This window comes from Acanthochromis polyacanthus, chromosome 22 (assembly GCF_021347895.1).
Source record: "Acanthochromis polyacanthus isolate Apoly-LR-REF ecotype Palm Island chromosome 22, KAUST_Apoly_ChrSc, whole genome shotgun sequence".
Lineage (NCBI taxonomy): Eukaryota > Metazoa > Chordata > Actinopteri > Pomacentridae > Acanthochromis > Acanthochromis polyacanthus.
Genome location: NC_067134.1, coordinates 15,238,343 through 15,310,431, shown reverse-complemented (window position 1 = coordinate 15,310,431; position 72,089 = coordinate 15,238,343).

Genomic DNA, 72,089 nt, shown 5'->3' with positions numbered 1-72,089 from the left:
TAGAGGTCAGTGAAGAGGCTTCGCTGAATCTTGGCCAGGCTCAAGTTTCTGTAAATGATTCACTTTTGTTGGCTGCTGCTACTCATACTTAAAACTCTTCTTTTTTTAACTATAAAAACACACATCACTTCTTGTACAGATTACTGTAGCTGCCGTTTTTTTTTTTTTTTTTTTTTTTAACAGTATCCGTGGGAGGCATCATCTGTGCAAAAGAGCAAGTCTCAACTTCTTTTTGGTTACAATAACTGAAATGCATTCTAATTTAAATCTTTGCTATGAATTTGAAACGCAGTTGTGCAACTGTCCCTACGCATCTTGCGCTTCACTCATTTCCCGTTTCTCTTTTCCCTCCTTTGATCAACCTCTAGACTTTAAAGCGTAAACTGCACCAGTTTAAAGAATATAATGTTCAAAACCATGATGCAACAGAAAAATGAGCAATGTCGCAGATTCATTTTCATGTGTTCATGCATGTATGCAATGAGAAAAATGTCTATAATATCGCAGGATTTACACTTACTGTATGTATTTAAATAATTTTGGTTATTTTTTTCTTGTTTCCTGCAGTATCAGTGGACAGAAAACACCCACAAACAGACATTTTGATCTCAGATTTAGTGTGTTTTGTTTAGCAGAAAGTCATGAAATTCATTTGGTATTTAATTACATAATTTACCTGCATTATTTAACTATTTACATTACAAAGTGTGTCAGCTTTGAATATGACTGCACCAATGAGTCGATTGATGGAACACGTGTTACTGTGACTGCTAATATGTTTATATCTTCATGATACATTTTGTACATGTTTGGATTTTGATGTAACTTTGGCAAACTATGTTTGCTCAAACTTAAACTCAAGACTTACGTTTTTACTCTTTATGGTTTATTGTTATTTATTCGTACGTCCCACTCATCAAATTTCAAATAATTCACTGCATTCTTTGAATCAAAAACATAATCATGTTTCTTAAGTAATTCCAATTAATATTTCTTGACCCAAATCACTGTATCACCTCCTAATAACTGCATTAAATCCAAGTTGAACAGTAGGGTATATGCTTGTTACGCCCAGGCTAGAGCTCTCTGACAGCCATCCTTCACAGGTCTCAAGCAGCCACACAAAACACTTTTTCCTCCGAGAAATGGGCAATTTATTTTACAAAAAAATGTGGTGTGATAGCAAAGGTTGTGGTTGACAAAAGCAAATCAGTGGTAGCGTGCACATTAAATTCGGAGCGAGGCAAAAGACAACATGACAAACAAAAGCCACTCTCCCCTTGGGAGTCCTACCAAAATAAGTTCTGATTAGTGGCGCAACCATTTCCAAGGATTTTTAGTTGTTTACTTCATGTGCCCTTTTCAATCTTTATGAAGTCAGATTTTTCAATTCTTGCCCACATAGAGCCACTCTGCTTATCAAATCAGAAGTGATGTCATTATTGAAAGGTGATACTATTTTTAATCAGGTGACATCTGAGTGATAATGGTGGTTACTGCGATAAAAATGCATCTTAACGACTGACCATAGTTGAGGGGAGTTTGGATTACTGCTGCTCTTAGTTATTACAGCTACATGGAAAAAGATAATGATGGTACCACCTTTGATTGTGTTTTGGTGGTTCTATGTGGGTTTATAAATGTTTTTTTGCAATGGATTCTGAAAAGACTCGCAACCACTGTGGCAGCAGCTAACAGGGATCCGAATAAATTCAGAAGCGCATACTAGACATTATTGTAATCAAATGTGATTCTCCAACATTGGCAAAATTTTAAATTCAGTCAGGTGCTGTCTAAGAATAAGTCGTTAGACAAGACATTATCAATCTGACCAGACATTTTTTGCCAGAATTTTCAACTTGGCAGTTTGATATGTCACAGATGGATTTCAGATACACAGCCTCATTTTGTGCTATTATAAACCTGCATAACAAATGCTAAAGGCTATTTCCTTTATTTCCGACAATATCCAGACCTTCTGATATTTATTTTGGAATTGCTTCACAAAGCTGCAGTACTGCCATTCCCACCAAATGTCTGCAGCCGGGCCAAGATTCAAATTAGCAACCTTCCACTCACTTTACGATTCCACCAAGCATTGAACCACCTCAAAGAGAATATTTGTAGTGGAGACCTGACATAACTTCACCTTCACTTCCATATAGTCACATCAGCTGTAACAGGAAATGACCTACAGCATGAACCCTTTCTCACTGTGAGCACTATTGATGACACTTCAACGACCTGCACTCTAAATTCCCCAACATTATCTCCATGCTTGATGGTCTTTATTGATCAGCATGTTATTCAGAGTGTCTGCCTGCCTCTGCATGTAGACCTTTCGCCTTTTTATGTTTGAGAACAAAAGAATTGGCCGTGAAAAGACATCGGAAGAGTGAGTTAAGGGCCGTTTCCACTCTGCTGCAAAGCTAAAAGAAGGATTTGACTGCTAAATACTGCTAAAGACGTATTTATGGGGGCAGAAGAGAAGGGATTGTAATCGTCGGGGCATCCGTCTTCTTGAAGCTTTATTGCTTACCTTCACAACCTTTCTCTGGCATCACTCAGCCCAGGTCAATACAGAACCCCTGTGAATGCATGAAGAAGGGTCTATAAGTGACTGGCTTGAATTTGCAAGGAAGGTTAGACAATGCTTGATAGTGACTCGGAACTGCAGCACCAAAAATGAAGATTAGGACAGAAAAATTCTGTAGTTTGACCTATCCAGGCCTATGTAAACCATCCAACTTTTTGTTTAAATTGATTACAGTTCATAGACAGGTGCATGTGCAACCTGTGGCAATGGATCAACGGTAGTCTATGCTTTGCTTTACAGGATCACAAGAGAAAAGGGTTGAAAACCTGTGATACCAACCAACTAAATACATAGAGGACCAAGTCTGACAGTTCCAAACAAGCCAATTTCCAGTATCTTGTCCTTAGACTGAGCCTCTGCTCTGTAGCACTAGAGTCTCCAACCACGTGGAAGACCCAGCAAGAAGAGTCATTCACATTTTTACTTAAGTACCAATAAAGCAGTGTGAAAATACTCAGTTACATGTAAAAGTCCTGCATGTCTCCATCGAAAATCCTACTTCAGAAAAAATACACAAGCAAACTGCAGTTAAAGCATTGAAGTTTAAGTGCTTGTTTAATCCCTCTGACTGATGCATTGTTATGTATGGCATCATTAGATTATTAATAGTGAATTATGTCAGCAGCATGTTACTGTTGTAGCCGCTGCAGGTGGAGCCTGTTTGAACTACTTTATGTACAATTCTATATGCAGGAACAGCAGATCAATTTGAGGGGTTGTCAGGTGATTGTTTTCTTCGATCCTTGATTTTTGGTAAGATATTGGATCATTTATTGAAATGGTAACATCTGAAATGTGACCCCCGATTACACACTACTTTTTGTAAGAAGCCAAAAAAAGGCTGGCAACACATTTTAACCTTTAAACACTTTTACTGAATTAAAAGATTACTATGTGATCTATTGTGTAAAATTTGCACCTGAAAAGTAACTAAAACTGTCAGATAAATGTAAAAACTACAATTTTTATGACATCTATAGCAAGGCCTTGACTCTAAAAGTGCTGTAGGGAGTTTCAGTACTGTTCCAGTTGTTTGTAATTACAATTACTGCACTCAGCAAAACTTCACAGGATGAAACGCAACCAGACGTTGCTCAAGCTATTGGTCTACACATCCAACATGGCCGGCTCATCGTAAGTTGTTGTCTCTCCACTTACTGTCCATGTGTTGCATGAATATGAATCTCCGCCACTTGAGTGCCCTCGTGTTCAGCTCTTGCTCGTCTCCTGATGTGACCCTGTAAGCCCTCTTGACCAACCGCAGTGGCCTCTTGTAACAAAGCCGCCTGTGCAGAAGAAGTAGCTCACATCAAAGGTGCCGAGCCATCCCATTTGAAAACACGCGCTGTTGCTGGACTGCTGTTTCCCTTTGAACTTCCCCCGCTCCGATCTGCGTGACAAAGCTTCAATTCGGCGACATCAGAACACTGTGCAACATAGGAGTCTCTCCGTTCCATCTCTCTCATTGCGGGCCTTCTTGATTCACAGATGCTTTGTTTTGGGGGAATTATTCCTGCCTAGTCAGCTTCTGTTATTGTTAATCAATCTTAACCACCCACACGATGTTGAAGGTAACTCACAGATGAGAGCAAACAGAGGCAGGTTTGACTGAATCTATTAGAGTCGTTGGTGTATGTTTGAAAGGGCAGTTAACATGAGTTGTTTTTGAACTATTTTAAAGACATTTCGGGTTTATTCGATTGTATTTAGGGGTGACAGGAAGAAACAGGTGCGTGATAATGGTGTTGGGTTCGAAATCAGTGCCACAAGGCAACTTTGCGTCTGTTTGAAGGAGAAAATGCGCCTGAAAAAGAGTATAGGAAACACAATAAGTTTTAAAATGGTGCTTTGAAACTTGGGGGCTCTCCATCGGGATGAGTGTTACATAAATGTCAATCCATAATAATACACCTGAAAACACAATGGGCATATAAACTACCGTCCAAAGGTTTGGGGTCACCCAAACAATTCCATGTTTTCCATGAAAACTCACACTTTTACTCATGTGCTAACATAATTGCACAAGGTTTTTCTAATCATCATTTAGCCTTTCAACATAAATAGCTAACACAATGTAACATTAGAACACAGGAGTGATGGTTGCTGGAAATATTTCTCTGTACCCCTATGTAGATATTCCATTAAAAATCAGCCTTTTCCATCTAGAATAGTCATTTACCACATTAACATTGTCTAGACTGTGTTTCTGATTCATTTTTCAGTTATCTTCATTGAAAAAAATTGCTTTTCTTTCAAAAATAAGGACATTTCTAAGTGACCCCAAATTTTTAAATGGTAGTGTATGTGATGGTGTAAACAGGAAGTTGAGGGTTGCTTGCTTAGTAGTTGAGTGACATGACAGAGACATGACAAATGAGGAAAGGACGTGAAAAAAATCCTTATTTACCTTTGAAAAGTTGTATTTGCATGTTGTTGTATGATCTTCCCGCCACAGAGGAAATAATTTCCTACAAGTTCCTTACAGTTTCATTGAGTCTAATGAAGAATCTGTGACCTCACATTCAAGAAACTCATCATTTTGTACATATTACTTGAGATGCACACGAGGATAAAGTGAAAAACAGTAATGCTGACTCTAAGTTGAGATTCCAAATCATTTTAAACAGAAACTTGGGGAGTCTGGGGCTATGTGTAGCTTTGGGTGTCATGAGCTACGTAGCCACTAGATGTCACTCTAAGATGTGATAAAAATCTAAAACCTCAGCCTGCTAAACAAGTGTTGCCTCTAGAGTTGAGCATTAAAAAAACCCTTGTTTCTCTAATGAATTAGCAGCGAATTGCAGGTGTAATATAATAATCAAAACTCAATGAAAGCTGCCTTTTAAGGGAGGCTTTAGATTGCAAACACGATGAATAAGTTGAGTACAAAAATTTTGCTTTTTCATCTGAGTTTTAAAAATCAAAGATATTTATTTAGGATAAAAACCTTAAGATTTTTCAAGTTGGTAAGGAGTTAGTGTTGAAAATGCCCTTCATTATTTACCATTTATAAGATATTGCAAAAAATAAATAAATCAGACAATCTGTTGGTTTCACAGACACATAAATTGTAGTTGTGGCTCGAAAAACCCCAAACTGTCACTTTCCAAACGGCAGGTACCTCATTTCTCACTTTGTGTTATACATGGCTATAAAAGCAGATGCCTTTATTATCCGTTTAGACTCCGAACCACCTAGTGCTCACAGTAAGCCACCTCTCCTCAACAGATTGCCATTCAACCTAATTTATGCAGGGTAACCTTTTGTAAAATGTCCATATGCTTGATATGCCTCCCTTCACACAGGCGTGTGCTAAGCAGCTCACTGTAAACACAGATGGACCCAACTGCTGCAGAAATGGAGGTGAACATCTGTATGGAAGAGCTCTAATGTACCCTATTGCTATTATATTGCTGTCCCATATGGAAACAATACTCAGTGTGTGTGTGTGTGTGTGTGTGTGTGTGTGTGTGGAATACAAGGCGGGCAGAGCGTGCAACAGGGAAATAGTATTTGCTTGTTTGATTGCAGTATCTATAGTGGCATGCATCAATCTGAAAACATGTTTTTCAGTATTTTTATACCTAAATGGAGGATATAACTCACTTGCATTCAATGTGGAGGGATTATATTGTGTCCCAGCACAGCTAGTGATGATTGAGATCAGACATCTTCCCCTCAGAAAGCTGACTCAAGGAGTACAAAGGCCACTGATGAGGTAAACGAGTTTCCCTCTCCCCTATAATCTCCTTGTTTTGCTGGCATTCTGAGAAAGACATTTGAGGGGCTCCTTCCCTCTCTCTCCATTCACTTTCGCACGTTTTTTTTTTTTTTTTACCTCTCTGAATGAAGATTCACGTGTTATAATTCGGCCAGAAAATTATTAGCCCAGTAGATTGCCGACTATCAGGACACATTGGGCTGGCGTGAATGGCAGGAGCGGTATTATCTCAGGCCTTTTCAAGGAGCTGCAGGTTTCAAACTGCCAGCTAATGATTGAATTAATTCAACAAAAGCAAATGATGTTTCTTTCAGGTTCAATGGCAGCCTCGCGAGGGAAATTTCAAAGAGCAATTCTTCAGGTGCCATGTCATCTCGGAGAGAGAATGGCGGGTAAATAATACAGAAAGGAAGGAAGCGTTTACAATTTAAATAGGCATTAGTAAGTCATAACCCCTCGGAGCACGTCTCATTCTAGCTCCCGCAATCCATGTTTAGGATTCACCAAATTTAATATAATAAATGCACTGTTTATAAATTTAGATAAACCCATGTGACATTTAAGTGTAATTCTCATTTAAATGGGACACTTTGCCTCCAAGTAAGCAAATGTGTTAGAATAACATGAAATCTGCATTCTATTACACACACGGAGCGCCATTGAGAGCGTGTTTTACATAATTTCACTGACTGTCTGAGAAAATGAATAAACAAAGAATTATGTAAAATGTTGTGATCTGAATTACTGAAATAATGCACACGATTATGATGCGTGTAAGGGGGTGGTGTGCTGGCACTGCACAGAGTGTTGGTGGAAGTAAAAAAGCAGGGCAACAACAACAACAACTCCTGCTAGAAACTCGTATTTATAGAGACGAAAGACTCACATGTGGTTGCTGTTTTCAACTGAAGTCATCCACTATTTAATGGAAGGTAAACTTTTTTTTTCTCCGTCTGCATTTATTCTCATTGGAAGGGGTGTCAACATTTTATGAGATTAACGCATATTTTAGTCTTGCAGTCACATATTTTATTATTTAGTGCATGTGAGTGACCATCACCAGCCCTCCCTGAAAGCTAAGCTGACATTCTTTATTAGAATTCTCTGTTAAGAGCCAGGGGGGGCAGTGCTACACCTCAGTGGTGACGTGAAGGGAAACAAAGAATGGACAGGACGAAACAGGACGGACAGGGACAGGGAAGGTAAACTATAAATTGAAATCATTCCCTGATTTTATAAACATCTCATACATTCACATGGATTTCAAGACTTGGTTTACTTTAAATATAGTGTATTTTTATGTTGTGGAGTATCTCAAAAGCTAAAGCAGAGATTTATTTTTATATACATATACAGTATATATATTGCACATGTATATCAGCTGTGTAAAAACTACCTGTGTTAAGTCCTCTGTGGCAGCTGGAGTCGAACTGAACTTGTTGTACTACATCAAGGCGGTATCCAAAACAAGATGATTGAACTTTGCCATCGGCCCCGCTGTTGTTTTAATGGTGATGCATGGATTTTCTTTAACATGCTGCCAAGGGACTCACATTAGCATGCCATTTAGAACCTGCATTCTTGCCTGAAATAACACTTATTGCATAATATCCCGATGAACGAGCTTTTCGGTAATACGCCACAATTAAGCCGGAAAAGCGTTTTGCATCTGCCAAACCCTCCACTCGCCGCGATTATTTGGCAGTGGGTACACAAAGGGGTTATGGGCAGTCGTTTGATGGACACACAGGCCTTTTGATTTTTAATTGTAATTGTAATCCTCTCTACTTGAGGACTTGGAAATGCATCGTTTGAACCCCTCCCTCGCTCCCCTTCCCCTCCATCTCTCGTCCTCTCCTCCCCCCCCTTTCTGTGGTTGGGAGATGTGGAGTATTCAGCGGCTGCCCACTTCTCGTGTAGCATTAAAAGGTGTAATCCCACTGAAATGTAAATCACAGTTCTTGAAAACAAATTACGTGCAAAGATAACAGGGCCAGCGCTCTATCAATAAGGCATCAGAAGGGGGCAGTTTCTGTGTGTGTGTGTTATTTATATATATATATATATTTATATAGATATATTCTTTCAGGAGCCAAATTGCAGTAGGCCTGTTATCAGGGGTAATGGTGAGCTGTCAGCCAAGCCAGGTTGATTACAAGGTTATAGTAAACAATCCTGCCTAACTGCTGTGGACAGACTGAAGGAGAGGGGGGGGCAGATGAGGAGCGCACATCACATTCATCAAGCAGATTTAAACGAACGCTCAGGGGTTCGATGGTTGCCATCACCGGCTCCCCCGTCTCTCTAACTCATGATAATTGCCCCTATTTCTGCTTCTCCTCAGGTGATTTCTCTCCGCAGACCTTCACTTAGTTATCCCATCGCTCCATCAAGCTGCTTGTAATATTAGGAGAGATGAAATTTGCAAAAAGCGACTGTCAATTTGTCAGCTGCTCGCCTTTTCAACAACAACAAAAAAAAATGCTAGAGAATGCTTCATCTGGAAATGATGGTAAAACCTGATGAGACAGAAAGGTGTAAACGGACATTTACTGATAGTCTTGCCAAGCAAAGCAACATCTGACATCAATTGGAAGACTGATCGATGTGACATCTTTATTTTCTAACAGCCACAGATGCATATGATGATAGCATTCAGACATCGCTTCCATATGTGTCTTCTCTTCAAATCTGTTGTGCCGCTTTCCGTGTAATCCGAGGTCGTAATACAGCGAGGGTGTGTGTTCGAGGGGAGAAGCAGTCGAGGCCTCTGCTCCGGCGTCTCCGCCTTCAACGGTGCTATTATTGAGCTCAATCAGCTCCTTGTTAGTGCCAAAGTCATTCAATTAAAGGGAGCTGGAGAAACAAATTTGCTACAAATCGAGCTCCTGTGAAGCCGAGGGAGGGTCGCGGGGAGAAAGGTGAGGGGAGTGGGGCAGCGGGAGGGTTTCAGAGGGAGCGGGGATTCATTTCGCCCGAGGTTGCCCCCTGTCCAGAGTCGGAGTCCTGATAGTAAAGATACATAGGCTGCCAAGGGGAAGAGGCCAGGCTTTCTTGGGCCTTCTCCATTAGAGGGGCGGGTGGAACAATCGGCTCTGTTGTTTGGGCCGGGAAAGTGATGAGGTTGCAAATGGAATCCCGCGGAGGGAAACAAAAGATGAGGAGATCGTTTAGTGCAACCGGACTCTCGGGTAGGTGCCCCTCTTGGACACGTTAATTGATCTCATTTGTTACCTATACCTGCCCGATCAAGCTGCTATCATTGTCGAGGAGCAGGGAGGAGGGGTGCGGCTGAGCCTAGCATTGGCTTGCGCTGTCATGTCCTGGTGGGATACGGAAAGAAAGTTAGGGGCATGATTGTCAAGAAATACCGAGGGACGCAAAACGGAAAGAATGCAGATTAAGAGAAATCAGCTAATAAAAGAAGAGCAGAGACGGGAGAAAGGTGAGTACAGTAAAGGTGAGACACAGAGAGGGAAGGGAAAGAGAGCAAAGGCGAGCAGGAGGGCAGCCTCTCCTGCCAGTCCGACGCTCTAGTCTTACAGGCTTCATTTCACCGCTGCTCTGATGGGGCCCGAAACTAGACACTCCCAAATATCCCAATTACACCTGCACTTCTTGTCCTTTTGTAATAGGAATTCTTCTTTTTTTTTCTCCACCCTCCCCTTCCTGAATCTCAGCAAACACAAAGTGGACAATTGTCCGGCGTGGATCTGAGACGACCTGCTCAAACATCCATGTCTGTTTTACTGGAGGCAGGCGGATCAGATGTGCTTTTAATGGTCCTAATTGGATACTGTATTAGTCTGCAGTTATGTAAACTGTACGTCTTCTGTCTAGAGTCACACATCTCTGCATAGGGAGTATTTCATTCACATTTTGGAAATTCCTCACACCTCCAATGTTTGTTCCCTGGTTCATGTCCCCACCTTACCGTTATCTTCCTGCATGGAATTCGTATGCTCTTGCTGTGCATGCGTGAGTGTTTGTTTGTCTGTTTATGTAGCCCTGTGATAGACTGGTGACCTGTCCATGGTGTCCCCTGCCTTCACCTGAAGCCAGCTTGGGTAGGATCCACCCCCCGCAACCCTAATGAGGATTAAGTGGTGTACAGACAATGCATGGGATGGATACAATAAAGATCCAAAAGAGTGTCAATGTACAGTTATGTAAACTGCATCTCTTCCTTCTGCAGTCTCTGCATAGGGAATATTTAATTCTCTTTTTGGAAATTCCTCGCTCCTCCAATGTTTGTAAAAGAACAGCACTGGAAAGAAGAAATATCTAAAAAAAAAAATTACATCAGGGAGCGCAGATGAAAGATTCAAAATAGTGTGAAAATGGCAGATTTCTATGTGAAATTCTGAACAAGAATCCGCTGTGATGGCTGATTTGTGCCATCATTGGTATTCTTTTCACATTCCTACTCCTCTGCATTGCTATTGCATTCAGTTTAACCTTTTTATTACCCGCTGAAATTGATGCACTGGCTCGGCACAGGCCAAGGAGGCAGGGAGAGTCTGAGGACTTCACTGCCTTGCGTTTTCGTCGCTACCTTCTGGTTGAGCAGTGATGTGCGTATCCTCTTGCCCTCGGCGAGACAAAGTGCAAGTTTGTTTGTTCAAGGTCTTCCCAAAAGTGAGCGTGCAATCTCTAGCTGTGCTCTTTTGTCTCGGCGTGTCTTTTGCAACTTCGCCCCCCTCCTGCCGGCATGTCTTCTGAGCTGGCATGGCAGGGTGAGAGCTCTCCAAGCTGCCTGCAGCTTCTCATGCATCCTGCTTGGCTGTCACAAGACGAGATGGGCGCCATTCAACCCAATTAGTGAAATCCACTCTGATGTTGGGAAGAGGGGGAAAAAAGAGAAAGAAATCTCATTTTTATTTCGCCCCCTGTCCGTCATCTGCCAATTTCACTGGAAGTAAGAGAGTGGCACCAATTAATGACCGTGGGCCGGAGGCGGCACCAGCACTGGCACAAGAACAGCATGTTTCAAGCGTCGGGTGGCATCATGCAAGGCCTGCTTCTCTCCCGACGCTAAAGCAAATGAAATGAGACTAATAGGGAGCTCGTTTCCAGCCACTGATTAAAAGGCCTGGGAGCTCCTGAGGCATCGCCCAGGTCCAGGTCTAGGCCTGGCATCACGGGGCCTTCACATTGCTCCTGTAATGTCATTTTGGACATCGGCACGTCTGTCTCCCTGAGGTCATCCTTCTTCAGACTCTCTCATTTTGTTTGTTCTGCAGCAAAGGCGGGTTAGGAAATCTACACTTTCCTTTGGGGTGTTAATTAAGGGGAGCATCCAAAATTAATCAGCAAATTCACTAGGGCGAAGGGCGATGTGTCTGAAGGCCTGGAAACAAAGTCCGTGAAGCACCCACGGAGAAAGGAGCCCTCGGCTATGGCCAGGCAGATAAACAAGTGCACAGACGGTGATCTGACACAAAAATTCATGTAAGTATAAAATTTTACACTCATTTTCCCTGTCAGCTTGTCACAATGAATTATAAAGGTTGATTCGCTTATCTGGCTAAGGGAGATCACCCACGCCCGGTCATCTGAACACCATCATATGGTCAATGTCTGCCGGTGGAGGCCTGCGCTAACCACCAAGCTAAAGCTGCACCGGTGGCGAAGTCGGTCGCTCAAACCACTTGTATTGGTCATTCTCAACCAACAGACTTTCCAATTCAACCTGCTCCTTTGCTTTGGGTTTCTACCTTCAGCGATGAATTTCTATTTTGAAATGTTCAGTCACTTCTTTTCTCCTTTCATTCACCTTATCCCCACTTTCATTACACCAGCATACTTAGATAACTCTCCATTTTTGTCTTTCAATTTATCTTTGGAGTTTTTTTTTGCCACATTCTCTAATTAGCACAGTGCCTGCAGGCTATTTGTGACCTTTCCATATGTAAATAGACGGATGCTTCCCTCCCTCTCCCCTCTCTTTCTCTTTCTCTCTCTTCTTTTCCCTTTCTCTCCCTCTCTTTGACTTGCACTGACAGGATGAGCGCAGTCAGAGTGAGCCATTGCTCATGTGTGGATGGATGACACCACTCAAGGCATGTTTGGCAGCGGCTCCGGCGATATCAGGGAGCGAGGTGTTTGGGAGCGCGGTGATTGACAGCTGCCAGGTATGACACTGCCAGCCCGACACAGTGCGCAGCAACTGTCTCCTGTCACTTCCCCTCTCCTCATCGCCCCTCGCTTAGCAACACGGCGTCACTCACGCCGTCCTTTAAACCCTCTCGCCCAGGGTGCTTCAAGCGACTGTGCAGCTGGAGTGCACTAACTGCAGAGTACACTTTGGAGAGGCCTCGCCGCTCAACAGCTATAGTTTCTTAATCTAGGACAGGAGTTTGTTTTACGCATCGGAGGAGTTCTTTTTCACCAGGTGACACCGACTAGAGCGGAAGAGAAGCCTAATTTGAACTCTGTTAAAACTTTGGTTGTGTAAGCACAAAAAAAATAAACATTTCTATCAGCTTTGACACATACAATTATTTTTTAAAGACTTATATTGATTGATATCCCCTTAGGGTGGCAGAACTTAAATACTGAACAGAATTCTGTTCTGAGGTGCTACATAAAGTGCAGTTCAGGGAGGATGCAAGAGTAGCACTTTTTATTATTTGGAACATTTGTCCTCACCAAGAAAATAGGAGAAACTCTTATTCATTGTACTTAAATTTTACATTTTCCTTGATATTTTAAGTGCTCGATACCCAAAATTTCTCAAGAAAAAACTCCCAGACTCCTGTTAAATGTGTCCTTGAGGTCATTCTTTTCCATCCATGCCATGAATGAAAGCTGCAGACAAATTTACCACTAAAAAGCTGCTGTTCAGCATCTAAAATGCGACAACTACCAGCCCAGTGCATATATGCACTGTTGGTGCCTGAACTACTCAGGAGTTAATGTTTGCAATCCAGCATTGCAGAAACACCGACAAACCAAACTAGATTTTACCACCTTGAACCTGACAATACATGCCACATTTGATAATATTAACTATTTTGTTCTCTCAGATAATACTGTGCATCCATTATTTTCTTGGCTGGAACTTTCCTTCACCAACCCTCTTTATCTGCTGAACATTCACTCAAAAGCCAAATAAGTTGTTGCAAAGGTGCAGCAAATAGCTACCCTTTTGTAGGTGCTAGCCTTGCTGCTTAAGCATAAAAGTGACACTGTTTTGACTTCCTTTTTTCATTTGTAATATCTGTCCAACAGCTGATCTATTTATTTTCCATCCAGTGCAGCTTAGTGAATGAATTAAGTTACATGTAAAACCATATCAAAGGACGCTGTGTGTAGCCAGCGCTGGCAGAGGCCCTGTTGAGTTTGTGGGTGAATTTTAACAATTCCGTCTCGCCGCTGAAGTCGAGTTACATGCAAGTTAATGCAATTCAGCCATAAACTGGTGTCAAGACCCCGGTTTGAATAATGGGCTCTCTGGCTACTCACCAGGCTCCGCTCACAGAGACAACTTTGGGGAAACAATATGAAAAGAATACATATGAAGTTGGTGAGACACACTGGCTGCTGAAGAACTTTTCTCAACGCCAAAAATGGAATACGCTGCCGGTATGAATCCCGATATGGATTCTTATTCCTCAGAGACAATCCAAAGTGTTTTTACTCACATTAGCATATACTACAGAAGAGGCGGCTAGATTGCCAAACCAGATCACTTTAAAAGACAAATGCATACAGCGAATATGAAAGTGAACCCAGTTATTATGGCATATTAATTGATGATAATCTTTTGTGCCAGTTCACCACTTAGAAAAGAGCGATCTCTGACCCGTGCTGATGATAAATATAGATACGGAGCAGGAGCGGCAGCTGATAAACACAAATGAGTGCACGCACACACAGCAAATAACTTAGGAGGGTTGTCATCCTCTGTGCACACACGCCGTGCCGCAGACAAGACACAGCAAGTAAATAAAGCTGAAATATATGCGACATAATTGTTTTACCCAGGCATTACATTTAATGCATGAATAATGTCTACAAATGGCAGGTCTCTTCCTTTCATTTTGCAGAGAGAAGTGTATTTACGGACTGCTGGTGGTCCCTGGAGGCCCCCTTTTCCCCTCTCAGCAGTATTTAATACCTCTAAAGTGCATAATTGCTGATCAGAGAGTCTGCGATGCTCTGTTTGGTGTGTAAAGGACTTCTTTCAACAAGGAGTGGAGAAGAGAAGGGGGAAGGAATGCTACACCTCTGGTATCATGTGCCATATTTGTTCGCAGTGACTGGTAGTAGCAGGGACAAACACAACGGCAGAGTGGCTGTCTCAATAGCGGGCCGGTATCTCTTTACCGTGGTCTTTTTGTGCGGTGGAACAGGCTTGGTTGTCGTGTAGCGCTGGCTAACCACCGGGTGCACAGAAAGCCACTTAATAAGTAAAGACTCAGTGTGATTCTGATCTGGCACAGTGACCTCTAGAGAGGCACACCCACAGGCTCTCTGTGTCCCTTGGTGTCCATGTCCCCCCAACCACAATGGGTGGTGGGGACGTGACATCAACATTATTTCACTCCCCCCCCGTCTCACTAACCGAGCACCTGCTCAGCCGCCAACCACCGCCGTCCACCGCAACCTCCCCCTCCCTTCAGCCCCCAGAGTGGTGTCCCCGGCCAGGGCCAGGGCCACGGCACATTCCAGCCCGACACTGATGCGAGGTGACCGGACTGGCCGGTTCACACGGCCCCTCCAGTGGCGCTGGAGTCGCACGCAGACAGCTGGAGGAGGAGGAGGAGGATGCAGGGCACAAACAGCCATAAGAGAGAATAAGTGGAGTTAAAGTTGACAGGTTCAACAGAGCAGCTGAATGTCAGTAACAGCAGCCAAAGCAGCGTTGCAAAGTGAACAGACAAAACTTGTTTAAGTGGAAATCCATGACGTTGATGTGTTTTTTCTCTGGCGCATCCTTTGGTATCGAGTTCGTGTGGTGCTCTTTGGAGTTTAATGAGTTCATACAGTCTTTTGTCTGTAATGTTTGACAATCTTAACCGATAAATCCACCTAAAATCCCAGTTTTTCTTCTGTTTATTCCAAACTACTTCTACTGTTAACCCAATGACAGACCTATAAATTTTTATGAGCAAATGAGCTTCATGATTTTGCCAAGAAGTTGTATGTTATTCTAAATATGTATGCAACTGACATTTCAAAACAAAAGCTAAATAAAGTAATTGCTATCAAGCTAATGATTTAAAGCTAATCTGCTGTTGATTTTGAGCTAAAATGTGAAACCTTGACCTTTTAAGTTTTTCAAACAGAAAGAAAATGGAAACAAAACCATGAAAGAGTAATAAATTGAACACTGACTAAATGACTGAACCAGTCTACATCATAGAGTAGTAAACTTTTGGAGCTAAATGTTGTTGCTCCTTGTTCCTACTTAATGCTAAAATGTCACAACTTTCTTTTGCCTTATTCCGGTAAATCCAAAAGTAAAATATAGAAAAAAAAGATAACACACTTTAAATGAAAATTACTAATTTGTACTTTAAAATATCCAACTTTTAAGATTCACAGTTGAATAATGTCAGTTTTAAGGTTTAAAATTTACATACTGTAATCCTGCTATCAAGCTAATGTTTTCAAGCTAATCTACATTTCTTTGAATTTTTAAAAGACAATTAAAACAAAAATAATGCCAATGTTATGAAATGGACATATGTTAAATCAGCGAGTCCATTTAAATTATTTAGCTAAAATAAGACACAAAATGTAATGCTTTGCTTATCCCATCCTAAACATGAAATATTCTAGCTCAGTGTTTTTGTTTTTGTATCTGTTTCTGACAAAGCTAAAATGTTAAAACACTTTACATCCTTATTCTGTCAACTCAAGATCAAAAATATCGAAAAAATGGAACTCTTTTCGTGTAAATAATTAGTGTGTGCCAATATCAAACTTCTTATATTTACAGTTGAACAAAGTCAGCTTTAAAGCTAAAAGCTAAGCTAATCTGCTGCCTGTATCAAGCTAAAATGTCAAACTTTCCACTCTTTATTTTGCTGTAAAAGTTATGATGAAGGGGTATTAAAGCAAATACAGGTTGAAGCACTGTTTTAAGTGCACTGCTAGCAAAATAAATATTCATGATTGGTAGTTTCTGCACCCAAAACTACCCTATAATGCCAAACTTTAAACTCTCTTCGTGTCCTTGCGCATCAGGAAAAAAAATCCAAGAGCCAAGATAAGTGTGAAGACTTTTTATTGCAAGCAATTCACTTGGATCTTGAAAAATTGTACTTGTATTGTTCGTCTCTCTGCTTTACTGTTGAATAAAGAGTTGTTGACTGAAGAGGATAATCTTGAGAAGAGTATATAACATTGAGAAGGTAGCATGTTAAAGTAGCGCTTTGCACTGATGCAAAGTGGTGCACTTAGATATTTTCAATCAGGGGGTCGATTAATTATTTATAGAAAACCCATCACATTGAGCCATTATTGCAGTCACTAAGTTTTATTTTGAAAAAAAAACATAAAACATAGTCAAAAAAATAGTTTTTTTTTCTGTCTGCCAAAATGAGCGATTTATTTTTTTATTATTGAGCAACTAAACTAATAAATAATAATTGCAACACAAAAGAAATGCAAGCTCAGTGTCTTAATTAAATATATCTGCTCTGTGGCATATTTTGTCAACCCAACAAATATTTCACTTCTTCTCAAATGTGCAGATTGGGAGCTTGTGCTATCAGGAAAGTGTTAATTAATGAAAGACAAACCTTCCTCAGCTTGGTGCACATATGCAGGCATAACCCGAGCTCTTGCACTCAGGCAGCCACTTATACACTCGCACACGCTCTCAGACGCAACCTTATTAGCCGCCGTCCTCATGTGAGATCACCGTTTGCCGGTGAGCCGTTTCTTTTCTCTCTCTCTCTTTTTTTGGCCTCTGAAGGAGAAACAGAGAGTGAAAGGGAGAGAGGCCTGAAATAATTTGTTTAATTTGGAGCAGCTCCCAACTCAGCAGGTGAGAGGAAGAGGAAGGTGGGTGGGTGGGTGGGGGGGAAGAGTGTGCGTTCTTTTTTGTGTCTCGTGTGTTTGGGTGGCGACGGGGGAGGATCGTGTTGGGTCGGGGGGGGGGGGGGGGGGGGGGGTTCGGTGGCAGGTCAGGGTCTCACTTCACTTGCCCCAGCTGCAGACCCTCAATTTGTTGGTTTGGGGTCGCGATGACATGTGGAAAGCAACCCCCCCCCAACCAACACCCATCTCCCACCACCACCCCGCCTTCCGCCTCCTCCACCCGTCACCCCCGCTGCCACCTCCTACCTCACCCCTTCCTCTGCCCCCCGCCTCCCCGACCCTCCAGCGTCCCCCCCCCCAAACCCCAACTCCTAATTATCTCTGAATAGCAATTTTATTGAACCCTAATTTGTGGTAATGAATTGTGATAGGTGGCGAGGCAGAGAGAAGCGAAAAAGAAAAACTTCAGCCTCCCCCCCCCCCCCCCCACCTCTCCCCATCCCGCCTCACCCTCCACCCTACGACACGCACACCTCTCTTTGTTAATTGTTGGGGCACCCGCTCTCACCCAGAGCTGTTGCTGATAATCAGTGTTATTGTCCAAGCTTGACCCTCCGTGACCGGAGAAGATGTTCATATGGTGTTCGATTCAGCCTTAGCTGCATACGAACAAATGCAAGTGCGGCATCGGATGACTCAATTTGCGTGCAAAAGAGGCTGAAAACACAACATGACTTTGGGAAAATGTGGTGGCCCACTGGGAGTGAATACCTTTTCAGGATTTGCTCTACTGACCACCTGCACGCAACAAAAACAAACAGCAAACACCGATGTGTTGCTTTTATCATCCGAGGGCACTCCGGAGTCCGGATCTCTCTTTTGGAAGAGCTCGGTCACTTGAAAAGCAGCGAGTGAGGCGGTTGAAGGGCCCTTGAGCCGCCGCTGCCGCCGCCGCCGAGGACGAGGCGATGATTCAGCCGGCAGGGACGGCCGCAACAAGACTCTCCCCTGTGGAGCGTCGTCAACGGAAACAAGAGTTCTCATCAGACAGGCCGGGGTCGCAGGGTCAAACCAGCCAGCACCGACACAGATGAGCCTCTCTGTCGTTGCTTTTGCGCTCCCTCTCTGGGGGAAAAACTTGGCGGGCGACTCTATCCAGACTGGGAGAATGCACAGGAAATATAACGGGCTTGTAAGCAGTAAAAAGATTTGATTAAAGTTGCTTTTCAAGATTTTTTTGTTTTTGCGCCGGTTGTTTGACAGTGACGCATGACAGCAGGACTAATTGGCTCGCCTCTCTCATTAGGCAAATTTGCAACATTTGCACTTTGTTGGTGTGCAAAAGGTGTGATGTTGTAGATTTTGAAGGAGCCTGAAGTCGCATTCGTGAGGATTTGTAAAGGTTAAACGCTTGCATTGCATCATATGTTAAAAATCAAATATCAAAGAGGCACAGTGGTCCAAAAGTTGCATGTTAATTTGAGGCATTGCAAATCTGTTGGGAGATTTAATCTGAGAAACTAAAGTGCCATATCAACATAGCTGTTGTTTTTTTGTTTTTTTTTTAACCAGGGTTTAGAGAGCTCAAATGGTGCATACATTTCAATAATTCTAATGATTGCAGCTGAAAAAGTGACCCTGGTAGAATCTTTTTACTCCAGGTCATATTTAAAGCCACTTCATATAAAATCCTGATTAGAAATCAGTCAGTAAAAACGCAAATTGGTGACAATTCTTCATTCAGTAGAAAAATATAAACTGAATTAATTTGCAAACCTTTTTCTCCAGCTATATTCAAACAAAGTAATGAAAACAGAATAACATCAGCAGCTTTAAGATGTCTCAAAAATAATTTACAGTCCAGCTTTGTTTCTTCTTCTTCTTCTTTTTTTTGTTTTTTTTATCCGTACCTACCCAGAGCGAACAAAGCCCCATCGTGGCCAACTTTCCCCTCATGATTGGAAGGGATCTCCAGCCTATATCTGGTCATACAAACACTGTTTGCTCTGGGCTTCCTGTCTGTGGACTTACATTACAATGTGTAGATTTAGAGATTGGGAAACTAAAGTCGCCAGGCTTTTCAGTTGGATAACAGCTTCCTCTCTCTCTCTCTCAGACCCCCCCATCCTCCTCCTCCTCCTCCCTCTTTCTGCAGCCCTCTGTCTGTCACACTGTCGTCCAATACCAGATGGTAGGCGTTCAACACAGAGACCAGCGCCGCTAAGCTAAAATACCTGATTACAATTCACCAATACAATTCAAATATCATGGACAGGCTTAAGGATAATACCTCTGTAACAATATCATTTATTTTTTTCCCTGTTCCCTTTATCCTTGTTTTACTGGGAGAGGAGACTGCAAAGCCCTTTCTCAAACAGATAAAAGAAAAGATAACCCCTTTTTTTCTCTCTCACTCTCTCTCTCTCTTATTCTGTCCTTTTCCTCTGTTGCTGTGAGGATTTTATTTTTTTTATCTCCCCTCCTGTGATCGTGCCAGTAAAAATAAAACCAGTAAGAAAATAATATTTTAACAGGACATTGTCTTACTTGTAGAGAAATAAGTTGAGAAAAAAATAATTGAGGAAAAAATATTTATGGGATGTAAATTGTGCCCTAGCTGACATTTTGGAGCCATGACAATAATGAATGAAAATTTTATGCCAAATTCATATTTATGCTGTTTATTCATATTTGACGAATATATTCATCTCCAGCTCAGTCATACATATACATTGTGTTCTTGCAAATGCATGAAGTACACAAATAATTAAGCTTCATATTAGTGGTGACATATTGAATAAAACCCATGGGCAGTTTTATTTGAGATATAAATGATAATAAATACAGTTACATTATAATTTCAGGCTCTGGTTTTAATTTTATGTAATTTTCTGGTGTAACCTATAAGCAAGCACAATAGAACCAGAGGGACAATTTATGTTTTAATTAACAGAAAAATGTTTCGCTTGACAGCCTGAAGATGACCAAAATTAAAATAATGATCTATATTTTTGAAATTTTATTTTACATGCTGTGCTGGACAGGAAATAATCCATTATTTCTTATTCTGCATCGCTAATTATGTGATGGCATCAGTGTCAGCATCTGAATTCTATGTGAAATTAGTCAGTATTGTACCCTTTCTTTCCTCTGCAGAGGAATTTTGCGAACAAAATTATTTGTAATTAAGACACTAATCCTGTTTTTATCTGTGGTGTTTCAACACAGATCTAATTTTCTGTCCTTTATCATCACACATGCAAAAAACAAAAAAAAATGAAATCATGAAATCCAATTTAATAAGCAGTGGAATTCCACAGATTTAATGTTTCAATAGAAGCAGCATTTGTTTTTTTAGAGGTATGCAAAATATTAGAATCAATGCAGCGTATTTTGGCTATTTCTTTGTTTTACTTGTCATACATGAACGCAGCACAAGTCATTCTTTATTAGTCTGTCCCGCATTGCTTTGCTGCATGATTACACTCTGTCAGACAACCACAATTCACAATAAATAACATCAGAAATGAATAAATTTAGTGTTAAAATTTGCTGGTTTTTTGACATTTTTGAGACCACAATTTGTCACTGTTTATTTCTAATGAGGTAGAGAATTCCACTGGTGCTGGTTCAGATGTTGAAATGCGATTAAAGTTGCTTTTTACGCGAATTTGTGCTGCAACTCACGAGTTCTCCTTCATGATTGTTACAGAAGCAGCATTAGTTTACTTAGTTTTGGAACACAATAACTTCCTGTGCGTTAAAGGAACACAACAACACAACACTGTAATTTATTCTGACTGCAGGGATGTTGTTTTTGTGTCTAAACTGCGAGGATTTAATAATTTCCGCCAAAAAATGTTTAGCATAAACCTGTAGAACTCTGTAGCGCAACCTCGCTGCAGACTTCTTGCCCAAACCTGACTTTAAACACACAAAAAAAAAAGAATTTTGAAACTCCACAGTCCGACATGCCGGTCATCATGACCTCCAACTTTACAGCAACTTTTTTTTTTTTCCCTTTAGCTTTAAGGAGATCTCAAGTGAAACAACTGCAGTTTGCCGCACGTGTCGCTGTTGTCGCGCAGAAACCTCATATCTTCAAAAAAAAAAAATCAGCTTGACCCCAACGTGTGTGTTTTTAAGTTTCCCCAGCTGGTTTGGAAAAAAATAAAGTGAAGGGGTTGCAGGAATTTTCCATCACCCAGAGGAGCTTAACACACCCCTCTTCCCAGAAAAGTGGAGTTGGGAGATTTTTCAACTGACAGCGGCGAGAGAGGAAGCAGCGGTTGCTCACTGTTTGGAGGCGAGCATGTTATTCTTCCATGGCCAGAGTGTGTTTTTCTCGCAGAGTGTGATCTCTGGTGTGGGCAGAGGTGCGTCTAGCCGCCCACACCACTGGCACTCCTGCCCATGTAGCACCCATAACACTGAACCATTAGTGGCATGGCAGTCTACCCACATCTCAACCACCTTCATTAGTCATTCAGCTCCTTATTTTTGTTTGGTTTCCCCTCTGGCTCCTAATTAATGCTTAATCGAAACTGCTGAACTGAGCTGGTAGAAAATTCATGAATATTAAAATCGACCCTGACGTTTTTTTTTCTCACTTTCTCCTCTTTTTTTCCTCTCTTTCCTTCCTTCTTCTTTCTTTTTTTTTCTCTTTTGGCTTGTCAACAGTAGTAGCCAAGCGCCATTAATTTTTTGTTGCAGTCAGAGATTTAAGGCGTCATGCTTCTTCTTTCCCACTTTTCACTTTTGGAACAATGATGGAGGGGGAGCGGGCAGCGGAGTGGTGTTTTTGCCAATTTGACCTGAACCGCGAGAGCTCCTCGTGACGCTTTGATGCATGTTTTTTCAGTTCGAGGGCACTTGAATGTAGTTCCACTTTGATAGAGATGCGTAAGTGAGGCAGACAGAAAAATTGGCGGGGTTTGAGACCCTCAAGATTGCTGCAGATGTAAATAGATAAACACCATAACAGCGTAAAGTCCAATCCCTTGATGCCTCTCGGATAATTTCCAACTCGCCGAGGAAACTTGTTAAAGAAGTTTTGTTTCAAATCACATCCCATAAAATAGATTTCTATTGACCCGTGCTGACAGAGCTGTTTGCAGACTGGAAGCGCTGCGACATCCAACGACCCAATATTTGGTTTTATAAGTTTTGAACTGCAGGCTCAGCATTAGTTCTGTTATAAGGCCAAGGTTACAAAGTTCATTTCCTCTTAAATCCGCTCAAATATTAGTTTCCGCATTGATCAAGTTTGGACGAACTCTCTCAGACTGTTTTTGTTTGGGGGATTAAAGAATTAAAGGAGACGACATTCAGAGAAGACTTCACATGATGAAAAAGGGATGATTAATATTTAATGTCTGGAAAACACACAGAGGCAGAATCTGTTGCTTGCTTGAAAGTTTAAAGCCGTGATTAAGTTTTTATTTACAAGCAATAAACTTTATAGTGATCTTCATTTGCAGTGATGCCTGCGAGGAATCTTGATTTTTAAGGAAATTTACAAATTAGATACATAAACGAATGTACAATTATCCAGTTATTCATGCAGCTTACAGGGGATCACTTCTAAATGCGTTTTCTTGTTACCTCTAATGGAACATGATTATTAATATTTCCTCGGAGGATGCCCCGTCAACTCTCTTCAAAGTTTGAGAGCAGAAAACCATTTAAAAATATACACTAACCACTGCTGTTTATCATATTTTATTAAAACAAATCTGAATCTGGAATGAATTTATTTGACTGCGCAGCCTCTTTGCTTTCATTATTCAAAACCCTGCACTAGATGTACTTATATAATAATATATGATTGTGGAAAAAGGCATCCTGCATCAACACAATCATGTTGCTGTTTGTAAAAGAAATAAACATATGTCTATATTTGTTCTGACTAAATTGATGGTGGCATTGCAGGCAAACCAAATTGAAATCTTAGTGACAATTTCTCTGAAGTTACTCAAATACAATTTGACTCCTGACAAGGGGATGCAATTTATAAAACAGAACATGCCATCAGTGGAACCCGCCATTTGCATAATGAGGATACTTCCATTTCCGCCAGCAATGTTTTTGACAGCCTCTAACTAAAAGCTGTGGTGGAGAGGAGTGAGAAATGTCGATACAAATAATCCAGAAGAGGCAGAAAGAGGGGCGATCAGGGCAGCCACCGGATCCATCAAAGAGCCGGCGAACAGAACAAATAATGTAGCTTGGCAAAAAAAAAAGCACAACTGCGTGTTCAAGCTGCAGTGATGCTAGGTGACCCTGGCAGAAAAGAGACGCGGGGGCCTTGTGCCCTGAGCTACAGCCTTGACTTTGAACGCACCGGAGAGGAGTTGGACCGCAGGAAAAGCTACTCCAGAGGTTGCTCTGATAGGTTGACAAATATGACTGAACTGACGCTAATGCCATGTAGCTCTTTTGCTCTAATTGTTGATTCAATTTGCTAATGACTAATTTGATTTAAGTGGCAGGCACATCTCCATGTGTGCAGGACATGGAGAGGAGGAACAAAAAAAAATGGACTGGAGGTGGCGTGATGGCTTGTCACGCAAAGGCTGCTCGCCTATGAATATTCCATGAGAGTTCACACTTAATTGTTTCTGATTTGTTTATTTTTTTCAATACAGTGCTTTAGCGCACACTCCATCAGTCCCTGTGTTGACACCCCGTGCACCACCCCACCCTGTCTCCCCTCTCTCCTCCCCCGCTCATGCCACCCTCTCCTCACCATCCCCCACGCTTTCACAAGTGGTGCTCAGATGTCCATCAAACGCAGCAATGAAGGATCACTATAAGTTGTTGGAGCCTGTCAACAAAAGCACTCTACCACTTTGTCCCCCCCTGTTCTCCCTTGTTGAGCCCGCTGGAGATCTCTGATGTGAAGGAGCAGATGAATTTCTAAACAGACATTTTCGGGCCCCCATTGAGAGCTGCTACCTGTTGCCAATGCAAATGGATTCCAACTCCAAAAGATCCAAAAGGAAAGCATATTGTTCCGCCACTGAGCGTTTGAGTCCACTTGCGTGTTGTTTTCCTCTCTGAGCGCTGGTTCGGTTAGATCAAGAGTAGAGGTTGACCCTGCGGTTGCGCTCCGGCGCTGCATTTTGGGCGCATTCTGAACGAGCGGTCGCACATGGCAGTTCAAAGCAGCTGCCTTTCCAGGTTCCAGCGGCGCAGAAAGAAATCACGAGAGCCAGGATAAACGTTTGGACACTGGAAACTGTTTGTGCAAAATGCTGAAATGAATGTGTTCCAATACGGAAACACAAGTATAGAATGAAGAGTGCTTACCCACAGGAAAGCCACGACCTCAGACTGAGCTCCTCTTGCTTACTCGAAGCATTGGCGTCCATCCGATGTTAGCGCTCCAAGCCTGTTGAGTGTTCTCCTCTAGGTCTTCTTTTTTTTGTGAATTCCCTCTCTGTCCTGCCTCTCCTATACCTTTTTGTATTCGCCTTGTTCTGGCCAGTCCTGTAAAGAAGTGAATCTCTTTCCTTTTTGCCTTTTATCCTCTCCCTTGATGGGTCTTGCTAGCTGCATGACTTGCAAATCATGCCGTGATATTGAATGGGATTGACATTTTCAGATGTAAATACATAGAATATTTCATATTTGGTAATGGGCAATGGAAAGTGGATGGAAGTCTAATTATTGTATAATGATATTTTTCCCTCTCAGATCTGTCTGGGCCGCCGAATTTGTTGCTATGCAGATTATGAATAAATATAGCCATGTATTTATGTATTCATTCATCTGTGTGGATATTTATTTGGTATTTACTCATGTATTCATTTATTAATTTATACATTTGGGTCGTTGTTTCATCTGGACAAACAAGGCAGCTGCGATATGAAGAGCTTCCCTCTGATTTTGTGTTTGAATCACCGGAAACTGGAGGAAAACAGCCAATCAGACGAGATCAAATGTTTCAAGAGTTTCCAAAACACTGACAAAGAAGCAAAAGCACAAACTTCGCTAATTTCTGTAAGTTCATTTTTTTCCCTTCATACTATTGAATGTGAGTTAGTGATGCAAAGCCTGGAGAAATCCGAGGCAGGTCACAGGAGAGTGACAGTTTAGGGCAGTTTATATTAGTATCGATAAATAAACATTATTTAAAACATCTGTCAGGCCCAGTTAAATATCTGTGGTGTGGTTCAGTAGCTTCACCATCCCAGGGCATCGAATATTTAATTATTGTACTAACTGAATAATGAAAAAGTCAATTTCCAGACCGGCGCCCCGTATGCAGAAGACAATTGCATTTCTAATATCTGCATCTGAAATCTTCTTCACACACCCTCCCCTTCCCGCGTCCCGTCTCGATGCCTCGCAGGGCTGCAAACTCTCCTGCATTACCATAGCTCTCTTTCTCACTAAGTCTGTTCCTCATATTCACTTGTCGTGGCTAATTACGTGTTTAACCCTGTGCTGGTGAGCTTGTTTTACATTCAAATTTATGGGGACCTCACTGATCTGAAGAAGCAGGAATGAGTGGGGACACGACAGCGGAGATCAGTCTTCTGGTAATTGATTATCCTCTTAGAAAAAGCGACAGCTTCCAGAGGACTGCTGTCTTGGAGTTGTTGACCTTTGACCTCTGACGAGGTGAAAATATAAAATGCAAAGGTCACAGTGGATGATGGCAGGGGAGTGTGCATTTATATTTGTTGGATTTACAGTATTTAAATTTCCTGAATTTTGACATTTTTCTATGCATTATTACAATAATACTGTTTATTACTATGATTATTGTCGTTATTAGTATTATTATTATTATTTGTGTTTGTTCTGGAATGAGATTTGCATTTTTATTGCCAGCAAATGGAAAATATTTCTGTTTTCATATTAACACGATGCTGTAGCAATAATTTTCTGATCTTGTTGCTTGTGGAATAAATAATTACGCATATGTTGTCAATATTTACATTTCCACTGTTTAATTTAATTCTAATGGAAGTCCCTGGGCGATACGAGCAGCAGCTAATAGAAGAGAAATGATTAAAGCTTTCTCCGTAATAACCCCGCTGAAACACAACTTGCTGTACTGTAATCTAATGTAGCATTTCAGTGTTTACAGACTACGGCAACTTTGATCACTTCCATTGTTGATTTAATTTCCTGATGTAATTTTTCAGACCCTCTTTTTAAGGACATCTTCTCTGATAGGTTTTATTAGTTTTGGTGCAAAATCAAAAAACAATTGTCTGCGTGGGTCCCTGCATTGTAAATATACTCCTTGGGTGTGTGTGTGTGTGTGTGTAACAGCTTGCCTTTTAATCATTACCACATACCCTCCCCTCTGTACAGTGGTTCCATTGTGCTGTAAGCACTGTGCACGGTGTGTGTTTGTGTGTGTTTGGCATGCAGTACCAGGCTGGGTCAAAGCAGCTTAGTTCCGATCTGTTGGGTGACCTGCCCGAGCCTCGCTGGCCTCACTGACCCGCATGATTTCATTATAGAGAGGTGAGGTGCATGGCCTCTGCACACACATGCACAAACACATGGTTGCGTACACACACACACACACACACAGAGGTATAGATGTGCAAGTGCATAAGCGCTGCGAAGGCATATATACATACACCCGGCCGCACATTCGCCAAAAAGGAATCTGCATATTTACATAAAAGCAGCTTGAAAAAAAAACATTCTCTGACCTTCTGTTTTTCTTAAAACACTGCTTAAAGAGACTATTGAGTTCATTGAAAAGAGAAATAACAAGTCAGTTTTTCAAGATTTGCCCGTTTTAAATTAAATTCAACGAGTGCACTCCAATTAAGTTCAATTTTCCACTCAAAATTGCATCAACAAAAAGCAAAAACAAGGTTAAATACTAATTGTTTTTTTGGAATACAGTGCTGAAACAAAATGACACAATACCAAAAACAAGCTGTCTACTCTGTTTAGAACTGCGTCTAGCTGGAAACAATGGGGTATTTCTTAAATCCTGAACATTTCACAGTTACAAGACAGTGATGACATGATACAAAACCAATAAAAAAGCTACAGTATCTGGTGCGTTCAACACCGAATTGACAAAAAAAAAAAAAAGGTGAGAAATATGGCTCCAATGTTTTGAGATCCTAAATAAATTTGAGGCAGTGACAACTTGATACAACACCAAAAATAACCTCCTCCATCTGGTCCGTTGAAAATGCTATCGCCAAAAAGCCAAAAATAAGGTCTTATTCATAAAACCCAAAACATACTTTCAAGATAACACCAAACACGAGTTATGAAAGAGCACACGGATGTCTTGCACGTTGCAACTAATGTGTCATTGTTCCAAGAAAACCACCCCTGGAAATTAGTAATTTAACTGTCACCAGAGAACATATTGATCCTCAGCCGAACAGGAAGTCTCACAGCCACGTAGGAACAAAAACCAATTTTCGCAATTAGGGTTAAACTCACACAAGCACACACTTAAAAGCAAAATACATAAAATCTCATACAGACATCCTGCTGATAGTAAACATTTCTTTGATCTGCTGTGCTGAGCTTGTGGGTGGTGTTACAAGAGTTGTGTGAAATACGATCACTAGATGGCGATCTAGGTTAAAGCAGTGTGACGCTGGGAAACCTGGAATAGCAGGAACACAGGGCTTGTCAGCAGTCTACTGTTCTGTGGCGAGTGATCCTTCTTATTGAAGTGTACACACTCATAGCATGTAGAGCTATGGAATATGGATTTGGTTTCACTTTTGCTTGGGTTTTCTTATATGCTTGTGAGAGATGCAGTTTTCCGAGCCTGAAAACACACACACACACACACACACACACACACACACAAAACCCAACCCTCCTCTGAGATAAATGTATCACCTTGGGTGAGATCACACCACTGCTAAAAATCTGATTCTTGTTTTGACCCCAGTGATCCCAATTAGGCTTAAAGCAAGATAAAAGTGACAAATTCATGTCTGTGTTTAATTTGTTTATTCGTGTTGAAAATAAAGAGGAGCAGTGATTTTTTTTTCTTTTTTAAAAAGCAATGAAACAGGAGTATTAAAAGTATTTTTCTTTTGGAAAGATGGGGAATAATCTTAAATCTGGTTTCAAATGTGCAATGCCAAAGATATACAATACTCTAATGTGTACAAGATCTTTCTATTGGTGTCCTATAGTGGCCACACAGTGCTTCTCAATTTAAATACGTGACTCACTGCGAAGCCATTATATATTCAAAAACTTGAAATAATGTGAATGATAAAAGTAAAATTATACATATATAACCAGTGTTGCTGTGCTATTTAATGAAATGCACTTGTTAGAAAAACAACATTTATATACAAATGCATTTTGATTGGCTCCATGGTGATAAAAAGATAGTCATATGAGGAAAGACCACATATGAATGGCAGTGTAAAAATATAGGAATATAGACAAGGCATCAAATACCTCATTTTTGCTTGTTGTGGTGCACAGCTTTCAAACAAAAATGTGCAAAGAAAAAAGGCATTTCAAAGCTAAAATTAATAGAAAATGATACTGGGTGCAAAATCCAAAACATTTTTAACAGCATGTGATGAGTCCAAAAGTGCTGCTAATACACAGACAGAACTACCTCATAATGAAAGCAGACATGCCATTGGCTGAGTTACATCTCACTTAGGTGCGTATTAGAGCATCTTTCCGATTCCTTACCTTCCTGCAGCAGCTTCTTTACAGTTCTCTGTTGTAGTTTCCCAGAAGAGAATCCAAGATAAAGGACAAAGTGGGGTCATAAAATATGCCTCGAATGTAACCCCTGACTTCATAAGTTTGCCTGTTTTGTGTTGTGTATGAATACGTTTGTAAACATTTATACTCTTACAGTAAAACACCTTTTCCCAGGAGAAATTTTGAGGAAAAGCACAGGTGTAATCAATAACATTAACGATAGCTTGGTTCTGTACAGTGTCCCAGCAGACATCGTTAACATTATTAAATACACCTGTTACAACAAGAAATAATTCTTCCAGGTCAAATGTAGTATTTAAATGATGGCTGTTGCATTTGAATTTAATAATGAGTAAGATCTTGTTTGCTTTGGCATAGTATTGTTTATGTTGGTGTTTTTCTGTTATATTCTTAATCGAGAAAGTTAGCAGGTTAGCAAACTGAACTACAGAGGTAAAAGTGAACTGTGTAGCTTAACTACGCTAACTAGTGTACCCTACTTCCTTTCTCCTTTACTTTTTCAATACTATGTTTATCGTTTTATCTCCTGTTTTCTAGTACTACAAAAGCACTGTTTTAGCCAACGGGGTCATGTTTTAGCTCACTTGTAGCTTTATGTAGCTACCATAGCGAAAGAAGCTAATTCACAAATAAGAAAACTGCAACAAAAGACAGAGCCATGCTGTCTCTTGTAGTTTTAAATGCACTATAATTTTTTCTGTCTTGGAAAACACTCTTCTTGCTAACATGACAAACCGTGTACACATACCAATGTCATGTTTTAGGTTAGTTGTACCTGCTTTCTGCTAGCTAGCCACACAAGAAACATAACAAATGTGTAAACTTTGATAAAAGACAATACTTCTTATGTTATAGTGAGACCTACACTGTCTCTTGTTGATTTCTGCATTTTATTGTTACAAGGGCACGGTTTTAATGCTTTTGTTATGTAACATAGCATTTTACAAATAGGTCATGCATCAGCTTATTTGTAGCTGCTTTGTCACTAGTTCAACTGCTTAACAAGCTAATTAGCAACCGTGAAAACTGCAACAAAAGAAACAAGACATTTTTAGTTAGACCTATGCTCGCTGTTGTTGGTCATCGCATTTTTATCCCACACAGCTTGTGTGGTTTATATATAGTAACACACATGCACTTACAAAGCTTATAATAAATCAGAGTTTCTGGATAATATATAGCACATATTTGGAATGTGCAGTATTGTGGCCACCTCTATATTAAAACTAACAGCAATCCACAATCACTTAAATGCGAGTGCATCCTTAGATTACTCGTCTTGAAACTGAATCTATAGCTTTGCCAGCTGTTTTAAATTTTAGCGGTAGCACTCCCGTAGTGTTTCTGAGAGAAGAAAAACCAAGAGGGACAGTTAAGGGAAAGGAAAACAATAAAAGGGAGACTATGTTTAAGGCCAGAGAATCAAAGCTCTTGTATTTGCATAACCTGCATGCAAACATTTACAATACACACACGCATACATCCCATCACTGTAGTATCTCATCACCTCTATCTCCGCCTCTTTCCAATCTTCCCAGCCTTCTTTACATCAACTCTTTTTTCATCCTTTTCTTGTATTTCTCCTCTCTCCTCCTGCTCTCTGCCTATGCAAGTTGTCATTCTCTCACCATAATAGCGCTTCTGTGCCTTCATGTTGCTGGTTGTTTGCTTGAAACGTAATCTGCAGATGTAACAGAGGAAGAAATTGAGTCTAACAAATGGCTTGAAAGGCTCACGCGGCATATCAAGCCCAAACCAACAAAGGCAGACAAAACGCCCGTCTTTTTTTCCTCCCCTCAACATCTGAAGTTGATATTTTCAACAGAATAGCGCGCGGCTGACGTTCCCTGAATAAAGAACGCTGCGTTCGCTGCTGTTGTGTTGTGTTACGCTGTCATTCTGACTTGAATGGGAAAGTTGAGGCCCGTTTGTTTGGTTTAGCTGTTGAGGAGAAATGGGTTTGTTTGATTAACATTTTGCTCGCGCATGTCAGTTTCAACAGCGTCATTTCTGTGGGGAAATGAAAAGAGCTGAGACTGAGGCTGTGTAAACTGTAGAGTGTAGGAAGACCTCTATCTATCTATCTATCTATCTGGTGGTGAAATAAAAAGGCAATGGGCACTTTGTGATCTATCTGAGATGAGCTTAACAGCAACTGTGATTATGGTTATTACTCCACACCGTGACTCACACATTACTACACATTACCTGTGTGTGTGTAATAGTGCCTGTGCGTCCAAACCAGACCATAGGCTCCACTGCAGCAGGTGTAATCTCTTGGTTTCACTAATGTGCAGTGATAACATTGTTTTTGAAATCTCAAAATTGCCTCCCAGTTCACAAAAATCACATTACACATCCACGGAGTAATATCCCATTTGGTGGGCGCCACTGCAAGCTCGCAGCTCAGGCAGGTGCTACCTCAAATCTCTTGTAATGCACTGTGATGTAGGACACCATAAAAGGGCTGTTTTACGGCAAAAAAGTAAATTGCTCATTGTTAAGAAATAAACCTCCGACAGTGTTCCACAATGCAGCGTCTGGACTTAATTTGGACTGTATGAAAACAAAGACGCAGCTCATGTAAATGGGCTTTCTTTTTCTGAATAGCTAAACTAAGCATCTTCTTTCCCTCGTTTCACAGCTTGCTTCTCACTGTCACTGCTATAGTTTCAAAGCCAGAAGTTCCTTTCATAAAACCACAGTGTTGCTAAAGTATCACTCGTGTTGTTCTCAAAACAAGCTTGTTCACAGCCACTAACTATACATCAACTTATTCCCTGGTCTGTCACATCTCTAATGGTAAAATTCACACAGGCACATCTTCCCCTCACTCTTAATTGGTTGTATATAACCTTGCTAAGTCACATGCTTTACAGGATGTTATGTTGTGAGGTGATCCTGCCTTGCGTTTTCTAACTCTGTTGTTACCAAGCTGATTAGAGTTTGTTTATCGTCATAATTTCTGATCAACTTTCACTTTTTTTTAAAGTGATTTATAAGCCTCTTGGGATCTCACCTGCCTGTGTGAACAAGTGATTAAAACTGAACACACACATGCACGCGCGCACACACGAAACTTAACCTGCAATCCAAAGTAAAAGTGGTGGAAAACTTTCATACACATTGAAACTCCTGATCAAACTTCTCCTCTGGGTATCTGCAGAGCTGACTACTGATCCAGCACTTATGCTGCCCTTTCCCCAAATTTAAGTCACCTTAAATAAAGTCCAACATGATATTATGAAATGGAGTACACGTAACAAGCCAAGATATCTTTTTTTTTTTTTTTGCTTTTCGCAACTCCATAAATGACACCCTCCTCCTGACCTTACTTTAACCATTCTGCATGTCATTTTTACACTTGTCTGAAGCAAACTTAAAATTACAAAAGTTCTCTAAAAGTGCTTTCCGTTTGACACAAAGTATTAGCAGTGCAACACATCCCAAGACAGCCACATATACAGGCTAGCCAAGATGCAGCATATTACCCAAATAAAACGGGAAATGCAATGATTATTGCTGAAAATAACATTTTTTCACCTTGTTAACGTGTTCATATGGTGTTTTTCTGTATGCTTGAGAACATTTTCAGACTGAAATAAGCATTTAACATCACAGCTGATCATTTCCACTTTGTAAGAGCTGTGCATTGGTGACACTCAGAAACATGGATTCAGACTTCTGGGGTTTCGTACATCATAATCTCAAAGAACCATTTGTGTTAATTTGCATTGTAGTATTTTCTGTACCCCTTTTCTGCTTAAAGTGGCATTTTAAACCTGTATGGGTGAATTATTTACAGCTTGCCATTGTGCAGTGTAGTTTGCAGTGTTTGCTCAGCGTTAGAGATGAGCTGATGTGCTCAAGCTGCAGGGAGCAGCAAAGTGGAAGTCAGAGAAAGAGGCAGGAACTTCACAGATCCACACATCCTGATTGATGTGAAGCTAGATCGAGGCCATTTAAGGTGTGATGGAATTCTATTCATGGAAATAACTTCACTAAATGTGATGTTGATGAACACAGATGAGTTTTAGGGGCTTAACTGATGGAAGGGGAAACTGAACCATTTCACATGTCACTTTAGTGCCATCAAAACAAGTGACCTTTCTTTATAAAACACATTTAAAACTAGAAAAGCACTCAGAGAGCACCGTACTCTGCCAAGGCTGTTCATTCCCCCATATGGCATCGTCAGAAATGTTGCATTTTTATTTTAGAAATGCATTTGTTTATTAGTTATTGATGATCAGAAATCCTCATAGAATGGCCATTTAATATAGATGTACACCCAAATAAAATGAACTTAGCGAGTGGCGGGAATTGATGGGACTCAAAACACCCCCACAATTTAATCAGTTGTTCCTTGTATCATTTCCAACATATAAGTTTCAATAAGTCTGCATTTTTGAGAAATGTTGTGACTGGATAGACAAACCAACACACACACACTCCGCCGTGTTCCTTGGCGGAGTAACAACATAAGTGGTTGCAAATTACTTTCCATTTGAGACAAAGGATTACTAACACACACCTCTCCACAGCTGCCAATAAATTTTGCAGGTATGTCTACTAAAGTGGCCAGAAAATATACATTATTGAACCATGTGCATTTGCATTAAGTGGGCAAACATCATTTCAGTGATGTGTCAATCAAAGGGTCTCGTACGAACTCCTTTAGGTACCACTGGTTAGTTCAGTCCATAACAATGCATCACAATATATTGATTGTATTTTGAATGAATATTTGACTTTGTAAAGTGATCTGAGTGTTTGTAAGTGCAGAATAGTACTTGAGCTGTCGAATGTAGTAGAGTGAAATGTGTAATGTGGCATAAACTGCTAATATCCTACTGGTGCACTAGTTGAAGGTAATGAGATGTCATGGTGAAGAGCTGTAGCTTGAAAAATGTTTCTTTTTAATTCAAACTGTGGGATTTCAGATCATAATATATCCCTACAGAATCTCGCTTAGCCACTGTTTAAATGAAGAAGTAAAGAAATGCAGTCTGTTTCATAGCCATCAGTGTTTCCATCCATCTGCTAACATTTTGGTGAGCTGCTCCTTTGACCCGTGAATTTCAACAACTGGTGGATGCAGACTGCAGCTTTTAATGACTGCTTGCCTGTACAAGAAGCCAAGTCTTTTAGGGGCGCTCGGACTTCAAATCCCGCTCACTTCTATGTCGGATTAGGGAGGAGGTACATGTGCTCCTGACTCACCTCAATTTGAACTTTCACACGACGTCTAGCTGGTGAAATAGCACAAGCAGACGGAATGCTGTTTGGCTACATTGGCTGGAAGCACAGTGACAGAGGTTAAAGGCAGTAAATTATTTGATAAAATACAGAGCATTTTCTAAATTTGTGCGCTGCTGCTATCTGTGCAGACTCCCCCAAGTTATGCTTCCAACCCAACCCACGCTAGGTACAGTGGGATGGCTCGCTCTGGCTGCAAAGGAGCTTTATTCTTAGCTCAGACGTATGAATGTTAAAAAGAGCGATGCCAAGCCTCATCGAAAGGCTCCTGGAAAGTGCCCGGTGTATTTTTGAAGATGCAAATAAAAAAAGCAAAAAAAGCAATGAGATGCAAGCTTTAAAAGAAACTAAATAAGTCCTATTTGCTCTTGAAAGGCCTCTACCTTTTCCTGCATGATGAATCGAATTGCAAAATTTCTTGTAAGTCATTATAAATAACTGCCTTCCCCTGTACACATTTTGAGTTCTAATTCAAGAAAGCGCATTTGAATCACAGTGAAGTCCTGACTCGAATCAAGGCGACACAAATCAAAATACACTGTGTTATCTACCCATTGCCCCCACTCTCTCTTCAGGGATCAATAAAGTTAATGCAATCCTACAGTCTGATTTAGATACACCTCCTTTCCCATACAGGAGCATATTTAGCCCTGACAAAGCTTCCTTCTCAAATACAAAATAATCTGTAAGACGGCTACGAGGTGACTCTCCTCTTCGTGCCCCCAAGACCCCTTGACCGCCTCCCCCGCCTGTGACACAGCCTGCATGGTGGGGATCAACCGTGGCCCTCCTCTACTCATTAACCTCGTCTAATTAGATGGCAGGGAAGTCCATTGTTCGCCCTAATGAAGCCTCAATGGAAAGACAGGGCCTCGGCTGGCTCTTCTGACACTGCTGTGAAATTACAATCCCCTTTCCTCACCCCCTCCTCCCTCCCTCCCTTCTTCCTCCAGCCGCTCTCGGTTTCATCTTTCTGGTGGGCTTGGGTTTCTTGGAGTGCCGCACGCCGAAGTTGGAGGTTGCCTGTCAGAAACACGGACAGATTGAGAGAAACCGACCAGCGAGTGAGGCAGATAATCCGTGCGATAGCGCCACACATTCCCTCACTGCTAATTTTGCTCCAGCAGCAGAGCCCAGGGTAGCATTAGCTCTGCTTAGCGCCCCCAGTATGGATCCCATCCACTAATTACTTGAGCTGCCGTGGTTCGCTGAGATTTAAGTACCACCTCAATCCCATTATCTTCCATCCCTACAGCTAGCCCCTGTCGCTGGGGCCCTTTGTAGTGCAGGAGCGGAGGCTGCAGGGTTATTGATACAGGCCTCCCTTGCAGATAAGATCCACAGCGGTCTGAAGGAGGAGAGCTACTGTACCATATGGATGGTGAAGGAGGTGAATGGCCTCGGATCAGCGCCGTAAGGAGAAAACAAAGAGTGCTGAAAGGCTGAGGGAGTGTGTACCTATGTGAAAAAAAAATCAAAGGTGGCAACAGGGGCACAAGGTGGGGATTGGGGTGTTCAAATTGGATGGGGTATTTGGAAAGATTATTCACCCTCCAGTGTTATTTCCTTTTTTTGGTTCTCTTCTTTTTGGGGGGGGGAGAGTTGGGGGTTTTGCTCTCTACTCACCCCAGAGCGACTAATTACAATTCACATGTCACACACTCCACACATAATAAGAGTTAGGAAACAGAATTAAAATATTCCAAAGGCCTGCAGGGGGTGTCATCTCGGGAGGAACGAGGGGAAAGTGTGTCTCTTTTTGCGAACCGGCGGGGGAAAGTTGGGGTGAGGAGAGGGGGAGAGAATAGACTGGTGCGTGTGTTTGTGTGCCAGTGCATGTGGCATCATCGTGGTGGTGTTTTTTGCGAAAGAAGAGGTGGGTGAGTGGGTGGCTCGGGGGCAGAAGGGGGAGGATGGGAGTGCGAAAAATCCACAGCGCTCCCACGCTGCGCATTCCTGCCTGCCGCCCCCCCCCCCACTTGCCGTCCCGTCGATATGCCCGCCACCCCTCTTCTCTTCACACGTCGGGTGTCGCCTGCTTGGCACGCCGACACGGCTGCCTGTTAGGGTGGCGGAGGGGCGGTTGCGATGGTGGTGGTGGTGGTTCTTTCTTGGGAGGTGGAGGGCAATTGAGTGACATCTGCTCTGCTGAGACGAGGGGGCAGGCGGGCTCCTGGCATTGGCGGCTTCAGTGTCGGAGGCGTTGGCACGAGGCTGGCTGGGTACAGCAGGGGTGGTGGCGCCGGCAGCAGGCGGTGGATGGCCTTAATGGAGAACCGTTTGCTCAAACAGCATGACATCTCCTGGAATGAAAGCACCACCCCAACACACACACATGCATGCATACACACTTCTGGCAACTTGTCTATGCTTCCATGCACACAAACTGGCACTCCGTCCTCTTTCTCCTGCTTCCCTACTTGACTGTTTCTCACCTCGCACTTCAGGTTTTCTCAAAGCCTCCATGTCCAGTGCACATTCGCCGCTCAAAGGCGTTTTCATCTGCAGTCTACCAACGTGGACAGTGTCAGCGCGACACCGGGGTTCATTTATGTTGCCAATTACTTTCCTCGCCGCCTAGTCTCTTCCATCTCTACCTGTCTTTTCGTCTTTTATCCTCTTTCTCTTCAGGTTTCCCCTAAACCAAACACTGTTAATGAACCGTGAAGCTGACATCTGCAAGAAAGCAACAGCTACATTAATGCGAGCGGCAGCAACATCCCAAATCTCTGCCTCGTCACCTGCCACCTCCCATCGAGAATGCATAAGTGAACGAGACGAGAGAGAGGGACAGGGAAGTGAAAGCGCACTGAAAGAATGAGGTTTAGCAACTTACACAGAGAAGAGGACAAACATGTTGATAACTAGCTAGCGCTCGACTTTGGTTGCTATTAAAGCTGAGCTATTTTTTCAAAAGATATGTAAAAGTTATTAGCAAATAGTAATTCCGGTAGAGGACAAAGGATTTAGGTAACCTGGGGGTGACTGAAGATAAAAAAATAAGATGAGTGATGTTTATTGGATCGTATCTAAACGAATCTACCACTCTCCTCTGTCTTTCTCTCAGAAGTTGTTTCCCTCCTCTTTCATATCATCGTTGTTGTCTAGGCACTGTGACGCTGATGTGGTGTAAATTGATTTCCCGGAAGATGTGATGGATGAATAGAGAATGAACATCTTCATCGCTGACCCCGGCGCCGATTGCTTCTCCCCCTGCCCGCTCCGATGATTGACAAGGCTGCTAACGAGTGCCGTCGCCGGTCGTGTTATAATTTCGCTGTGTTGAAAACAACCGAGACTCGGTCCCGGAGTAATGAGCTTCTGGAAGAGAGGGAGGAGAAAGGAGAGGAGAGGCTCACCCCGGGAGAGGTGAAATAAAAGAGTGGGAGTAAATAAAAAAAGGAGACAAAGCACATGAAAGTAGATTAGAAAGAAGTTGAGGTTATCATCGACTTGAGAGGGGCCGTTTCATTGTTTATCTGCTGTCTTGATGGATGTCTTTCAAGCTGGGGTTTCTTAGCTGCAATGTATTCATTTCTCAATCGCTGAGAGGCAAGAAATTTCAAAAGGCACCATAAAACGTGGTATTTGCATCAAAAGTATTTGATGTAAAAGTGCTGCGTGCTGCAGATTGCGTATCTGAGCGTGCACGTGTGTACACAACCAACTTGCGCGTGTGTGTGTGTGTTTTTAAAGCAAATCCTGTGTATGTGTGGGCAAATATGCATTTATGTGAGTGGCATTGTTTGCATATGCATGTAGGCATGTGTAAGACTCATGCATGTGTTTGTGTGTGCGCATGTAATTTATTCCTCCACGTGGGGGCTGAGGGCAGGTCTCTCTCTGTTTATTTGGATGATTAGGAGGTGACAATATGTTGCTGATGATCAGGTTTATAATCAGCTACCATCGCAGATTATTCTAACCTTGATTAAAGACCTGCAGTCTCCCTATCATCTCCCAGCTCAGCCTAACAAGATAGGACGACGCTCTGATTAATGCCAGAGAGCGACTAGTCATGACACAAAGGACAGGCCTGCATCCCAGCAGGAGGACTGTCACGCATCATACTTTGTTGTCTTTCTGATTTGTCTGCTTGATACAGGACCTTTTGTCTTAATTATTTTTCTTTTACAAATGAATCTGTGTGAGACTGATTCACTTTTCATTACCACAATAATAAGGACGGCGTTGTTGACGTCTGCCATGATTAGATATCAAAAGAAGCCAGAATGTTACTGCTGTGCATCCATTTGCAACCAATCTCTCTCTCTCGCTCTCCTGTTTAGAATAAGTCATAAACTCGTCAGCAAACTTTCTTTTGTCTTCGCTGACAATCATTAGTGTGACATGCGCGCACTCACGTGTGCATGTGTGTGTGTGTTTATGCGGGGGTTTGTGTTTTCCTGGCAGAGCGTTTGATTCATTATGCTGCGAGGTGTTGTTGAGGTCCCGGAGGTGTGTAGGAGAGGATTGAATGAATGAGTCGCTCTCACAGGTTGTCAGATGATGAAGGCACTGATCCAGGGTCTCTGGCAAATCAACCGGCTGGAGGCAGACGCAGCAGCCTCTGGCCTTTGATTCAGTTTAGCACCGAACAGCGTGGCCCGGCCATCCTCTTCCTCTCCTGCCCACCTCCGCTCGAGTGGGATCGCCGCATACTGCCGGCGAAAGCAAGCCTCCAGTTTAGCCGCAGTGTCACGCTGAGGAGGAGGTTCAAAGCATAAGTTGCTTACAGTTTTCCTTCCTGAATTACAATAAAGGTCAAATTTATAATCTTGCTGTTTGACAAGGGGAAGGAGATTTTGTACTGGCTGAGGGGGTAAGTCTATGCTTTCAACCCCAAGCACTTTTTGGACATCGTTTTAGCGTCTGTCACATGTTTTTACTCACTGTGGGCTCATTTTTCGCTGCAATATATCATCACAAATACAAGGATGGCATTTTTTTCTGCCCAGATGCAAGGTATTTCCCTTATATTTTCAATATCATTGGCAGCTGAGTCGAAGCACTTGGTGACTTCCATAAAAGTAGTAAAATAGTTTGAATATGTGGAGGACAGCTGGTTTCCTCTGATGACTGTGAAGATGCTGCTTGTAACTGGAAACTGAGTTCAATTGATGCTGAGTTGGAATTTCTTCAAACTTGAGTCTCAAGTTACGGAAGCTGACACGGTAACAGAAGCAGCAGGCTGACAATGATGCAAATGAAAAAAAAATAGATATGATGTTTTGTTCTGCCTTTAAAATGATTGTGTGGTGCCAATGCAATATGACGTACCACCCAATATGATACCTTCAGCATAAATTTACATACATTAAATATTAACAAAAAAGTTAAGAAACATACCCTTTAGTTAAATCCTCCATTTAACATTTACAGGCATAGAATAGATCAGGTTTGTAATAAAGACAAAAGGCAAAATGTATCCGAGATGTAATTTACGTTTGACTTTTTGAAACTGACAGAAGACTTCTATTGTTGAGCACAGAGTTATAATTTGTTAGCATATGCATAGCTGCTTCTACAGTGATGAAACTATTTACACAAAATAATGATTAAAAGGAACTAAAGCTAAACAAGCAATCGGAGTATCAGAGTTAATTTGAGAATGTAGGTAACAATGGTGATGTCAGACTGCAGTTAGGCTTTTTTTTTTGAAAAGACTTAATTGATTAGTTGTTGTTGCAAGGTCCGCAAAACACAAGAGTATAATTTTTGCCTGCTAGCTGATCAAGCCGATTATTTTATCCTTTTTATTCCACATTTTTACCTGAACTATGGTTTATGCTAACATCAACACTATAACCTGAGATGAAAAAAACACAATAAAACATAGCATGAGCCTAGTTTTCACTCTCTTTCTTAAAATAATTCAGATTATTAATCATTTTCTGTGGTACGTTGCTTCATTTCTCATACGGAATGTTGTTTGTTAGTCATTAAACACAAAGCAACAAACTTAATATCGGATCCAAATGAAGACAAGCTGTTGCTCAATCACCAAAATTCACAACACGAGGATGAATGAATTAAGCTCACACTAACGTTCAAAAGTTTGGGGTCACTTAGAAATGTGTGGTGAAAGACTATTGCAGCTGGAAACAGTTGCTTTTTAATCGAATACCTACACAGGGGTACAGAGGAACATTTCCAACCTGTGTTCTAATGCTACGTTGTGTTAGCTCAGGGTGTTTAAAGGCTAATTGATGATTAGAAAACCCTTGTGCACTTATGCTAGCACATGAATAAAAGGGTGAGCTTTCATGGAAAACATAAAATTGCCTGGGTGATCCCAAACTTTTGAACGGTACTGCATGTTAACATGGAATCAACTTTATTTTCAATTAAAAGCAACAAATTGGCTCTACATAGGAGTTTCATTTGGCCTTTTAGTGTTGTATGAACCTGACCACAGTAAAATTAGAACAATGCATTTCCCACAGGGGCAAATCACCATTTCAGCTAACTACATGTTTACTTGAGTATGCTTCAGTGTGCTGCAGTGTACTCTGTTTGTCCGAATTGTTCTGGTGTCCAGGTGCTCTTTGGACAAGGTGCCTTATGTGGCGCCACACTGAGCATTGGGACAGTTTAAATGGAGGAAGTCCAGCCACTGATTGTCCCTTTCCTCTTTGATATGAAAAGCACTCTAGTGAGAATAATTTGTGTTTAGTGCCCTGCTGCGGATAGAGCCGTCCTGTTTGACCAACGGAGCTGACCTAATTCATCCTCTCCAAGAGTGCATGAGTGTGTGCGTGTACTTGCATTTGTGCTAAATGCAGAATAGCTGTTGTGACTAGCTGGCCGCACACAGAGCCTTGTTGTTGTCGCTGAGAAGAGCCTGTGTGTGCGTTTGAGGGCCACTGAGTACGTGACCTCTCCTCCGGCATCCGCAAAGCAGCGGCTCAGCGGGCGGGTAATTCATGCCAAAGCCCGGCCGCCCCGCTGCTCAGAGCACGTGCCCCAGCCCGAGCTCCCCTCCCCCCGACGTGCCCCCTGACCCATGTCTCCGTGGCGATGGGGCGTCCCGTCACAGTGAGCACCTGGCACCTGGCCACCCCCATCCCTCTCTCCTTTTCTCTCCTCGAAAGGCCTCACCGGGGAGGCGGGCTTGTAATGAAGTTCCTCATTCACGGAGCGACAGGAAGTGGTGCCGGCCTGGAGCGCGGTCAAGATGGTGCAGTTTGAGGGATGTGGGAATTGACACTTGGAGGCAAATACCGGACTTGTTGCTGCAGGAATGTTGTGTCCTATTTTTCTGTTAAGCTCCTCAAAAGTAAATCATAAGTAGGCTTCTTTTCACATCTAGCATTGTAGGATTTCTTGGCAGAGTCCAGCACATTTTATACCTTAGTTACTCTGCAACGGAATGTGGCGGAGTGATGAGATGATCGGCGTTGGTTTGTCTGTCTGTCTGTTAGCAACATTACTCAGAAACGCACAAATAGATTTGGATGAAATTTTCAAGGAAGGTCAAAAATAAATAATTTAAGAAATATTCACGTTTATGAAACCATGTTTTTGCAAAACTTTATTAACCACCTGCAATTTCTTTCATAAAATAAGTTCAATTTCAACAATACCAGGCCTCAGTTTATCATTTACACGTGTTCATTACAGCTTACAGATCACAGTGTGTCTACAAAGGCACAAAACATTTAGTCACAGGCACCTGGAACTGAACAATATAATATTTAACTCTGGTTTGCAAATTGGCAAGTTGCAGTTACTGTCTTCTCTGTAATTTTTACACTTTGTGCTTCAGGTTCAAGCCTCCTGCGGTCAGGCCATGTTCATCTTCCAAAAACTGGCTCATCAGCCACTTACCAAGCAACCATGTTCGGAGTCACCAGCCTACAACAGCCATTTACTGTCAAAATTTGTTCACCATAACACATATCGTCTTGTGAGAACTGGCTTTTGTTCTGTCTGACTAAAGTAAAGCATTGTCTTCCTCATCAGGATCCAAATGCTAAGCAAAAATATAATACTGCAGTTTTGTCAGGAGCTCCATGTGCACACGAAAAGCCCCCATTCCCCCTCCTGCCGCCTCATTTTTACAGTTCTTCTTCCCCCTCTTCTGTCCTTCCCTCCACCCTCAGACATGACATCACACGGCCACTGACTCAGCGTATCACTCAGCTCCTGTCTCTTCTCTCTCCTTATTACATGCTGATTAGCCGCACAAAGTGGTATGAAAAGGTGTCTAATGCAATTACCCTAGTTAGGACGTTTTAATAGTGTGCCGTGCCTCAGAGATGTATGTGCCAGCCAGCCGCTGACATTAAATCAATAATCAGCCTGTCACGGCTGCTTGTTAATTCAGCGCTTTGCATTTTATTCCCCAACATGGTAAGATTGATTATTGGTAGCAGGGGTTTTGAAGTGGGGCATGGGTTTATAATGATATGTGTAATGGAGTATGGGCTGCGTTGCTTTAATTTGCATGGCAGATACTAACTGAGATTTCATCTGTGGGATACGTGCAGTCTCCAATTTGTCCGGATAAATTGCTATATGGAAGAACAGTAGTTTTGTTGAGTGTGGGAATGTGCCGCTGTGCACAAACGTGTGTGTGTGCGAGGGAGAATGAGTCATGACTGAGTGAGAGCACTTCTATTGTTTCTGTGTCCCCACCACCATCATAACTCCATTACTCAGCACTCATTTCAAAATGACTGTACTTATTAATCCCAAAAGCAAGCATTCATAACTCATATCACACACTGGCGACTGATTCTTCTTTCATTCCTGAAAAAGGGGTAAAAGTGAATTCTTTTCTTTAGGTAACCACTTCGATTGCTGAAATTTCTGTTTTACCTGAAATGAAAATAGTGAGACTACATCATCTGAAAACTGTAACACAGCTTGACATTCATAATAAAGGTCCCACAACATTATTTTTTAACTAAAAAAAGTGCTTGAGAAATGGTTTTTGGATAATCATGCTTCATTTTACCTTTTGGCAATGCTTAAAGAGATACTGAGATCCTTTCTTTAAAGTAAAGCTCCACTGATTTAGCTTTTCATATCTCATATTTTACATCGTGCACATTTTTCTATCTTGACAAAACATGACATCGACATTACCACTTATGCAAATCAATCACCTACAGACTGTGCTCCATTTCCTATTTTCGCATATTTTCTAGCTTGTTGTCGACATCCCCAACCAGCTGACCCACTACTTGAAACTGCATCATGAACTCCTCATAGAGCCACAAAATGCTACACTGTAAAAAATAAGGTAGTGTCTACAGATACGGACCCGTACCCGTAGCCTGTGGCCTACGGATACGGCACTTTCCATTTGCCAGACAGATACGGACCCGTATGAGAGTCTCGCGAGTCAAGAAGCTGCTAACCACTGCAAACTGTTGAAAAGGTAAGCAAAGGTTAGGGTTAGGGTTAGTGTTAGGGTCCGTACCTCTAGTACCGATGCTACGGGTCCGTACTGCTAGCGTCTACCGGGAGTCACGTGAGCAGATCTCGCGTATCTGATTGGCAAATGGAAAGTGCCTTATCCGTAGGCCACAGGCTATGGGCCCGTACCTCCAGCAACAACCAAAAAATAATGATTCTTTAACTGTTTTTAGCCGTAATTGTTTGAGCAATTTAATGCAATTTCACAGATTTTCCCTGTTTTAATAAATTACAAAAAATACCTTGTAAAATTACAGAAACACATTAATTTTATGTCTTTTATCTATAAAATTACACTTTTTTTTTTTACTGTATTTTAAAAAGCAAAATTAATTCTTTCATATCCATTATGATTTCACAGATATTTGCCATTATTTAAAAGGAAAACATATGTTATTTAAGGAAAGGCCCACAAATGCTGAAACCTCCACATGTGAAATGTCTCAAGAACTGAGCAGAGAGGTTTGATATTAAGTGTAACGCTGACTTTGAGGCTGTGATGAAGTCCTCATATTTGCTTTCTATTGTCTTCTTATTTTTGAGTGGGTGTGCAGTTGAGAAATGTCTCTTCAGATGCACCAGATTGTCCAGCCATTGGAGGAGAGGTCTGGTATTGTGAGTGCAGCTCTTGTTTGTCTGATGATAGACACCGGTGTTCTTGGCTGATTGGTTATAAATAGACTTCCTCCGCTCATTTGCATCATGTCCTGAAGAAGGCATGAGCCACTACACATGAACACATGTTGGTATAAGAAAGTCACTTTAATCTAAGGGGTGTCTTGGTTTGGAGAAAATTCAGAAAAAATATGTATTCTATAAGGAATCTGTAGATTCCTGGGATAACTTCAGCTATTTGCAAGGCGCATGGAGCAGGGAAAGCAATCATAAAGTGTTAACTGTTCCTCCTACTCCTTCCGCTAAATAAAAAAACCTACAGAGTTAGCTGCAAATGTGTCATCACAAAGCTGCTATTGTTCATGAAAAGGTGATATTTTGGAGCATTGAAATTGCATTAGAAGACAGAACATCATCTCACCAGTGTTGAAACATGTTCAATTTTAGACAAAAGTTTTTTAAAAACGCATTGGTGGTCGACCCTCAGCTCCTGAACAGGCACACCTGGTGTCCAAGTGGAGGGTTACTTTAACTTACAAAGAGCTGCTTTTTAAGTCCAGAAAACCCTCACCACGCATGTTGTCTCCAAACAACCAGAATATGCAGTTCTTCACGAAAATTCGCAAGCCACAGACATTTAACTAGTTTACCAAAGTATGGACGAGCCCCCATTTGTTACAACTTGGCTCCAAATGCTGTAACAAAACCAGGAAACAACATCAGTATGGTGGCTAAAGCCTTGTCTACATGTAGCCAGGTAAATCATAAAATGCATAAATTTTTCTACGATTCGGCCTGTCATCCACACGTAAACGCAGCTTCTTGATTTTAAAAACGGAGGTTTGGAAAACCCTGGCCAAAGTGGACATTTAGGAAAACCCCCGGGTTTGCGTGTATAGAAATAAGCGGAGTTTTATGAGCACAAATGTCACTGCCTGCGACAAAACTGCTCTGACATCAGCCATGCGACCTTTGTTGACAGTCGGAGCAGAAGGGAGTGGGGTATACTTTCTTGTGTTTTATTGACTTTATACTCCAAAACTACGTTTAATAGCAATTCCGACTCCTTGTCGGTCCACACGAATGAGCCTGGCGCCATACTTTGTTTATTGTGGAAGTGACGACACGAGACGGAAGCTTATTCTGATTGGATAAGCTTGAGATATATTTACATTTATTTGGTTACGTGTAGTGGGGATTTTTGTAGAAAACGGGGATGTGTGGCCGCAGATTTTTTCCTAAACGGAAGAGGGCGGATATTCGGTTTTAAAAATACCCGGCTACGTGTGGAGATGGCCTAAAAGGAAGGTTTATTGCCGCGTAAAACAACCTCACATGTTCAATGGTGACAGCAAACAACCAACCAACCAACCAACCAACCAACCAACCAACCAACCAACCAACCAACCAAAACCGTGTGGCTGGAGCTCCTGCAGACAGCAGCTCCTGTCAGAGAGAGCCAACCAGACGGTGGAAATGAGGGAGGTTTTATGCAGTTTGAGCCACTTGATCCCAGGTGTGGCTCAATCAGCTGACGACCCTCAGCTCCTGAACAGGCACACCTGGTGTCCAAGTGGAGGGTTGTCACACGTGCTGATATCCAGCAGTTTAAGATGTAACCATCCTCTGATGCTTGAACATGAGTGGAATAAGTGCATTGAAGTTAAAGGAGACAATATCGAAAAACAAAGCAAGAATAATCTTTCTCCCGTGATGTCGGCAACTTTTTTGAAGTAGGGTTTTCAAGAAACTAGAAATTTAACCCCTTGGCACCTGAATTTATCTACAGTTAAATAAAAAAATATCTTTTTTGTGTGTTTTTGCTTTCAAGCTGATGCTAAAAATAAGTAGAGATTGCTAATTTATGTATTACACATAGAACAGATACATAATTAAGTCCCACTCCGACCGGTCCTATGAGAAACCAGTGCTTGCAAAAGGTTCCAAGGTACGTATTGAATATGCGCAAACCAGCGTTAGGGGAATAGATACGCTATCTTAGCTGCAGTCTGAATGAAAGTGGTATGTTGCGAATTCGCGACAATAGACGTCAAGGGGTTAATAAAGAACATATATTCGTGTCACATCTTAGCAGGACAATAATTCAGAGATTGATATCTGTATGGATGCTGACTACAAAATTTAAGACTAGATGAATAAATCAAATGCTTAAAAAGTCAAGTTTTTTTAGACGTAACTTTGAATAAACACAAACCATTACAGGAAAGTTAAAATTATTTAGTTGCATTCAAAAACTTGTTGGCGCTCCGCAAGTTCCCATCAGCACAGGAGCCTTTTGATGGAACACAGACTTTGAGTTCAGCTTTCTTGTAATTTTAAGGTATAATTCACCACTATGAGTTGAATCTGGAATTTATTATAGCACTCACCAGCAGATGAAGGTAGGAAATCCTTAGCTCCGGGCAGCATATGACCCTTACAGTAAATACTTACATACAGAAGTATAGACTGAGGAGAGCCGACTAACACCTCCACACCTCTCACAGGAGGTGTGACTTGCAGGGCGCCCTTAGCAGACTTGCATCATTGTGTTCTATTAGTCCTAATTAGGGCTTTATTAAGGAGAGTGACTCACCACGCCAGCACATATTAGCCTGCCACTGAGAACACATGAACTCTGGCCTCATGGCCAGAATGACCAGCTCTTGCGGGGGAGGCTCTGCCACTCACCCTCAGCACTGCAAACTTCATTTGGCTTCCATTTATGCAGAGGCACAGCTCAGCATTCCCCAGCAAACCTCCCCCCACCACCACCCACCACCTCCACCTTCTCAAATCCCCGCCATTTGTTGCTCGCCGTGTCCCCGCGCCTTAAAAGCTGAAAGTTTGGAGAAGTGGTGCAGATTTACTCTTATCATTTATCACTTTGCAACTTGAATGGAAGGCGCGAAACAACCCGCTCAACCTTGGAGGGATGGCGCGGAAATCACGATGAGGCTTTCGCGAATCTGACAGCCTCAGCACTGCCCCCCCCCGCCCCCCCATGGATGCATAAAGTGTAAGTTTCGCCCGTGCAATTCAAGGTTGTGAATAATGTGTTTTCACTAAACATTTTAATTAAAAAACATCCGTATATGACGATTCAAAGAATTATGGTGCTGTTTTCTCATCCCCCCCCCAACCTTCTCCTCTTCTGAGCCAAAGTAATTCTACTGCGATGCGATGATGCCTCAGTTTCCTTCAAGGAGATCGCTGAGAGCGGTATTAATCATTGTCTGGTGCCGGCCCACCTTCCCTGGGTGTTTTGCATCCCGAGACGTCACTTTCAAAGTCTACCTCCAAACTGGGGAGAGTGACAAAGTGGCTCTAAAAGACAAGCGGCGCCGAGCATATGGTGGGTAGGGGAGGGAGGGGAGGGGGACGGCCACACTTTCCTAATCCTGCAAAGAAGATGAAGAGAAAGAGGACGTGAGGGAGGAAGAGAAAGTCAAAGAAATGGATGCAGAAATGAAGATCATCATCTCCCTTTGCCAACAACTCCTCACTGGCTTCGCTAGATCCCTTCTTAAAACGCAAGCTTACTTCAGCGCAAAAGCAAGACACTCCACCTCATAATGCAATTCTCCGCAGCTTTTGTTGTGAGAACTGACATCATAAAGCATGGCGCTCTGACCCGCGTACACGCATTAATAAATCAAACATTGATTCGCCGCTAAGTATCTGGCGAGTGTTTGCCTTGCAAACAAATGAATGCCTCTCCATGTTCCCGTTTCCTGGCTGCCTCTGATTGGCTCTGACAGATATTCGGGGGTTTTGTGAAGTAATTAGAGAGCCTCGGGGTGTGAGCTGAGGAGAGGCCTTCAGCGCTGGGTTACTTCACAGTCTTTCCTCTCCCTCTCAGGTAATTGCTAGCAGCTGCACAGCCAGGGAACCGAGCACTGAAAGAGCCTTGCATCGATTCCCCTTATACCCCCCTCCCGCCTCCTCCTCCTCATCTGTGCCAACGCAGCCTCCCTGATGCCTCAGATCCTGCAGACCACTCAGATGTACCTGACGCTGCAACAAGCCGGAGCCACTGCTGACAAGTACCCTGGTGGCTGCAGCCAAGTAAACATTACAAATTTTGTTTACCTACAGTGTCCTAAAGGGGTAAAGGCATAGAGTTAGGATGAAAAGAGGAGGGAAAAAGCCGTTTTATGGTACTGTATGAAAGGAAAGTGCACTCCCACTTCTTTCTCTCTCGAGGAAAGTAAAAAGGAGTTAGAGAGAGTGTGTCTGACCAAATGTTCATCACCACCTACAGGCTCATACAGGTCTGGGGAGCCTTGGACCACTTATGTTCCCTGTCAGAGCGCTTTCTTGAATCTCTTTTCAGCTTATCGCACGTGTAGTAAGCTCACCCCTTTTGCAAATGCTACCGGTAGACTTCAGGGTGGACATGCATGAGCAGGCAGAGCAGCTCCGGTTCAAAGGAGTGTGGGCATTTGCACAGCAAAAAGGACAGAAAAAAAAAAACACAAGTTGGTAAAAGTGGAGTGAAAATGCAGCTAACTTTGGAAACTACATCAAGTTTAGTCAAGGTTAGACCAAAACTTCGGCTCAAATAAAACATTCAGCGAAGGCTATGTGGAGCTGAAAAATATTTTCAGTCAAAATTAAAAATGAACTCTTTCCCTTTTCCACCTCCACAGCCTGCTTTCCTACATGCTCCACTGTCAACTAATATCTGTCTTATTCACATCTTCACGTATTCCCTTGCTGGTGGGTGTGCATAGCTTGTATTTTTGCACTCATTTCACAGAACAAGATTGATATTTCTTGGTGAGTGCTTGCGTTTTTGTAATATGTATATTTCAGGGTGATGATTTTGGTGATTGTTCGCCCTTTACTCAAGACAGCCTTCGTTTTGAAAAAAAAAAAAAAACACATCGAGGAAGGGATATTTTGTGGTTGAAATACTCATTTTCAAGGTAGTAATTAGACAAATGCACATTCAGACACCTCAGGAATTCACCCCAGGAGGAACAAAAGGCAGTATGAGCACTATTAGCAAATGAATACGCTTTTTTCTTTCAACCTGCGAGTTTTCTGCCAGGCTGGAAGCTGCCATTACTGTCCATCATTCTTATTCTGATACAGTATTCACTTTCAGTAAGTTGGACAGGCAGTTAGCAGATTGGCTACTGAAAGGAAGAAAGGTTAGAGTTTAGTCTAATTATTTATGAATAAGGTGTAGTGTTTTGTTAACCATACGAGCGAACAACTGAGAGGACAGTTTCTTTCTCAAATTGTTTCTGCGCACGCTAAAGCAAATGGCAGAAATCATTTGCTATATAAATTGGCCTAGTTCTGCTGTCAGACTCTGAGCTCCTTCCTGCTTCTTGTCATTTCAAGTCATCATTTTATTTGCATCATTGACATATCAAAGGAGCTACTGAATCCATACGGTCTTTGTACTGTGAAACAAAATCACAATAATAAAGTGGCACAAAGGGAACAGAATGAAAAATGGTGACAACATTAAAACACCACAGAAGTGTGAATACCAAGTCACCAAAAGTGACAGATGGGAAGAAACAAGAAGTTATCTAGTGGATGTGGGGATATTTAATTGGGGAAAATGAAAGCATTTAATGGCTGTTAGGGCGAGAGGAAAAGTGAAAAGGGAACTAAAGTCATCTGGATTCCACTATGAATATCCATGCAACGTATAATGGAAATCTAATTGACAAGAAATGTCACTAAACAATAATGTAAATCTGATAGTGGCGCAAGAGGAAAAATTCGATGAAGTTTATATGAACATAAACACCTCTAGAAAAACATCGAGAAAATTCAATTAAAGTGCTGTCATGTAGCTCTGGCAATGCGTTCAGTCTGTGTCCGCGGGTGTTTTTACATTATGCTAACCAGATAAAAGCTACATCTGTGTTTCTCCTCCAGAAATTTGCTTATCCCCCCAACTTCACATCTCACCTTAGGGTGAAATAAAAAGGATTGGAAGATCCACAACGATGGCAGAGGAGGTATGATTTCCAGGTCTACGGGAGGAAAGACAACCATGGGATATAAAACATGGACATAGCCAATGTGGGAGTGCCTTAAACATGCATTCTTGCTGCTAGCCAATAGGGGGAGACACTTCTCGTTACAGCAGGAAGTCAGATTGTACAGTGTAGAGAACAATCCTGATTCTTGCTTGATTTGTTATTACTTCGGCAAGGAACGCAGCGATCGGCGTTGGTTTGTCTGTCTGTCTGTCTGTTAGCACCATTACTCAAAAATGGACTGACGGATTTGGATGACATTTTCAGTGAAGGTCAAAAATGGCACAAGGATCACGTGACTAGATTTTGGCAATGATGCAGCTTATCGTCTGGAATGACTGAGCAGACTTGGCGCTCTCTGAGCGTATTTCTTGTCTCTGGAAGCATTTTTTCCAATGAGTTTAATGTCTCAGTCACTAGTTTCAATGATTTTCAAGCACGATGTTATGTTATTTAGTAAATTATTGTCCCAAATTAAATGAAAATTCTCAGTCAAATCCACCCACCATTTGCTACATCTGGCTGCAAACAATCAAGGGGGGCAGAATAGTAGTGGCTAGGGTCATGGTGGCAATGTCCAGCTTTTATACACTGTCATATGGAGAGAATGCAAGGATTTTTTCCCCTGTTCCTCCCTCTTTCTGTCTGCCAGTCTGTCATTGTGTGTCTCTGGCCACTCATCTTCTACCACTTTTCACCAGATCATCCAGTCAGCCATCATGGAAGCTAGACACTTCTAGGTCAACCATCCACTTTATTTGACTATCCTAGGCATCTCCTTGTTCTTTTAGTGTTCGTTTTGAACAAATACGCATCTTTTCCAAATACCCCGGTCATGAGCAATAAGCCTTTGTAACCATTTTTCCTGTGTCTGTGCTTTACATTTGGTTCCTCTTGCTGCAGAAAACATACTCAATATGCTATTTTTTTTATCAATCTGTGCTCCAGCTGACCAAAAGCCAAAGGATGCTTTTGAGTATGGTAGCATGTTTCTTTGCTTCCCTCACTTCACTTCTCTCCCTTGTGCCGTAGCTCCTTCCAGTGTGGAGATGCAAGGATGGCGGTGCTGATTCCATAGCATCAGTCTGAAGTGATGCCAGTCCCTTATGATGTGCTGCACAGCTGTAACGCCTGTCAGATCAAACCAACATCCACAGAGGTGCAGCATTTATGTTACACACGCGATCAGACTCCTGCATATGACACACAAGTGTTTCCTCACTGTAAACTCCTCCTTCTCCTCTCTCTTCAAGGTGCATTTATGGTAGATCCTCCATGATTGTGGAGGGAGAATGATTTCTAGGCCACAAGAGGAGAGTGGACTCAAGAAAGCAGAAATTAACATAATGAAAAGCACCCACAATGTCTTTAAATTTGCCTGCAGTGGTTGCTGTAATACTTAAACATGCAGACAGTTCTGTAAAGGTGTTGTAGCAATCTTCTGGGAGTCATGAGTCCAGTGTTTCCTCTGCGTGGTGGATTAATGACTAAAGCCATTTTGCAGTTACACCCTGTGGTGCAAGTGCTTTTCATTCATGAAATTTTCATATCGCAAAATAATGTGCTTGTTCACACCGGCGAGTGGATTCATGAGCAGCAGGAGCAACTGAAATACCTTTTATATCGCTCTAAATCACCACATCTAAACATTAGGGAGCTTCTGGTAACAGGTTTCTACCTACAGGAAGCTTTTCCAAGAAAGGTTCAGTGTGCTCAAGAAGTTCGAGACTCGATGTAATTTTTTTTCTATCTCCATGCTCACATAGCTAGAAGAGAACAGAAATCATCTGATAAAAGTGTTCTACACTTTGGAGACACTGAAGTCTGCCTTAATGCATTCATCCTGCCTCTAACAACAAGATAGAAACTGACAGAATGCATGCCTGACATCTACCAACGCCAAAATACTTGAAGGCGAGCGTTCAGATTGGCTTATAATATTTACATGCTCACTGATACAGCACATCAATAATATAAATTTTCTTGACATGAAATAAAACAAACCCTAAGGGCCTTAAGAAAAAAAACACACACATCATCTCCTTCAAAAAGGATGACAAGCAGAGACAAAGCTGAATTAGATAACAGAGACCTAAATGACAACCAAACATGGAGGAGTGTGATATACAGTACCAACAACAAAATGCTTAAGTGACAAGCAAAGGAAATAAAGTGAAACACATTGTAGCGCTTCACCTCACATACACCCATCACCAGCCTGGATCCTTGTGGAAATTGCCGAAAAAACAATTGACATTCCACTGTAAAGCTTATTATTGAAGGATGGTATCTATTGCTGGGTTGAATGTACAGGGTTGGTATAGATTACAGTTCTTTTTTGACAAAACAAAAGCGTATTGTTTTTATCTGTGAAACATTGCTGAATGGACGCTTTCTTTTATTTTAATTAACATCACAGGCTTATCATAATGCCACCACTTTACCCTTTTGTCTCCCCCCTCCTCTTTTTCAATGAAAAATGATTTCACTCGCGGACCCTTGGAGGGGTGAAGCCAGTGAAAGGCAGAGACGGGGGATTGTCAGGAAGGAAGCATTGCAGTAAAATAGCAGCAGGGCCAGGCGCTTTGTTTGAGCGGTCCTCTTTGACATTTCTCAGCCGCTGAAGAACACCGCTGCAATTATAAGCGACAATGGCGGCAGAGACACAGTATAGGTTCATTACCTACAACAACCCCAGGCTTTTTACTCCAGATCCTATCAGCTGGATTCCCCCTTTTCTTTTTCATTCATGCCCACTAATGTGTACACAAAGCACAGAACAACACACAATAAAATGGCCTGTTACAAACGGCATAGATGCTGCACTCACATAAATTCCAGCTCCTGTGCAGCCAGATGTTCACATCTGCAAAGCTGCAATAAATCCATAAGAGACAGGAAGTCATTTCCAGTGGGGGCTCACTGTGGATGAAGACGATGACATGTGGCAACAAGTGAAGCTGCAAAGAAGCGTTTATCTTTATGCAAATGTGCTGTGATTCAGAAACACACCGTAGATGGTATTTTAAAAAGATGACGTGAATGTTTCTGACCCACAGACTGTATATTTAAGATGGACGTGGCCTCTGAGTCGGAAGAGTGAAGCCAGTGGAAGGGGTCTTAAACCTGCATTATTTCTTCCAGCCAACAGGAGGCGACTTCTTCAGTTGCAACAAGAAGCCAAACTGTATCGAAGTCTATGAGAAAAGGACCTTATATCTCCCTTAATTTATTACTCCAGTTAACTTTTTAAAAATGAGGATGAAGCACGTTAGGATTTAGGGAGGGCTAGCTTGTGACTGACATATTGTTGCTGTATCGGCATGCTTAGTGTCTTCCAGTTCATAGTCTGATCCTTCATTCCCGTATCACATTCAGATTTGCCAACGGTCGTGAACGCTCCAGTGATGGCACTTCTTCATTGGATTGATTTTTTTTAAACAACACATTTTTATTTCACTTGTAATAAGACATAATCATTAGGTAAATGTAGAGGGGATTTTGAATCTGTCCTTCCTGTTAGCCTGCAAAGTTATAGATCATAGATCGTAGAAGGAGGCTATGCACTGAGGTCCAGTCGATACATTCAAGAAATTGTAAAAGGGTGTTCATTTATGGTGATGCTCAAGTACTCTAAGGACTTTCTGTTCTCAGTATTTAACTCTGTGTCATACAAAGTTGCTGCTTAATGAGAGTGATCCTGTAATAGAAGAATTTACTTTGAAAAGTAACGTCACCCAACTCACGTCGTAGTGGGTTTGCTCAAGATGAGCAGTCTACTGTCAAATGTGAAGCTGTAGACGAAAATTTCATCCAAATCCATTTTTGAATAATGTTGCTTACGTACAGACATACAGACAAACGTACACTAATCGTCACATAACTCCACCGCCTTCCTTGGCGGAGTAATTGTTCAATATACTAAAAGTTTTTAGATAAAAATTCTCACATTGTTTTGCATTCATTCTTGCTTTACATCTGAAAGATGCTTTTTGGTTCAGCCTTCTCAGATTTAAATCAACCAATTACAGCTTAGATTTAATCAGAATCATTTCCCCTCGAGCAGTAGGTTCCTTCATAAATGTTTGCTGAGAAAAAATGCTAATCTGTAGTCCAGCATGGCTCTGTTGTGGAAAGATTAGTGATTTGGCTCCAAATGGGGTCACCTTTAAACTTCATGGCCATGATAATGATGGTGTGAAGTGTAAATGAAAGGTTTTATTAGCAAGTGTTATTTCTGGGATTGTAAGAAAAAAGGGAATGCAGGTGACGGGAGAAACAACGACATCAACCAATCGAAAAAAATCTTTAAAAGGATAGAAATGTGCTTTCACCACTGTACAGAAGTGAAATCTGTTTTATTAGGAGCTAAATAAACATGTTTCCTTGTAAGACACCTCACGCAGATATTAAATGTATCTTCTTTGACCCCTCAACAGTCACTGTGGCAGCATATAGCTGGGGAGAAAGAGCAAAGAGCTGCCGACCGTAAGCAGTCACCAGATAGCTGTTATCACATCCAACCTCACTTCTCGTTGCCTCCCGGCTACCCAGGGGCACATTCAGAGGTGAAATGAGTTACAGCAAAATTAATTTTCTTTTTGCTTGATTTCTTTAACCTGAACACCACAGGGTGACTTTTAGGAGTTGGGGGTCGAATCCGTCAGATCTGCACCACAAGATGTCTCGAGAGGGCAATCACGGTGAAGAAATGGCTGCAAGGGAGGACAAAGCTTAAGGCTGCTACCTTCTAACCACTCTGTGGCAACCCACACTCCATCGCTCCCTTCGCATCGAAATCTTCGTCTTATCTGCGCAGATGTCAGATGAAGAGTGCTTCTCTGGGGAGTGAGAGCATCTGACGGTGCAGAGAACAGCTGATTCTATTCTGAGAACAAGTTTTTCCCTTTATCTCTGACGCTTGTTGACAGGCTGACAGACAGATGGGTTGATTGGCAGACACACAGGCAGGTGGGTAAACTGTAACCCACAAGTTGCTGCGGCTCTATATGACTGAAATCTAGAAGTTTGTGCTGTCTGTTACTGTACATTATTGCGTTGCTATATTTAGTAGAAAATACTGTCGTGGGGCAGGAGGTTGGAAAGTGGCCTTGCATTCAACTATTGCTGGATTTACTGAGGACACAAGCTGTCGTCAAGACTAAAGAAACATTCAAGTGCTGTGCTGCATGTGGAAATTTAGGCTACACTTGCAGCGTTTTTTCACTATTTAGTAACGTGATTATGCCACGGTGCATTGTGTCATAATCAAAATGAATTAGAAAACGTTATTTTGAGGGTCTTACATGTGATTATTTCTTTTCTCAGCTACTTGGCAGTTACTGAACTCTGTATTTTAATTCGCTAGGATGGTAATCGACAAACAGAGCAGTGAAGGAGCAAGAGAAGTTCAGAAAGCTATATTTTAATTACAGAAGAATGGTAAAAAATTAAAACTTCTGCTTCTCCACATCACTAGTAACTAAATCCCATAATATACTGAGTTAGTTAAGTAAAGGATTAGAATATTCTACTTTAAAATACCGAATCTAGTAATTAATTCCCAAAAAGTACCACAACAAACCAGTCAGTCTGATAAATCCCAGAAAACTTGAGCCTTGCACATCATCAGGCAAGCAGACATACAGACAGGCCATTAGGTCAACACACAGGCAGCCTTCTGTCTCTGTTTATGCTGGAAAGGCAACAAGACAATTGGAAGGTCGGAGGTCAAACGGCTGTGGGGTCAACCCTGCGTCTGGGCAGGGGCATTAATTTTAACACCAGGCGGCAGTTTAAGACCCGCTTAGGGTAAAATGATATCTGCTGAGGATGTTAAACTGCCCCTGGGGCCTGGACATTGGTGTGACGGGCAATCATTTAGAAGTTAACAGAAAAAAAAAAACTCAGCCGCACAATGTGTAGGTTAAACAACAGTCTGGAGTATATACCTGAGCATATAACATACACATTTAAACAGCTTTAGAACACAAGTGGTCATCTCTGAGATATTTTTTTTTGTGTTAAATGTACAAAGGAATTAGCAGCTAAATTACACTTACTTAGCATTAAAGCTACCCCTTTAACCACCAAAAAATCTCTGACTTTGTGGACTGCCTTTCTTGTTTTTCCAACCCTTTCCACAGATGCTCAGCAGGATTGAAATGTGTGACATTCTGAGGACAAGTTAACACTTTGAACTCCTTGTCATGCTCCTCAAACCATTCCTGAACAACAATGGCAGCGTGAGAGGCGGCGTTATTAGGGAATACCGTTGCCACAGGTAGAATGTAATGATGTTTAAGCTAGTAGTACATGTCAAAGTAACATGTACATGAATACCAGAACCCAAGGTTTTCTAACAGAACATTACCCAGAACACATATAATGCAGTGATAAGGTCTCTCCCCAAAAGGTTTCGCCATTGCCAACATCTTCAGTCACTCCTGACATGGCAGATTCCCATCCTTTGTTGTGTAAACTGGCATGCCGCATCACAATGATTGCTGTGGTTGTTGGTGGACCACCTGATTCCCCAACAAATTCACACCTGGTGACTGGTGAGTCCTGGTCATTAATGGGCCATTACTATATATCCTGAAGCTCCCCATTAGTAAGTTAGAACTGAAGAAGCCCCTTGGATGAAGGTGAAACATCTTCAAGAACCTACAAGAGAAGTCCAGTCGATTTTAACGGAAGCTTCTATGATTACCACGAATCTTCACAGACGTTATCCGGAACATTTCACTTTCTCTGCTGGCTTGCCTTCTTCCCATCCTGCTACCATCTGTTCCAAACCACACACCTGGCCACCCACATGATATAAAAGAAAGAAACTTGAATTAATCAGAGCACCTTCTTCCATTACTCCAGCTGTGATGCCCGTTGAAGGAACTTTCAGTGGAGCGAGCTTCACTCCATGCAATCCATAGGAAGCTGGGATGCTCTCTGTACACCTTCCAATGGTAGCAGCATCAGTGTTTTCTGCTTTTCTTTGTAACTGGAACACAGGGACCAAGCTTTGCTCCCCACATGTATCAATGAGCCTTGTTGTGCTGTTGTTGGTTCACCAGTTGTCCTGTTTTGAACTACTCTTTAAGACGTAATGACCTCTACATACTCACAACACCTGCCTTTTTGGACATGATCTCATTCAATCATCTTGCCTATTTTTTTCCTGTTTTCAACTCTTTTACTTCAAGAACTGATGTGCCTAATATATCCCACCTCTTGACAGACACCATTTGTAACAAGATAATCAATGTTATTCCCTTCACCTGCAGTGGTTTTGTGTTTGGATTCTTTTTTAACTTCACACCCGCTGTGATGACAGTAAAATGTTAACATGCTACATTAGCGGCAATGATTTGCTTGGAAACAGCAAATTGGTGGCAACACCTCAATTTTTGATCTGTGCAGCGTTTAATTCCTTTAATACCTTTGACAACTGATGAAATCCTCCGAGTTGTCAGAGGAGGAACACTTCAAAATCCTAAAAAACAAATTTTAGTTGAGAAACCTTCAGCCCAAACGTTTGACTCCAGGTGCCATTACAATGTTCCTGTGACCCTGGAATGAGCATATATGTAATAAAGGAGGTGTACACGTGTGAAGCTGACAGGTACAGTAGTAGGTGCACATTCAGAGCTCAGACTTGGAGATCATAAGGTCAACGAGGGTGACGAGAAGCCAGCTGGTCGTTGTCAAAGGAGGCAGACCCCTCCAGGACACTGGTAACCTTATCACAAGTCAGTTTTTTTTTTAAATTTCAGAGCTGCTCTCGCTGTTAATTTCCCACATGTACCACTTTAAGAATCCTCGAAAAGGTGTTGGAGAAGATTAACTGGAGTGAACATCTGTGTGCAGCTGGGCTGTGATGGCACAGAGTTCAAACATTTACAGCTAATCTTAGTGTCTCGATTTACTTTCCTGTTCCGTAATGTCACCTGAATCTTCACAAAATCTAAAAAATCTGACAAATCTTGCCATGAAAATTATTATCAAAAAATTGTCACATTTAATCTTTTCATTTACTGTTTTCACTGGATATGCAGCATTGCTCACTAGTTTTTCCTTTTTTTGGTGTGATACTGTCCAGAATAATTCACAACAACCAGTAAAAGTTTCATTGTTTCGCTCATTCAACAAGCAAATCTATGTCAAATTGCAAAACCAAGACAGTTTTATCTATGAAGTAAAAATGAATTATTTATAAATTATGCAAAATTTGTGAAGGTATTTTAACAGTCTTGTCAAGTGGACAATTTGTCCACCGTTCAAAAGTGCGGGGTCACCCAGATAATTTCATGTTTTCCTTGAAAATTCACTTTTATTCATGTGCTAACAATTGCACAAGGGTTTTCGAATCATCAATTAGCCTTTCAACACCATTAGCAAACACAGTGTACCATTAGAACACAGGAGTGATAGCTGCTGGAAATGTTCCTCTATGTAGATATTGTTACAACTCAGCTCTGAAGCTGCAACAAAACAGGGAGACAACAACAGGGTGGTGACTAAAGAAGAGGTTTTACCGTAATGCAAAACCAAACCAACAAGGTACACTAAAGACTATAACCCAAATCAAACCCAAAACCAAAACCAGGCTGCTGGAGCTCCAGAAGGAAGCAGCTCCTGTCAGAGAGAAAGCCAGACGCTGGAAGTGAGGGAGGCTTTATGCAGTTTGAGCCACTTGATCCCAGGTGTGGCTCAATCAGCTGATGACTCTCAGCTCCTGAACAAGCACACCTGGTGTCCAAGTGGAGGGTCGTCACAGTATTCCACTAATAACATTCCAGCTAGAATAGTCATTTACCACATTAACAATGTCTAGACGGTATTTCTGATTAATTTAATGTTATCCTCATTGAAAAAAACTGCTCTCTTTCAAAAATAAGGACATTTGTAAGTGACCCCAAATTTTTGAAATATAGTGTACTGTGTGTGTGTGTGTGTGTGTGTGTGTGTGCATATATATGTGTGTGTGTGTGTGTATGCCATTTTCAGGCATTTTTATGGGGAAAAAAATTCTAAGTAAGTGATTTTGATATGAGAGATCAGTCTTGAGCAGCTTTCATCGAGTGCCTTTCCAGTGTCTATGACTTGATGTTAGCTTCATCCTGGATAACATCTGTAATTATTATAGTTTCTTTAAAGGCGGATTTTGTAATTGTATAGAGGCATTGCTTACTTTTAGGAACAGTGAGCATATTTAGATAGTTGGCATGTGCCAGATTTATCCTCCTCTCTTAGTGCACGCAGAACTGACTCAGTTCTCAGAGCGTGAGGAGACATTCGCTGAATTTGAAGAAAAGCGCATTGGGTTCGAAAATGTTTCTTTTCAAAACACATGCATTGTAAAGGTTGCAGAGGTCACTTCATGATTTCACTTTGTTAATGTCAGAATTACATCCTCAACACAAAACAAAGCAGATATTCTTTGCTCATCACAAAAATTGAATGCTCGAAAGCAGTGAAAGGAGCATCAGTTCATGTTTTCTACGTCCTCCCTCCAGCTCAGCATGATGGGAAAATCACTCCCCGTGACCACTAACTACACATGCACACAAAAAAAAGCCTCGCCGATGTTGTTTGTTCTCTCCCGTGATTCCCACTGAATGTTGCACCGGCAGTGCAAGCAGCCCCGCTTGTTATCCAATTGTGCCTCTGCCAGGTATGGCAGGCAGAGTAATGTTTGCGGAGTTGACTTGAAGTCCTGAAAAGCAGTCTCCGTGTGACAGCCTGTCAGTCATTACCTATAGTGGCTTGCCTGGCGCTGCTCTCCTGCACACACTGCCAACATCGGAGGTTCAAACTGTTGTGCGCTTTGAGTTTGTCCTTGCAACAATATCTGTCATTTCGCTCCCAACCCGCTCCTGTCGAACTTTCATTTCCAGCGTGTCCTTTCTTTTTATTAGCCCCTGTTGCGCTGTAAATCCCTACCCTGTTTTTCCTTGTGCACTTCTCCAGCCCAGTTTAGCCAGCCACCTTCTCGGCTAACAACTCCAGCAGCACTCGGTGAACCGTTGCTATCAATTACCATCAATCCTCACCGGCCAATTACAACCCGATGATGGCATTATCACTTCAAAAACAGACAAAAAGAGAAGGAAGGGATGGGGGGGATGGATGGAGGGAGGTAGAGGGGAGAGATCCAGCCTGTAATTAGTGGTCCTAACTGGAAGAGAGAACAGGGGGCCACATGGTTAGGGCATCTGTGGCCGAGCGCACACACACACACACACACACTTGCTCACACACACGTATACGGTCCCGCTGGCGTCTGGGGGTCCGGTGGTGTCAGCCCTACTCTGGGCCAGCGGCCAGCGCCTCTGTCCCTGTCATGTGGGCCCGTTAATGAGGAAGTCACATATGGACCAGGGACCCTCGTTAGGCAGGCAAGCAGGGGAAACACACACACATGCCATAATATGGGAGGAAACACACACACACACACACTTGTGAAGTAATACACACACACAAACAGGTGCAGGTGAGGGCACAGATTGATGGACACGAGGCAACGCAAGCAAGCTGGGGGCAGAGAAAGAACATCCTGTCATGGGCGACATGAGGGCAGCACCAGACGGGTCTCACACACACACACACACACACACACACACACATATACGCTCACACACACTCCTGTATCCGCAGTGCTTGCTCAAACACACACAATACTACAAGCCCCAGAGCAGCACAAGCTCCCCCTTGTTAATGAACTGAACTGACTAGAGAGAGGCGCTGAGAGCAGACCAACTACTGTACTTTAGGGAGGGCAGTTGGATCAAGTAGCTGGATACCGTGGAGCCTCATTGAAATCCACGAAGCAAGTTAAAATTGTTCCAGGTTGCCGTAAATGACGGTCAAAGTCATAATCCTTGACATTTTTACACAAATAAATGTGTTTTTGTGCTCGGGCGCGAGCAGAAGTGAATCAGCCTGCACACCCAAGCCTCCATCTCTGCCTCTAAACACAGTTCTGGTTGAATATGAGAAGTAAATGTGGGGTTTTGTCTCTTTGTCTGCATTGTTATTTCGTTTGCTTTACTTATTTCATTCTTTTTAAAGTTAATTTTTGACCTTGAGGTCATATATGTCCTGTGGCAAAATGGTCATGAGCACCTCTTAAAAGAAGAACAAATTTAGTTACAGAAAGTAAAGATAAACACAGAAGTGTTCCTCTTGTATACATAGATTTGGTTCTCATTTGCATTCACAATGATACTTTTCTTTCTCTAGTTTCTGATTTTGTGATAAACTTTGACCTTATTAGGCTTTTGAAAATCCTTTAGATTAAGTAATCTGTGATGGAAAAATTCTCTCTTTGGTTGAATTGCTCACAAATCATGTCCGCTTGAGACAAAATTTGAAACAAATCGATTTCACGAGAAAGACATTCACACAGGTCATGATTACAATGTTGAGTGAATCCAATATGCACAATGAGATCGCAATTAACAGATGGCCGAAAAATGAAATATTTTAGTCTTTTATTATTTGGAATACACACAAATAAATTCACGCATTTTAGCTTCAAAGATTGTTAAAATTGCATATTTGTGCATCCAGTAGCAGCTACGGTGCAGTTAATCGAGAAAAAAACCTGCTAAAACATTTAGCAAATCAAATGAAGTTTTGCAGCAGTGTGGTTACATTTCGCTATTGATCGTACCCGAACACCGCTTGACCGGAAAAAAGGTGCATTTCAGCTTTTATTAGTAAGAAACAGAATACGGAATTAGCTCTGAAAAGTTCTGAAGTTTTGCTTGAATCCGAGTAAATATATTTGAACAGATCTCTGCAGAATCTGTGCCTGTAGACGAAGAAATCGAATACGAAAACTACCTGTCCTCCCAGTCCAATGAGACTCAAAAAAGGAGGGAAAGGGACGCTACGGAGATGACATCGCAGAGATGGCTACGGATGAGATTGCAATGAACAAGACTGATGGCAAACACTACGAAAACAAAGGATGTTCTTTTAATATTTGGAATAAACACAAATAAAGTCACACATTTTACATCCAGCAGCAGTGACAGTGCAGTTAATCCACAACAATCTACTTACTAAATGCTAAAACATTCATCATATTAAATTTTGCCCTTGACTGGAAAAACGTGCATTTTAACGTTTTTTAGCAAGACAAAGAATGCCTAAGAAGTTATGTAGTTTTGCTTGAACAGATCTCTGCTGAATCTGTGCTTGTGGAAGAAGAAACCAAATGTGACATCTGAAAATGGCAACTATGAGACTTTTTTTTTTGTTTTTTTAAAGGAGGGAAAAGGACACAACAGAGATGACGGGGCAGAGATGGCTCAGCTGCTCGCAGACCTTCAGTCCTTCCTGAGCTGTGCGCTGTGTTTGGTGAGAGGCGGGGGTGGCAGAGGCATCGTGGGGGCAACGCTCTTTCACTTGGGCCTCTCACCAGCTGTCACCCCCAGCACACCGCTGAATGGGGCCTGTCACTCCGCCGGCCCCGTCGGGATTTAACTGGTCAAGAGAGAGGAGAGAGGATAGAGGGAGCGGAGGAGAGAAAATAGGATGGAGGGTGGGGAGGGGAGAGGAGAAGGGGGGGAAAAAATGAAATACAAAAGCAGCTCAGAAAAAGCTGGAGAGCAGGGATTAGGGCGCACATGTGTAGAAGACACTAATGCATCTTACACTAACTTCAACCTCAGCCCCTTCCCCTTGCGTCCCCCCTTCTCAAAGCCCCGGATTAGAGATCCAGGGTGGGCAAAGGAGAAACATATATAGGCCCAGGTCTCCACATCTCTCGGGTTATTATCCACATTAGCTTATTACAGGCCTCACCCTGCTATTTGTGATCCCTTTGTGTCAGGTTGTTGTGCTGTCCTTTTGGAATACATTATGTTTTCCTTAAGTTAAGATCAGACTGGTTTAGCAGACTTGAGGAGGGGTGGTAGGGTGGCGTGCCACATCTGCTAGCTGCCCGGCTGCCAACCAGGAGGACTGAAAAACACAGGGGTCGCCTCCAAATCTGAACCTGCCGGGTTAAATCTCCCTACCTACCCCTCTCCCTCCTCCCTCCTTCGCTTTCCGCGCCTCTCGCTCGGCTGCCTTTTTGTTTGCCGGGGACGCCGGAATAAGAGCGGCAGGTTTCGGCTCAGGCAAAGTCCTCCTTTCGGGAGACCTGAGGGAGGTGAAATGGGAGGTGAGGGGAGGGGAAGGTGGGTGCTGTTCGCCGCTGATACTGCTGCTGTCACCAGCCTTCCTCTCTCTCTTTCACTGTCACACACGTTCTCCCATTCAAATTCAAATTCGCATTATTGGCATAACCATAAGTGAGGAGGCCGTTGCCAAAAAAAAAAAAAAAATGTATGAAGAACGCATGAAGAAAAGACAACGAATGACCAGATACCTGGAATACACTGGAATAAAAAACTGTTTCTTGAAAACAAAACAAGCATATAAGCTGAAATATTGAAAAAAATGGGTTCACTTTCATGTGTTTTGGCTTTTGACTGAATATTAATTAGATTTTTATATGAGAAGATTTCTGAAATATGTCCGTTTTAAGAACTTCTGAGATATTGCAGATCAGGTTTTCTCTGTTTTCTTGGGGTTGCCAGGTTTGTCCTTGTGTCCACCAATTTCAAAAAGCAAGTTATGGCCTCTTTTTCTATGTTTATTTCACATCTTTTCTGGTCTTTTATAACGTACTCTTCAGCGCTGCATGTTCACAGCTAAATACTGCAGCATGGACTGAGAGTTTCTCTGTCTTTCTTGAGTTTATCTCACGTCAAGATGAGATTTTTTTAAACATATTGTTATATAATTTTTATCGTTTTGGGACTGCTTTCGTAAAAGGTTCCAAAAAGCTAAAGTGAAGCACTTTAGGAGGCACGGAAATAAAATCAGCAGCAGATTTTTAAGGTTTTGCTCCAGGATTTTGGATCAGGAATGTTTTACATGCCATGTGCATGTTTTTTTTTTTCCACTGCAAATTCAGCCATGCACATCATGAATAGCCAAAAATCACAGCATCTTGCCCATAGGGGTCACTAGCACTTCACCAAATGACTGAGGATTTGCAATGGAAAAGAGCTGCTGGTGGATTGTCAGTGTGCTCGTGGCCTTTCCACACACACACACACACACACACACACACACACACACACACACACACACACACACACACACACACACACACACCTACACACACACAATACCTCCCCATATGCTGAACTCCCAGCTAACCCACCAGCAGCTCTCGCCCCCTACATGTATGTAGCATTTTCCCAGCATGCCTCTCTCGCTGCAGCGTGCGCCATTATCTGCATTTCTTCACACGGCGCGGAAGGGGAAGCAAGGCCTCGGCTAGTTGGCCGCGGCTCAAGCCGGCCCTGATTAGTGGTGTGGGGGGGGGGCTACGTGGATGTGACACGTCCTCTCTGCCAGCTCGCAATTCTCTCTCTCTCTCTCTCTCTGTCTTTCCACCCCCCACCACCACAACCTCCCCCATTTCCATTCTGCCTCGCATACACACACCAGTCTACTGCCTGGAAGAGTAGACAGGCCTCGAGCAAAATCCCCCCCCCCACACACACACACACACACACACACACACTTTTTTCCTCCGTCACCCCACACACACACCACTAATGCAAATGAGCTCTCTGGTCAGCCATGCTGAAAAGGCAAGAGAAGGCAGGAGCGTATGGCCAAACAGCGGGGCTACCACCCGAACCCACCGCCGCCCCTCCTCACCCCCTCTCCATCATTCACCCCCATGCACAACACAAACCAATACACAATATCTTCCTTGTCAACGCGCACCCAGCTCGAGCCTCCTCTCTCGCTCTCTGTCGCACTCCCACCAGTGGCTCAGCCAGAAGCACACCTCCAGTGTTCTTCCTCCTCTGCACTGCCTGGCTCGTACATATTTATCATGTGTGGTTTTTCTTTGCACTTACATTGTGGTAATGCGTCTCAGCAGGGCAGACTTTAGCGATGAGGAGGAAAAGTTTAGCCGAGCGCTGTGAGTGGCTCGAGAAATCAATGAATTGAGGGTATGTGGTTCATCACTGGTGCAACAAAAAAAAGCCAAAAAGAAAACAGTGATTTTACTCTCCGAGTCCAACTTTTTGCATTTTTTTTTTCTAAAATATGGGATTCTTATTCGTGAAGAGAGATTTCACAAAATGTAGTTCAGAGCTAAACACAGAATTCCTATTATTCCATGTTAGGGATGACGATCTCACTGATTTTTATGCTAAAAAAAATTCATACACACATTTATTTGGAAAATAAAAGACACTTCATCATTAGTTTATATTATTTTTAAATGATCTCCATTAATAAAACTTTAAAACAAGTCTAATTGCATATTGTTGTCCTCCCTAAAGTCTAACCTATATGAGCAAAATATAAACATACTGTCTTGTGAAGTGAAGCCACAGGTGGCAGCATCCAAAAAATCAAAGTCATGCATGTTTTGACTTTGAAAAGTCAAAAATATGTTCAATCATTTTTTTCTTGGTGGGTTTGTCAAACAGTAACACACACGTGAATAAAGCAGGGAACTAAAATGGGATCAGAAGTAGGAAATCTCAATTTTAATTTAAAACAAATGGGTTAAACACTGCAAAAGTGCTGTTTCTGTAGTAGGTATTGCAAAAATAAAAGAGTATCAATTGAAATATTTCCCTTTCTTCTTTCACAGTTGATTAAGGAGTATATGCACTGAAACTTATTTGAGACAGTTTGGACACAAGAAGTTCTAATTTTTACTCCAAAATTCATTGTCAGTTCTACTAAACACATGCAATATTAAACTGCAAATTGTCTTTAATACGTAACAAATGTCAAGTAAAAAAAAAAAAAGTAAATAAACCAGTTATAATTTAAAAGATAAGCCAGAAAGAAATAGTTCCAGGTGGGTAAAGTTAGTCTAATATTCTGTTTCTTTTGGTGCGTATATGTAACCATACACATTATTTCATCATTTCATCATCAGTGTGCACATTTAAGGCAGGATTTTTATTTGTGCACATTCTAGTTTTTTCTGACTTAATTTATTGTAAAGAAGCAAAAACAACATTAGGTATCTTCTTTCTGTAAAAGTGAAAAGCAGACAGTGGATGGTCTACTTCTGATTCTGCACATTCCCTCCCTCCTCTCTGCTCCTCACTGCTCACCTTTCTCTGAAATGCACCCCCCCCCCCCCCCAACCTTTTTTTATTTTATTTTAAAAGCTTGAAACACAGTCAGCTTTAACAGTAACCCCAGTTCCACATCTGGATGTGGCTTTTCTTGCGGATGATCCTCTTGATTACTGCACACAGAACAGGTTGTAATGCAACAGAAAGGCGCAGGTCGCCGAGGTCGAGCTAACAGCGGCGTCCCTTTGAGGCCCCTAACGGAGCGTTTTAGCTGACGCACAAGCACGCCATTAAAAGCAAGTGGCCTCATTTTCACTCGCCCTCGCTCTTTAGATTCACTTGCAGCATCAATTTCTGCCTCTAATTTTGAATCCCAGCAGAGCGACTTTCTATTCTTTCATCACACTCGCATTGTCTTCTGCTCTCATTAGGCTGCCTCTCTCTCTCTCTCTCCTTTCCCTCCCTCCCTCCCTCCCTCTCTTCCTCCTCTTGTGAGGAAACACCCATTCTGTTGACTACACAGTCAGGTCTACAGACATCAATCAATGCTGAGCAGAGAGAGAGCGAGCAGAGACGCAAAGTTCGCACCCTCAGTTGAAGAAGACATTATTTTGATTCTCTGTGGTTAAACCAGACTTCATATAAATTCTCATAGAATTTACCTGTGTGTCACATACCCTTCTGTACTTGACTTCAGACTTTCTAATCGCAGTTTATCGTGTGTTGCCGCACCTTTTTGTGACACATTTCAAGACTTAACAGCAGTTAAATTCATCTTGAGTAATGAAGCTGCACATGCTTCAGCTTATTTTTATTTCAAATTATGACAATTTCTGTCATAAAATATGTCAAAATGAAAACAACTGTTTTAGATGACACTTAACCAAATATGCACAACGTCATTGAAGCACACAAAGATATAAAAAACATCTTCAAAAAATAGAATTTTCTTTTAATAGTCGCAAGGAAATTCGCAGATTTTATTTTGAAATGATTTCATAAACTGCATATTTCTTACATCCAGCAGCAGCTGCAGTGCAGTTACTCAAATAACTCATCTTTTTGAGTGAGATTTTGTTGCTAAAGGCTAAAAAAAATCACAAAATTATGAAATGAAGTCATTAAAAGGCAAAATTTCATGTTTTTTTTCTTTTTTTTTAACTTCTGAATGTGTGAAAAAAAAATCTGTTGATTTAATGGATAATGGTTATTAAAAAAAGTATTACTCATGATTTGGTTGCAATTACAATTTAAAAGCTACCTTGAAAGTACATGTTTTGTAGTGTGACTCATTAAGCATTTAAATGTGTGCAAAAAAAATCCTTTTTGCTTGTACATGCAAAAAAAAAAAAAAGAAAATTGTGCAAATGAATGCAGCAATTTTCACTCGAATCGTACAAAAACAGTATAAAAGTCAAGATTGGGGGCGCAGACATGCAAATGACAATAAACAGGAAACACCTACTGCAGCACAGTTTCAATATTATGACAAAGCGATAGATGAAAACAGGAACACGTGCTGTTTATTGTGAGGCGTGGAAGCTGCTGCTTGCTCATCAAAAGGGAAAAGTGTGTGTCATTTCACCCGGGTCGAGGTCAACAATCCGCATTTCGGCGGCTTGGGCGCGAACTTGACCCTGAAGCGGTGACCGCCCCCCCCCAACTCCACACACACACGCAGAGGAATACCTGGACCACTGTTTAGCGTCCCAACGCGCTCCGTCCTGCCCAGCTCCTTAGGTGTGCAGCCGCCACAGCGTGATGAAAATGTTACAGCAGCATCAGGGCCTGTCAGGGAAGTAGACGGGAAATAAAGGGGAGGTGGGTGGGGTGGGGTGGGGTGGGGAGGTTGTCGGTGTTGTTCGGGGTCGGAGGGGGGAGGCTACGGGAGGTTTCTCGCTCAGCGGAGGAAAGAGAAAAGGGGGCAGAGAAGAGGAGGAGGTGGAGGGGAGGGGGGGGGTAAAGACAAAAAAAAGAAATCACAATAACCGATGAAAAGATGAGATGTGAAGAGGGAAAAATGTTACTTCTGGAGGCATTTTTCTCAAACCAATGAGAACAGAGCTTTTCACCTTTGTGGTGCAAAGGTCAGGTTTCGCCTCAGGGCAAGTCAGCCCAGACTTAGAGAAACAACTTTCCCTTTTTTCCTCCATAGAGGGATAAAAGTAAGTGTGTGTGTGTGTGTGTGTGTGTGTGTGTGTGTGTGTGTGTGTGTGTGCGTGTGTGTGTGTGTGTGTGGGCGAGACCCTGTCTGCATATGTGTGCATGAAAGCCCAAACCTGGTTCACACAGAAGAGAGCATGTACATTATCCTGCTGGTAATGGGGCTGTTTAACGCCGAGCATACGTCCGTCCGTCTGTCTGTCTGCGTGTCTGTCAAAGTGACACCCAGAGTCGTGCTTTCTCTCCCGAGCTCGCCTTTCTCTTCAGCCGCTGGATTTCTGCTTGTTATCTTACTGTCGCTACAAGAAGGGGAGGGAGACGTGCAAGAAACGTGAAGCCAAACGACAGTGAAGTGATTTCAGGGCACCGTTTCAAATCCACCGAGGCATCAAATCACAGCAGCATTTTTGTGTTCTGAAAAAACAGGCATGTTTAGGATGATTTTTTTTAAAGGTTACTGTTAACATTCTTTATAAATATTTTGGGTATACGTCAACGGACAAGCTTTGGTGTCTGATTTGCCACCAGGCCACAATAAAAGCTTGTCAAGACTGTATGATTAATGACTTAAAAAACAGATTATAAAACTGTCAATGTTGCTTTTCATGAGATAATAAAAAATAGGTTTTGTGATGATGCAATTTTCTATTTTTTTTTTTTTAAACGTAGCTTCAGAAATTTCTCCATTCCAAAAAAAAGCACTTTGTCCTTCAATTTAAAATTCTGCATCAGTAGTCAGCAAACTAACCCAACTTCACTGGGTATCCAATACTAAATATTAAAAGGCAAAAAATTAAAGAAATCAAAAGTGTCTTTTCTGGAACTATGAGGAGATTAATCTATGTGCATGTGTGTTAAATTTGAATAACCTCAAAGAAACATATTGTTTTGTGGGCAATGATTAAATTACCACGATACAAAACAATGCAAAAACATAGAAGTAGCTGATAAAAAGTCATATCTTTGCTATATCTCTGTAATATCTTGAGCTTTCTGAAAGATTTTCTTTTCTTTTGGCAACACTACCCTTATGGATATATGGTTCCAGTTAGTTTTCACATTCTTCACTTTAGTAAAAGTAATGACCACATCATAAAGGGATCGAATTATGTCTTCTAAAGTGATGCTATTTTCAGTCAAATGTGCTTAAAGTGCTGTGTCAAAAGTGAAACTACACAGGAACACGGCCCTATAGTGTTATATAATTATGTAGAATAACACGGGATTATTATGACTGATGCGTTCATTCATGAGCGTTATTTTAAAGTTGTGGTTGGGCCCACAAAAGCAGCCTTTCACCACTTCCTGGGGAGTTAGTTTTTAATCTCTGTAAATTCACAAATCAACACGTCAGAAAAACGGAGCAACATTTCTGCTCTGGAACATGAGGCTGAATAAAACTGCAAAACAAACAGCTTTGAAACACAAATATACAGCCTTGCATGTAGATTTGGATTAAAAAAGCACGTTCAATCTGCATTTTTATACAAGGCATTTCTGTTTAAAGATGAACCTAGCTCTCTGTGTGTGTGTGTGTTTTGTACTGCAGTAAAGACCAATGTACACATCAGGGAAAGAGTGGAGGGGGGGGGGAATGGAGAGGTAGAAAGAGGGGAACACTTTGACTAACTGATGAATAGAGTAAAAGAGAGACAGAAAGATGGAGAGGGAGTGAAAAGGGGGGGAAAAAAGAGAGAAGTCTGATTAATAATTGCAAGGCTGCTAGGTGCCGATCTTCTGGCTTCTCACTTCAGTGGGCCGGTGCGGGGATCTCGCCTTCGGCCGTGTCGGTGGGGCTCATTAGGGAACCTCTAGGGGCCTGACAGAAATTGTTAGCGGGATGTGATGGCCGAATCAGACGCACCCCACCACCACCACCACTATTCCCTCCACCCTTGCTTCCTCCCCTAATTCCCTTCTACCCGCCCACCAACGTGCCCCTTTACCCGGACGGGGAGAGGATGGAAAGAAGGGGACCCCCCAGTTCTCAATCCTCTGTAACGACGCCGACACCTGTAATCAAACTGCTCCCTCCTGCTCCAAAAAAAAAAGAAAGAAAAGGCACCGCAGAGGGAGCGCCACCAGCTACAGGCCCCAGCTCTGATTGGAGCCGGTTGGAGGACGAGGTGAGGAGCTACCAGAGCCCCCCGGATCCATAATTGATGTGTGTGCACAATTACAGGCCTCCAGACATCAGCAAAGTGTTGCACAAGCGCGCCTCAAGGATAGTTGAATTTTGAACAGGCGTTGCATAAAAATCAAGGATCATTTTTTTCCTTTTTTTTTCTTTCCCTCTGACTGCCCACTGCCCCCACCGACTACATCTCTCTTTCCTGAATTTTGATATACACTGTCTGTCCAGTGTGTGTGTGTGTTTAAAATGTGCCAAGCTAGTATAATGGATGAGTGAATGTGGGCTCACTTCACTGGATATGCATACAATTTCTCCGTCTAGTGCATATTTTGGACTTTAAGGGCATTCATTTGCACTTGTCCACTCCCATGAGCTACACGCAGTTGATCTATTTATTTTCTGCAGGTGAACGGCAGCATGAGCATGAACCGTGTTTACCAAAAGCTGAAAAGAAAGTGCATTCATTTACTTTCTTTGCAGTGTAAAGCAGCCTGTCATGCTGCAACTTTGATTTAAAACGTATGCAAAGGTGGAAATAGTTTTTTTAATGTATATAGTGCTTTTGACTATTGCTGCTGAGTCTTAAGGTTTCATTTCTTTGAGCTGATTCTGCACAAAAATGAATGATTTCCACCAAATATGAAAAAATTCCAAGCATTGTGGCTTCAAATACCGCCTGCATAAGGCTCAGTTTTCTTTCTTTCTCTTCATTTTTACGCTTTGTTCCACAGCAGTTGAATGATTTGCCATCTCTGACAATGACCAAAACTGACAGAAAACCGCCAAAATTAATTAATTACACTGTAAAGAAATCACATCATGCTTTAAAAACTGAATGCAAGTGTGCTCATTTAACCCAGTGCTACTTGAAAACGGAGCAGTTCAGAAAATTAGATACTTACAGCTAACCGAAAGTGATCATTACTTGTCAAAATTCTATATTTTTCCTTCATTAAGAGCTGCGTCTCAACAGATTTTTAACTCGAGAGACAGAGGACACAATAGCAGCTCAAAGCGCAGAAGTACATTTTAAGTGTTTTCTTATGTGCGGCGCATCTACCAAAGGCCCCGCTGAATAATCTCTCGCAGAAATGAAAAAGATTATTGATGATTAAGTGTCCGTACGCATGGCTGCTCTGCTCCTACATTAATTTGTCCGTTTAGCAAAAAAAAGAAAGAGCCCATTTGCAAAGTTTTTAAAAAATGTACATGAACTCTCATTTTTCAAGGAGGTGTAAGAGGACTCGAGTGTGTGTGTTAAAGTAAAAGCTCTAAATTGCTTATTCACCTTGTCAAAATCTAATGGAGCTACATGAAAATCAGAGTGATGTCACATATATTG